This window comes from Melospiza georgiana, chromosome 6, assembly GCF_028018845.1.
Source record: "Melospiza georgiana isolate bMelGeo1 chromosome 6, bMelGeo1.pri, whole genome shotgun sequence".
Taxonomy (NCBI): domain Eukaryota; kingdom Metazoa; phylum Chordata; class Aves; order Passeriformes; family Passerellidae; genus Melospiza; species Melospiza georgiana.
Genome location: NC_080435.1, coordinates 8,890,870 through 8,961,674, shown reverse-complemented (window position 1 = coordinate 8,961,674; position 70,805 = coordinate 8,890,870). Strand labels below are relative to the sequence as shown.

Genomic DNA, 70,805 nt, shown 5'->3' with positions numbered 1-70,805 from the left:
TCATTCTTTTAGTCAACTAAACAGATTGATCTCCACGTTCTACTAAAAGGCATTTTCTCCTGACCTCACATAACTCATGTGATACTTTCTGTACCATTTTCAGTGTTTTAACATGGTTTGAAATATAAAAGCGCCAGAATGAAACAGTATTTTAGCTCTGTCTGTGTCTGCATATAGGTAAAATTGTCCTGCCCTTTGCCCTGACTTCTTACTACATACCCATCTATACATACAAAAATTATATAAATCCATTCTGCTGCAGCAGCATGCTGAGAACTAGTGTCTGCTCTATCCTGTTAATCCTTTTCAGAAGCTGTTTTTAGGGAGAAAGTTGCCTTGGTCCTAGTGTTTAATTGTGTCTCAAAAGTGTCAGTGTGTTTTTTGTTCAAATGCACCTAGTTTTACTAAGCAGTCCTGTCATATAGAGTTCAGTAAGCTCCGTGTGACTTTATTGTGCTCACTGTTTTTCATGTCTCCAGGCTTTGTGTCACTTGCAAACTGCACTGAAAATTTTTATATATTTCAGACATGAAAATGCCAGTGCCTTCAGGCCCAGTATCAGTTCCTCTAGACTCCACTTACCACAGAATCAGAGAATGGCTAAGCTTGGAAAGGACTTGTGGAGATCAGGTGTCCAGTCCCCCTCTCAAGCAGGAACATGCCCTCTTCAAGAGCAGAGATTTCATTACGTCATTGGGCAGCCTGTGTTAGTGCTCAGTCACACTCACTCTGGAAGGGTCTCCCCTGATGTTTGGAGGGAGCCTCCAGTGTTTCAGTTTGTGCCATTGCCTCTGGTCCTTTTACTGGCCACCAGTGAAGGGAGTCTGGTTCTCTCTTCTTTGCATCTTCCCTTCAGGTATTTGTTCATAGTGGTGAGACCTTCCTTGAGCCTTCTCTAGACTAAATAGCCACAGCAGTCTCAGCTTTTTTTTTTTTGTAGGAAAGATGCTCCAGTGCCATCATTACCTTTGTGGTTCTTTCCTGAACTCTCTCCAGTTTGCCCATGTCTCTCTTGCTTTTAATTAAAATACATTTTCACAAACAGTTGCTTTTGGGATGCATCATACTGTAATGACTACTGTTAACCTTTGTGCTAGAAATTGTGCATGGTTATATGCATTTGGAATGAATGTTTAATATTCAGACCTTCTGTTTCCTTTAGCTTGGTGCTCTATATTTACACCTATAGTTATTCTTTTGTAGGAATAGAATAGGGTTTTGAAAATTTTTGAATACATGTAGAAGCTGTTAACATGACACTTAAGGTGCTACATGTTAAACACATAGGAAAAAATAGAAATGATACCATAGTATTAATTGGTAGGGTGAATTTGATCCAGTTTTGTATCTGCGGGGAGCTCTGTTGCCATTTAAATCCTCATCTGACTTGTGAATTTAATGGTTGTGTACTCCAGTGCTCTATTCTACTTGGATGAATGTTGTAGGGCACAAGTTAGAATCCATTTGTATTTATCTAGTTTTAAATTATCACTGTAACTTAGGACTTTGAAGATGAAAGAAATTGCTGAGACACAGAATCTGCTCCTTAGCAATAGTCAATAGTGCTAAACATTTAATTGATATAATAATTTCTTTTTTTGCTTAGCCCTTGATAGAACTAAAATTCTTAATCAAATTATTTATGATCCTAGACTTCCAGTCAGCGATTGTATACTGCAACTTCAAATTATTTTAGTTGCAGTTGAGTGAAGTATCTTTTCACACTGTGTGCCCTGAACCAATATGTATTATCCCTGCACTTGCTCTGTGCGTGTTGCAAGTTTGCTGTTTGGGGCCAGCTATCCTCTGTGTAGCTGCCATGAAGCTCTTTGTTGAGAGATACAGAGGGAAATGCAGCTGAACTTCTGTCTCTTGCCTACATTGCTCTCATGTTTGCCAAACCGAAATTGCTGTAAATTCACCAATAAGAAACATTTGTTTAGGAGCAAAGAAGAAAAGAGTAAAAAGCAGCTAAGATGGATATGCATATTCAGAAGTAAAGTATAACATTGAATTCTATTTCTTTCAATTTTTCTCTCTAGATTCCCTCTGGCCAAAGATTCGTGTTCCCCTGAAAGTTGTTAGGACTGCAGAAAACAAACTTAGCAACCGCTTCTTCCCTTATGACGAGATTGAAACGGAAGCAGTGCTGGCTATTGATGATGATATCATTATGCTAACCTCAGATGAACTCCAGTTTGGCTATGAGGTAAGAGAATTGGTTTTCCCCTGTCTCCTAGGCCATCCACTGCAACATTGCATATAAAGTGGAGGAAGCACTGTGCAGTCTGTTAATTCAGATTGTTGCGTCTCTCTTTACTACAAGAGTTCAATGCTGACTGAAACAGTTTTCCAGATAGTCATTTCTTTATTGAAAAACCTGCCAGCTAAGAGGTTTTCAGTAACTGGCACAGGAGTGCCAAAAGACTCCAAAAAATGTAATGGAATAAGTGTAGGGGAAGCAGTCTGAAGACTGAGCTGCATTCTTCTTAACTTCAGATAAATCAGAAATGCTAGCCAAGGGAACATGTCTTGATGGGCAAGACAAGTTTCAGAGATTAAGTGTTGGGAACAGAGGAGGGGGACCATGTCCTGGGGACATGCCGAAGTAAGGTGAAGTGCAGTGAAAGGAAGAACTGAAGAATTTCAAGGAGGTGACACATGGATCATGTGCTTGAAATGGCAAAGCTTCAGCAGCTGCTCTTGTGATGAGGGTATGGACAAAAAGAGAGCTTGTCCTAATCAGTTACCCATGGCAGTACAAAGAACTGACAGTCTTCCTAGCTACTTGAATTGTTTGTTAAAAGTACACTTGAAGCAACACTGTTGTCTTCCTTCTAAAACTATGTTTTGAATTAGGTATTTTTTTGTCTTCCATTTGTATTTGAGTGTATAACTGTCCATAATCATTACTGTTATATGTGCATATTTAAGATAAAGATGCTCTATTTGTAAACAAATCAGAAACATTAGAAAATGTAATACCATACTTTAAGAAAGCTTTGAATTATTTAGTCACACCTGTACATGCATTATCAACAGCAAAACAACACTGGGCTTCCTAAGTGAGAGCTAGAACATGATACTGTTACCCAAGTTGAATGAAATTATGAAAACTGCTTCTCTGAGATGGAGAAAGCTAGTGAAATGTGATAGTTGTCCAATTTTTAGCAATCTTAAGTGCAGTTAATACAAGATGATATTTTTAAAAAATACGTTGAATGTATTTCTTTAGCGTATGTACATGTGGGGTGAAATATTGCTCTTTCTCCCTCTTGAGTAAAAGAGACTGTTAGCAAGTAAAAAGCTTTTGGACTCCAGAAATGTCTTGTGATGATGTAGGTATGCTGAAGTAATAACAAAGATGTTAAGTAGTGGAGACAGAGGTTTCATCTATCATGTGTGTTTCCAGAAAGGAAATACTTTCCTTGCCAGGTTAAGAGTAGTGAGTTGATGCATGAAGTGTGAAAGATGGAAGGAAGAGAAGACATCTGAAGGAAGGGGATTTTGGCTACACAGACCTTCTCTGTACTTTGTTGTCTACACTGAATGTTTTAAGCACTGTACTGCAACAGCAGAGCTTACTTTTGCCTGTGTTGGTGCTTATAACTACTAGTTCTGAGAGTGATCTGATGGGATGAAAGATAGCAGATCCATAATGTGCATGCTGCATAAACCCTTGCTCCATTTGCAATTTAACTTCCCTTTTCATAAAGCTGTCTCAAAGTGCCTAAGAGTAAGGAGTGACTTAACAAAGTCACCTAAATGACTGTGTAAGTAGTTCTGCTATTGGCAGAGCAGGTTTGAAGGGCTTTGAAGCAAAGATTCAAACTGCAGCTGAGTTCCAGCTGTGTCAGCCAGAAGTCATGTGAAGCAGAACCCTGTTTTTTTGTGTGTCTGAACTGTTGATTTTAACACCCTCAGTGGATAATATTTGTAACATCACATGTATTGAGTCTGGTCACACCAGAAAGGAATTATCCTCATGAAAAACAAAAATAAGGTGAAGAAAACTTGATGTGAATTCCCCTGTGGTCAGTGTAACTAGGGGATAGTCAGGACCTGAAACTGTTTGTCTCCTAGGATTAAGTCCAACAGGTCTAGAAATTTGATTGTGCTGGCTCATTTATTGGCCTTATGGCCATGTGCCTTGTTTGCAGGGACTATTTGAGTAACAGTCCTTATATTCTGTGTGTGAATGTAACTGTTTGGACATGAGATTGTTTAGTTTGGCAGACTGGAAACTATTTCTTTTGCAGTTTTTTGCATTTTATTATAAATCCTATTCCTTTTTCATTCTGGGAAGTCAGCTTACTGCACAGTAACATTGATGGAAAATTGAAGTGCTGTATTGAGAAGATAGCTGAGACAAACCTATGAGTGATTTGAATCCTTGTATTTTGAGTTTGGCTTCACCACCCCCACTCCCTCAGTAAATTAAATGAATAGAAATGTCTTTGAATACAGAAACAGAACAAATTATTCTAGAAATACACAGTTTTCCTCGTATAGGGAGTGGGTGATGTAGCTCCTACTCTCTGGCACAGAAATCAGGGGCTGAAGATTGATCTTTCCTGTCCTTGAGTGTCTGTGACTTGCTTGACAGGCCTGAGCTGGCTCCCAGATGTTTAAATTGTCCTCAGCCTGTGATAATTTATTTATCTGTTTGTGTGTGTTACCAGAAAAGTATCTCTCAAACTCTTGACTCATTTGCAGGGGAATCCAGAGGGAACAGTAGCAGCATATAAGGTTACTAGAAAGTTTTCTTTTAAAAGTAGGTCTGCTTCTGCTTTGGTCATATGAAGGGCTGGAAACATGACATTCAGTAATTTTCTTTTCTCTCCGGACATCCTTGAGACTTTGCATTTAAACATGTGGCAAAACCCTCTCTGTCACACACTTCTCTGAATGCACAGAGCAAGCCTAAAAAAAAAAAAAAACCCTGAAAACTTTGATCTCTGTACACTTTCAGCCATAAAAAAATATAGTAACACTCAAAGTGTCAGACATTTTTTACTTGTTAAAAGTGAACTATTACGGTACAGTGATTTATGACCTTGCATAAATCTATTGGAGCAAGCAGAAAAATAGTCCCTGTGTGCTGCTGTATTAAGGTAGCAGAAGAATACTCTTGACATTCTGACTTTGAAAAAAGTAGTTCTGTTAAGTTACATGACTTTGGATGCTGCAAAAAAACCTTATGTCTAGATAATTTTTTTCCCACTTACTGAACTTTGTTGTTCACAGAGAGAGCATCAAAGAGACCCAAGAAGTGGAACAAGTATTTAGATTATCATAATTTTAAAAAGTTAAAGCAGAACCAACTCTGAAGAGTTTGGTGTTTAAATACATGACTGAAATCAAGCATTGTAGCATTCCCACCTCTGTGTCTCAGCTCGCCTTGGGGCAGATGTCATAGTATTAAGTAATTTCTTATCCCATGCTTATGTAGCAGTTTGTCCTTACAGAGACAAAATATTTCTATTAGACCAATAATAGAAATAGTCTAAATGGGTATTATTGTTCTGGGCCTATATTTTTCACTCAAAATGTGCAGTTTGGTGTATTGCTAAATCTGCATTTATTCTGTTGAAAACTTTTGGCCTTCTGTTGTTAGATGATCTTATTCTGTCTCAGAATTGTTTTTCAGTGCTTCATGTCCCTGTCACTCTTTAAAAAAATCTATTCTCTATTGCATTGCATATTTTGCTAGGCTGAAATTTTCATGAAGTTGGAATGACTTCTTCAGAGGAATTCTTCCCTGCTCATTTTGACGTTAAAAGTTTAGTTTTCAGCATTCCTTTGTAGAACAAGTACTCTAACTCTGCTTAACAAAAGAATTCTTCACTGCTGGCCACATTTAAAGCTCTTCTTCAAACTAATGATATTTTACAAAATGTGTGTGTGCAAAGCATCTTGCATCCTTTAATGGACTCTGTGTTTACATTTTACTTAATTTTTTTAGTAATAGCACAAGCCACTCCTTTGAGGACTGGGAAAGAATTAAGAGTGGATGGGGCTCTGGAAGACAGAAGGAGTATGATGGGTTGAGTTTGTTTTCATTTGTAGAGAATAATCAGTGTTTCATTCTTAAAATGTCATGGTAGCTTTGGAAATGCTGACTATTTTTCTGTTCATTAAGTTGTTGGAATTGCATGTGACTTAATATAGTCTACTGAATTTAATGCATAAATGTTTGAGAATGTTTTGTAGAAGGATATGCTTCCCTGTCCTTCCGGCTACATGGAGAGTTTGCTGTTCTGATGGCACAGCAAATTGCACAGAATAGCTGAGGCTGTGAGGCAGAAAGAGCTCTGGAGAGATGAGGCTGGAGGGTGTTTTAGCTATACTGTTTATGTCACTTGAGAACTTGACTTGGAAACAAAATTACTATAGTTTCCTTTTGGTTTTCCTTTACAAGACTTTTAGTAAAACAACTAAGTCAGAACTTCTTTTTGACATTTCATCTGGGAGATGCTTCATCCAAAAATATTTATCTTTAGGGTTGACTAGCAGAGTCTTTGGAATGACTTATCAGCAAATAAGCGTACCTCCTCTTCACTTGGCAATAGGATTTTCCTTGGATGTGTCCCTTACCAGTATTAAAGCAGACCATCCTTCTTAGTCTGAGAAAGCTAATAAGATCACTGGCTAAAATGAAATGTACTCCTAAGAGACTAATAAATTATAGGCAACCATCAAACAAGAAAATGGACAGTAATACAAAATAGAGAGTAGTATTAGAATCATTACCACTATTTTTATTCTGAAAGCTTCCTTATATGCAGTAGCTGTATATATTAATTTTGGCACAAAGCATATGTATGGATTTGGGTAATGAGCTGGATGGAGCCACTGGGAGCCTTTCCAGAATTACCATTGAATGAACTAGTGGTGAACGTTGTGAAAAAGCCAAGCTCTTCCACTGACTTCAAAAGCATTACTTTGAAAGGGAATCTTTGTTCAAAACACCATAGTTATTTTTTAGATGCATCAAACTGACAATTGTCAGAGGCCAGGACATTTTTTTACAGGGTAGAGTTGATATTTAGAGTGACAGAAGAACATCTGTATGAGTAATGTGCATTATAGTTGGCTTCTATTTTATGTCATTTAGACTCTTGAAGATGACACCAAAGGGCAAAAACTATAAGGGCTATGAATCCAGGGTTCTGTGTTGAGAAGGCACTGCACTCCCGTGGGAAGCAGTAGCTGACTTTAATCTTTCTTTCAGCTGCTGTTAATATGCATGCCATTTCCTCTACAAGAATTCTTAGCCCAGTACGGTGCAGATCTGTGGTGTTCCATTAAATCCTTTGTTGAGCCTCAGTAGCTTATGTGGTGGTGCCTTCCAACAGCTGGGAGATAGACATTTTAATATTCAGGTTTAAAACTAAATAATTAAATTTTTGAGTCCTGGAGAGTGAGGAATAAATTTTTGAGTGTCGTACATTTAGTTTTGTGTTCTTTATTAAGGTTTTCTACATCATATCAAAATAGATATCTCAAGGCCTCACTGGCTTGCCTGCCAGAAGTCTGTATTGTTTTAATTAGCTTATGGCACCAACTTGTAAGTGTCCTATGAATTCTCTTCCTTCAGTTCCAAGTTATCTCTGCTTTCAAGAACCCTCTGTGTTGGAGCGTTGTCATATCTAAATACTATCCCAGTACTTGTGCCCTAGAGCTGTCTAGAAAGATTGATTTCTGGATAAAATAGAAGTCAAGGAGTCAGAAGATCTGGTTCCCATTCTTGTTTCCTGTATGATTTTGGCAGGTTCCCTCATCTGGACATTTGAAATAATAACTGCTCTCATCATGGGATTCTGAAGCTGTATTAACTGACAGCAATAAAATGTGTTGAGATGTATAGATGAAAAGGTATATAGTAATGAAAAATCCCAGAAATGTAGATGCAGAAGCAGTAACTTAAAACTGATTGTTTTATCATATTTACTATGACAAAATACTTGCATAGAGTCCTTATAGTCCAGGCCTCCCGACTGAAATGCACTGACACATAGGAAGTGGCCAAAGTGAACTGCTGATGGGGTGACATTTGCAGGATGGCGGAATTCCAGATAACACTTCCTTTACTGTGCATTCAACTGTAGGGTTCCCTTGTCTTTTGTACAGATGAAAGAATTTGTGAAGGGATCCTTGGGGATTTTTGAGGTACTTTGTTCTTGTTGTTGATCTTGCATGCAAAAATTTCATTATATATGCATCTGTTGTTTATACATTACCAACCTAAACCAGAAACTCTTGTAACCTAACTGTATGTTAGAAAGTCAAGATTCATTCTTCCAAACAAGCCTAGCAGTTATTTGGATTAGACGATAGATTTGGAATAATTTGTCTGCAAATAATGCAGACAAATTGTATCTAGCAAACAAATAGCATTCAGACCCCTCTAAACAATTATAATCCTTCCTCCCTTTTTCTCTAATGCAAAAATTGTCCATTATTTAATGTGGCCAGCAGTGTGGAGAACCGGGGTTGTGTTAATGATGCCCTTCTCCTTGTTCTTGTCTACTGTATTTGATCCTGTAGTCAGCTATAAAATAATGTATGGAGTGTCAAGGATGGTATCTTGATTGTATCCAGCTGTCTGGAACAAGTCGAGGGCAAAGCAGCCTTCCATGTAGCCAAGCACCCACTAAAGAATACCAGAAATATTAAAATTTAAGCCAGTTCCTGACAAAGGAAGCAGGTTGGTTAGATCCAAAGCCAGCTGTGAAAGTAGTTAGGTTGTAGTCATATCTACTGAAGTTAACATCAAAAGTTTCATTTTAATTATGCTTGAGTTTAGTTAGAGTTAAAATCTTTTTGAATAGTCATTTGTGTGTTTCTGTAACAATTATTTTATTAGTCCATTAGTGGCCTTTTGCTCTGGGACATGGTTTCTCTGAGTTGTAGGGTCCTTCCACAGCAAGCTTATTCTTTTTTGTACTCCTTCTTGGCAACTCTTTGTTCCAAGAATTTGGACTTAGAAGAATTTAAGTGATCTTTGCCCCACTGAAACTCTACCCTTCCAGATGTGTTGCATTTGCTACCCTTCCAGAAAGCAGATGTGTTGCATTTGCTTTCTGTGCAGGCCTGGTTAACAGCATGTCATGTTTTTTTCTCTTCAGGTCTGGCGTGAGTTCCCTGACAGGTTGGTTGGATACCCAGGTCGCCTGCATCTTTGGGACCACGAGATGAACAAATGGAAATATGAATCAGAATGGACCAATGAAGTCTCAATGGTGCTCACTGGGGCAGCCTTTTATCACAAGGTGATATACAACTTTCTCTGCACTAATGTACAATGTGTACATTAGAAAAGATCTGTATGTGCTTCTGTCATTGTTCCATCAGTTTTTGTGGTGCTATGATTATGTTCTTTTAAACAGTTGTAGAATGGATTTTAAACTTTCCCTAGACCTCTTTCAGTTGCTGTGAAAACCACTGATTTGTCTCTGACAGTGAAATAAAACCAGTTCTTACCTTTATGAACTTAGAAAACTCCTGCCAGTTTGTATGACCTGAAAGTACATAGCAAATTTTGCAGGGAATGTATCTTTGTAGCTGGTAGGTTCAGAAAAGAGAACCAATTTTAATTAAATTTCTGTGGTCGTCAGGAAAAGAATAATAAGCAGTTTAGCACCCAAAAATTATTTTCTATCTGCTGAAGTAGTTCTTGTCTGAAGGCACTATCACTTAGCTGCCTGCTGTTCCATGACTGAAATATTTAGTCTTATAGTTACTGTATCTGTATTTAAAATTATCTTTTCTTTCGCCCTCTTCTCTGCAGTATTTCAACTATCTTTACACCTATAAGATGCCTGGAGACATCAAGAATTGGGTGGATGCTCATATGAATTGTGAAGATATTGCCATGAATTTTCTAGTAGCAAATGTCACTGGAAAATCAGTCATTAAGGTGGGGCTTTTCTGCTGTTTATCTTTATGAAATTAAAAAATATGAGATACATACCTAAGTTTATTCAGTAGACTTTAATATGTTACTTAATCCTCCATTTTTCTCTAATTGTCTCCCAGTATGGTGTCTTGGTCTCTTTCTCATGATAGAAAAGCCCTTCTGGTAAAGTTTTTGTGTTAACCGAGAACAGAGAATTATTTTTTACCAGTTGTTTCTGGTGGTTATTTTAACCATCTAGATGAGCTATAAAAGAAGATAATTTAAATGACAGCTGTACTTATGTGTGTGTATATGTACAGGCCCACAGACATATATTTTAACTATTTGAGATCGCTAGAGGAAAGAAATTGCCAACTGTCCACAGCTCGCTCTATTGTGGCCTGACAACAGCTGATTTATAGGAATGTTAATTGCAAGAACATTAATTGCAAGATCAGCTTTAAATGAACTTTTTATCCCTGAATTAATTTCCTGACATGTTTCGACACGTTTTCAGGTCTAGACATTCACTCCGTACATTCATTTCAAAGTGTGTCAGCTTGGAATGAGATTTAGAGGCCACCAGGCATTACTTCAATTAGCAGGGTCCGTTCTCCCTTCTGTCCATCATCATTTACTGGGACTGGTGGCTGCATTTCCTAGAAAAGTCTTTAGAAGATAAAGTGTGTGCTTTTGCTGAAAAAGTTTCCGAGCTGTATGAGGGCAGAGCAGAGTAATTTGGCACCTCTGTGCGATTCGGAGAGTCCTGCAGGGTTTGCCAGTCAGCTCTTAACTGGAGAGAGCGAAAGAGCGCCTGTTGGATTAACGTTACGGTGAAGTATGGGAAGCTATATTTCATCGCTGTTATGGCTGCAAGAACAAATGGTGTTTATACAGGGACCTTGGCAGTGAGAAAACAGTCATTAAACAGGAATTAAGGAGCTTGTCATCGCCACTTCTTTTCAGTTACAGAAGGAAAAAACCCTCCAAGCCGTTTTTATTAGGCCCCTGTGAATTTTGCAGTCAGCCGGGCCAGATGGAGCTGAATGGAGGAATAGAGTGGCTTTTTTTTTGTACACCCCCTCTTTTTGGGACAGCTCAGCTTACACTGCAGGCATGTTCAGAGGTATTGCACTGCTCTCTGTGCAAGGAGATTAATGTCCCTTCTGTTGATATTTGATAATATCTGGCGTGTCTTTCTTCAGGTGACCCCACGAAAGAAGTTCAAATGTCCAGAATGCACAGCGATCGATGGGTTATCACTGGACCAGACACACATGGTGGAAAGGTGAGTGACCACTCTCTATTTCTCTGATTGCCTTGTTCTGATCCCTAAAATCTTATCCTGTGTCTCATTAAATTAGGACCAAAAATTATAGTGTTTTTATAAATTACTAATTTTGAAAGAATGTTACATGGATTCGATCAACATAAGTTATTCCTATGATGGGTGATGTGTCACTGAAAGGTAGACTACTACAAAAAAGGACTTTAGAAGTGTACAATTTTTAGCAGCTTTGCTGTAAATCTTTAGGACAGATATATGAAGTTCAGGTTCTTGGTTGGCAGTACTGTCAGTAATACCACATTTCTATTTGCCGTGGAATATCAACTGTAATAAGTATGAATTCTTTTTTTAAACTAGACAGTTGGTAGCTTACCAAAGAGCGGAAAGGATATAAATTATTAATAAAATAATTTGAAGTAATATTTGTACATTGTCTTCCATCTAAGGATTGTGAAGCACATTGCTTCCACTAGTGAAGGGCATTTGCTGCACAATTCCATGTTGTGTTTTTTAACAATGTCAGCATTAATTCAACCAGTTATTAGGTGGAATTAACCTGAGATTTAGGACCAATGAAGGCATCTCACTTTAGGCTTCTTGGTCTGTTGCATTTCTCCTGCAAACTTTGGGGAAAATTATTTCCAACAACAGAATAGGATGAGGTAGATAAGCAGGGGGAAGAAGTCACCAGGAGATACAGACAGTTGGACTTGATGATCTTAAAGGTTGCTTCCAACATTTTTGATTCGAAGAGGTGACAAAAAAAATCTGATCTGCATTTAAAACAGGCCATTTTAGATTTGCATGGAGAGGTATAACATGGTTATCTTACTAGTCATTACTAAGACACTTATCATTTTAACAGTCAACTTTTTTCTGTCCTCTGTAGAAATCAGAAAATTTTAAGTGTTGTATGGGCTTTAATAAGACTGAATTAAAAAAAGGAGTATGCAACTCAGAAGTAAAACATACCCCATTAAGATGGTAAAAATTACTCTGCAGGAAAATACTTGAGAAAGGGGTGGGAAATTTTGTAGATCTTAAATGTTAGCTAAAAGGGAAGCACAAAAGGTTCCCCCATACCTAAGAATTCTGACTTGGCTTACAGGATGAGCTACCAAGCCAGTTAAGCTTTCCTGTGGTCGTAGCAGTAGTGCTACAACAACACATGGGAATTTTAGTTATGAACTAGGTTCTCATTAAGGTAAATGCTATAAAAACAGAAGATGAAAAAATTGCTCTTTGCCTTGAAGTGCATTATGATGCTGGGTAAAGGTCATGTTTCCATGTCTATAGCAGTTCTTGTATTCTCAGAGTAAAGTGTCATTGACAGTTTATTGAGAACATGTTTAAACTGTTATTTTGCTTGTCTGCAGTTTTGAAAAGTGGGGAATACTGGGTTGTGGGAAGTAGATGGACTGCAAATCCACATACTTTTATTTGCCCAGCCAAAGAAGTACATCTGAGGTAGAGTCTGAGTGCAGGAGAATCTGGAGAGATAGACAGTTTAGGTATATTCAGGCTTGATTTTGAAAATCCTTAATGTCATACTAAAACTGCTTGCTAGACCTATTGCCTTCTTGCCCTGTGTTATCATCTACCTAAATATAAGGGAGTTATTTGAGAACCTGAAAGGGTTATTATTTTTTTTAAAGTTTTATGCTAGATATTAATTTAAAGTGGATAATAAATGGTAACAACTCCTAGAGCAAATTTTCCTAACTTAGTAGTGAGTAAGGCTCTCATATCTATCTATCTATCTATCTATCTATCTATCTATCTATCTATCTATCTATCTATCTATCTATCTCCATCCATCCATCCATCCATCCATCCATCCATCCATCCATCCATCCATCCATCCATCCATCCATCCACTAACTATTTTCAGGGTCAGGAGAGAAGCTGAATGAAAAAAAGTGCATGCATCAGGGAATACTTGTCATTATAAAAGAATAACTTTGTACTGATAACTTTACAGTGTTTGGTATCAGAAACAATACCTCAGGTGTCAGGCAAAGAGCCATTTTCAGCTTTACTGCAGCTTCCCCAAGTGCCTGACTCCTTGCTTTCTAGCATTCAGAGATAACAAACAGGTAGTCTGAGCTAATTACTTGCCCGGATATCCAGGGATCAACCTACTGTTTGTGAAACAAACAGTTTATCAGGGTTGCCAAGTACATGCACAACATTTAGTGTTAGGTTTCTGGTTCAGAAATAGCAGAGGGATGCCCAGCAACTGCCTGTTGGTTTTTGTAAATGGAAAAGGTTTGAGAATTCAGTTGCGGAGATCTGTCCAGGAAAGATATGTAACTAATTGGTTTTCTTGGGCCTTTTGACTCATTCAGAGGAGACAAAGGAAGATGGTGTAGTTGAACTCTGTCTCTTATTAAGAAATTTTATTATTTTAGCAATACACTGAATCAAGGGAAAGCCAACTTTTATTCTTCCTGCTGTCTAATTTATTTTAGATAAATAGAAGACTTTAGTCCCCAGGGTTATCAAACTCCATCATTAAAATATCTTAACTGAAGAAAACTTTGAACCAAGAATTCTCTTCTTGTCCTAGGTTAGCCTTCACATCAGGTCACAGAAGAAACTGCAAGATGGTCTTATAATCCCTGTATTTACAGGTGTTTAAGTAGCAACAAGTTTACTGCCTTTAACATCTTTACATCTGGTTCTCAAAAATGGACAGTGCTTTAAAATGCAATCTGGAGGGCAACTGCCAGTACAGTAAATATAGGAAAGGGCTGAGCTGCTTCTGCAGCCGCAATAACAGCAGTGTTTTATTTAGGAAATGCAAGAATTTGTCAGAGTCAAAGTAGGAAGCCATTTCCTTAAGAGGCAAACTGCCCAGGTCACAGTTGGCCAAAGGTTGCAGGTACAGGGTTACCCTGTTAGGTTAGGGGTGGTCTCAAGGAAAATCTGTGGAGGCAGCCATGTTGTGGCAGTTTTAGGCTCCCCTTAGGATGTCTTTTGCAGCCGCAGTGTGCCTGGAGCTCTGGGCTTCCTGGTTTAAAAATCCCTAACTCTGGGCGTAACCCTAACCCTTGTCAGGTAAATCAGCCTAGGGTTAGAGAGGGTCCCAAGGTAAAATCTGTGGTGGCAGCCATGTTATGGCAGTTTTGCGCTCCCCTTGGGATGTCTTTGGCAGCCACAGTGCGCCTGGAGCTCTGATCTTCCTGGTTTAAAAAACCCTAACCCTAGGCATAACCCTAACCCTAAATCAGCTGAGGATTTGGGATGGTCCCAAGGTAAAAGCTGAGGAGGCAGCCATGTTGTGGCAGTTTAGCGCTCTCCTTGGGATGTCTTTTGCAGCTGCAGTGTGTGTGGACCTCGGGGCTTCCCCGTCGTCTTCAAAACAGTAACCCTAGCTGCAACTCTAACCAAAACCCCATGTAATAAGAAAAGACTTAGGCTATGGCTAGCTCCAAGGAAAAATCTGTGGAGGCAGCCATGTTGTGGCAGTTTTGCACTCCCCTTGGGATGTCTTTCGCAGCTGCAGTGTGTCTGGAGCTCAGGGCTTCTTGGTTTAAAAAACCCTAACCCTAGGTATAACCCTAACCATAACCTTAGTCATGTAAATCAGCCTAGGATTTGGGAAGCTCCCAAGGTAAAAGCTGTGGTGGCAGCCATGTTGGGGCAGTTTTGCATTCCCCTTGAGATATCTTTTGCAGCTGCAGTGTGCCTGGAGCTCTGGGCTTCCTGGTTTAAAAATCCCTAACCCTAGGCATAACCCTAACCCTAACCATAGTCAGGTAAATCAGCCTATAGGTAGTTGGATTTTAGCAGTGAGGAACCTGTTTAAGAGAGACCTTAACAAATACCAAGTTCATCCAGGGGTAATGTGGCTCTCAGTTGTGAAATTTACACAATCTTAATGTCTTATTGAGCTGAGTACAACTGCATATTGCGAGCAATGGAAGAAAAAAAAATAATACTTGGAAGTAAATATGCCTCTGTTACTCTGAGTTTGAAAAACTATTGACACAACTAAGGGACACACCTGCCCTCCATATTGAGATGACAATACATTCTCTTGGCTACCTAGCTTTCAGTGTTTTATGTTCTAGATATCCCTTCTGGTTTATATTGTCCAAAAGTGGCAAGGACTTCAGAATTCAAGTGATTTAGTTCAGTGCTAGAGATGAAATTTTTGGAAAGTATCTTTCTTTCAAAGACATTTTCTGGCTTGTGCATGACATGTATTTTCTTTTAAAAAGTCTGTTTCCCATCTTTGAATTTGATATTTATTTGTGGAGGGCTAACTTCTGCTTCAGCCAGAGTGTTTAGAACATACTAATTTTTCCGTTTTTAATTTTTGCCATTTCTTTAACAATGAAATGGTTTCCTGGTGGTTAAAGATATTGTACTGGCAGGCTTAAATTGACTTTACACCAAAATAAGTTCAGCTGTAGAAGGATCCCATATTGATATTTTGTCATAATACCTCACTTTTGATTTGGGAGTATAACCTCTGGAGGGAAGAGGTCAATTTTGTCTGCCCTATGCATTTAGTTTTGTCTTTTGCTCTGAGGGTGCCACTTAGTTCTGGTTGTGACAATGGCTGCTCTGATGTGGACACCTGCCTGCCAGGCAGTAGGCTGAGATAACTAATTCATTTCACACCAGCCACCAAGCAGCTGTTACATTACAATGTCTTTCAGTCATTACTGGCAAAGGCAGGATTTGAACCAGTAGACTAAAAGTATTCTTGTATTCCAGAAATCAGTGAAGGCCAGCAGCTGTGCAAACCTCTCACATGCACATCTCCCAGTGCATCTACCTCCTTGCCTGTGAAGTTTGTGGGTTTCCTGCCATAAGTCTTCCCCAATACACATCCACATCATGGATTAGTTAACCACATTTCTTACAAGTAACAGATTATTTGAAAGTCTGAATTTATCTAAAAATCAGATGTGTTTTAAGATATCTTATGGTGGACATCCTGTGGGCATCCTGCTGTCTGCAGGAACTACTGCAGTGAACCTTTCAGTGCTGGTGGTCCAAATCTCATTCTCTTGATGGTTCACCTTGTTACTTTAGATTATTGAACATCTACCTGCATCTTCACTTAAGTCCTCATTGGTGGCTCCTTTGCTATTTCAGATCTGTGCTACACTGGAGCAGATAGTGCTTGTCACAGGAGTAGAGGTTGTGTCCCACTGTACATGGTTTTCTCTTACACTCTGAATTTCTTTTCATTTGTTTGTGGTCCCAATGATTTGGATCTGAAGATAGAAAGGTATGAGGTAGGATGAAGTATGAGAGGATGGGAAGGTAGCAGAAAGTGAAGTGTCTGCATTTACCTGTAGTAATATTTTATTCAAGTATCACTTCATATGAAGTAGTTTTCTGACACTTTTCTCAGGACAGAAAATGGTCTGAATGATGACCGTTATAGTTTGAAACAGCTATGTGGTTGAGGAAATAATTTTGAAAACTTCTCTTGCTGTCCTGTCTACTTCAAAAGAGTGTTTGGGGCAGCGTTGAGCAGTCCCCATCACAGAACTGTCACACTCAGTTGGTGTGATTGACCAGGTCCTGATGAGGAAAATTATCCTGGAGCCGTAGTGACCCCCTAACCCTCCACAGGGGTCGGGAGAGGGTGCAGTGGTTGGAGAGTGAGAGACCTGCTCTGCCACCGCCTGCAGCACTTCAGTCTCTGCAGCTGAGTCAAAGTGCTCACTTCGTTGTTTGTTTTCCCCTTTGAATGGCAAAAGAAATGTCACCTGTTTTCTTGTAGCTCTCTGTTAATGTACAGGGAACTGTTGTCATGATTCTTGGTATCTGAATTCCTTCAAAGCTGTTTAATGTAGCAGGCAGCTAAAGTTAGCTGAGCATTGGCTGAGGTGAGATGAGCCAGGTTTTTTCTGCCTTGCTTCCACAGGTATAGCGCCCGTCAGTGAAAAAGTTAAAGGAGCAATGTCACGGTTAAACATCTGCTTGCTTGTTTTTTGAAGAACGTGGCTGTTCCTTTCCACATTACTGACACTGAGATTATTAAAACTGAAAGAGTCATCAGTGGTTCAGTTTTTTTGTGCTAATGTAATGTCTTATTGCTTAATATATCTTTATTTAGACAAGGAAAATAAACTAGTTAGTTTGTTTCATTTTATAGTTTTAATTCAGCTTCACCTTTAAATTACAGTACAATCAGCTCTGCCTATTCTCTGAGGCGTGTTTATTTTTTTTGTGGGAAAAGATAGAGCTTCTGAAGAAGCCTGAAAAAAGACAGACTTTTTGTTTTTAGAACTCTGTTTTCACAAAGCCTTGGTTTTTGCAAAACCTTCGTTATAAACGAAATTGACCCAACAGTGGCCCTTTAAGAGACATGTTGGCAGTTAATCTGTTCTGGTTTACAGCATGTACATTGCTTTAAGAATGACTGGAATTCTAGGGGGAGGGAGAAGGGAAGCTTTGACCTCCATGTGCACATGTGCTGCTGCCAGCATCCCCTTGCTCGTCTCTGTGATTAAATAGGTAAATCAAAGAACACCAGCTTCTTTTCTGTTCTCTCTGCAGTGAGGCTCTCTCTTTATTAGTAGCCAGCATGGCTGAAATACTTCCAAGTGCAAGACGGAAGGTTTCTACCAGTTATTTTGGTGTGGGAGTTGGTAACCTGCCCAGTTGTTGTTAATTTTACTGCTTTCCTTTTCCCCAGATCTGAATGCATCAATAAGTTTGCCTCTGTCTTTGGGACCATGCCTCTCAAAGTGGTGGAGCATCGTGCTGACCCTGTCCTGTACAAAGATGACTTTCCTGAGAAACTGAAGAGCTTCCCCAATATCGGCAGCTTGTAAAGAGTGAGACAAACCTCCATGAGGAAAACAACAGCTGAAAAGGTGCTATGAGGAATATAAGGCCCCGAAGACAAAACTTGCTAGAGAGTGGGTTTGCATCTGAGAGAGATGAGGATTAATGTTGTTGTCTTCCTTTTACATTGCACAAAGTTGTATTTGAAATCTGGACAGCTGCTTCTCAGTTGCTCACAGAGAGTTGAATCTATTTGTGGGTTCTCCAAAAAATGTCACACTTTGTCCAGAGGAGGCTATGCATCTGGAAGAATAAAACAGAATCTTGCTCTCTGTGGTCTGACTGGCATGACTGACCTCTTCTATCAAATGTGCTGCAGGCTCTCTGGTTAGTGAGCACCCATCCATTTAAAGCAACTGTCTGCCATGTAGAGCTGTTCTCTTTCGGGAGGAGTTTATTTCCTGTGTGGCTGGTGGGCCTCTGTCTTTTGAGCTTTAACTGTTGTCTTAAGTAACTGTAACAAATATTTTCTTCTGTAATATGAGACAAATGTTTATTTTTTTACAACATCACAAACAAAAATCTGTTTGTTTTCACCTAGTTTAAAGAACAAAGCAATTTGTGTTACTTAAATTATTTTGATGGAGATGGAGACACAGCAGCCGGGACGATAGTCTCCTTCAAAGCAGAGACCTGCAGGACAGAACTGCAATTGCTGCACTTCCTGTGTAAATCTCAGGTTTTCTGCTGCACTCGTGCAAAAGACTCTGACTCTCTATCAGAACTAGTTGTATTATACATAAAATGATTTGTCTTTAGTCTTCTTATATTTTTATCTGAATTATAAAACCAGCAATCAGGTTACACTTTTACTTTGTAGCCATCCATAGGGAAATAAGTTTTTTATGTCTGAATCCTCTTCAGCAAGCTGTGTACTAATTTGTAAAACACCTTCTATATTTGCAGAAATTCCCAGTTCCAGCTTCAATGTACAGGCACATGTGTATGTGTAAGACACTCTTAACGCACACTTACAAACTCCTGTAAGTTACCATTGTTGGAAAAACTATTGTGTCTTTGGTTGTAATTTAAGGAACCCATTGCCACAGGCTGAAACATATAGCTTAAGAAGTCTTTTGGAGAAGATTTACATTTCTTAGGAACATTTGTATTGTTTCTCCATACTGAAATGAACCTGAATGAGAAAACAAAATGCAACAAAATTAGAAATAAAAGTTGCTTGGACTGTTACTCTTGCCCTTCAGTATTAACGAGGGTCCTAAGTTGGGCTGAGGAAGCAATCTCTTTTCTAGCTCCACTGATAAAATGCTTGCTGCTAGATAAGTGTGATTTCACTGTCTTTTGAAACTTCTGTTGCTGCTGGTTACAGACACATCCTACTTGACGGGCTGTTTTTCTGTGACAGTGCAAGCAACCTTATTCCTCAGATCTGCCAAACCCCAAACAATAGGACAAGTGTTAGACATCATGGTTCACCCCCTCTCCTAAACTGGATACGCAGCAATGACAGAAACCAAATGAAAGTCAGGCTGGAAACAGGAAACATCTGCTCCTATTTGTCTCACCCCCACTAAGACTTATCTTATTGCCCAATGCAGTGGATGTGCTGTGAATAAAACTCATATTGGAACAATAGCTTTGAGGGGATGCTTCACTTCATAACCTCCCTGGGATGTGCTTGTAAACTGTATCATCTGACTCTCTGGGAGTGTTTAATTACTAGTAAATGTTTTTTGCTGCACTCTTTGTTTCATTCCTGAGTTGCTAAGGGAGCTAAAAGGATAGCTGTTGCAGTGACAACTGCTGTCTGCACAGTGGCTATCACAAGAGAGAGGAAGGTTTGTTACTCATTATATCTCCTTTGCAGCCTTTCAGGTTTATTAACATGAACCTTCTTTTTGAATCTTCCCATTGATTTATGTGCTGGTGCTTGAGCATCAGGAGATACCAGCATATTTCCCTTGAGAAGTTTCCTTTAAAAGGGTACCTGTAACAGTGCAGTAGTCAGTTTTAGCTGTCCTTTTGGAGCTGATCTCAGCTTGGCAGGCCTTAGCAGCTTAACTGAGTTATAACACCTTCCTTACAGAGTTGTGAAGCTTCTGTGATTTTTTGATTCTTTCTCAGTAGGCCAGTAAAAGGTTCGTTTTGCACAGTCTTTTAAGACACTGAGGATTTGAAACACTTGGTTGAATATTTTTAGATGTAGACAGCCAAACCAGTCCTGATAAGCTGAGGTATAATCTCCTGTCAATAAAAAGGTAACATATCCTTGTGTCTGCATCCAGGAGCATCTGAGTAGTTTCCCCTTGCACAAAATGTCCAGTGACCTCTAACAATAATGTTTTATCCTTTGGCCTTTTACAAATAGCTCATTTACAATCCTATTTGTCTCTGTTTAATGCCATGGAGAAAATTGGGCAATTGACCATAAAGAAAAATTGTAAAATTGCCTTCTTACTTGCTCTCTGCATTTATTATTGTGATGTTCTTGATGCAAATTCTGTAAAGGTAAGATTTAATTGTATGTCTGATTTACAGCGGGGGTTTTGTCAATCTTTAAATTAAGATAATTTTAAACTTTTCATTGTATATATGATATCCAGAAAAGCTTGATAATTGTATATTAAAAATTCAATCACATGAGTGTTTATTGTATTTCACTTCTGGAATGGCACAAGGAAACATTAATTAATTCAGAAGGGAGAATTAAAGTGACAAGCTCTTTTACTACATAAATCTGTGCTAAACTTGAATATTCACAATGCATTTCAGAAAGGTCTGTCAATATTTTGTCTTTCCCATAACTGCAGTTTGACGGCTGTCTTGAAAATAGAAGTTTGGTCTGCATCCCAGTCACCTTTTGGGGAGAGTAGTTGTTACTCTAATTTTCTGCCAAGATTTGACAATAGCATTTATCTTGGAGAAATATAGAACAGGTTGGGTTTTTGTTGTGTTTTTTTTTTTCTTGCAAAGAGATACAGCAGATGTTAAATAACTGTGCCTTTGAGAAGAGATTTTTGGCTGAGTCTCTGAGATTATGGAATCCAATGTGGTGGCAGCTTTTTGTTTCCAGAAGCCCTGTGGATCATGCTGCAAAAGGGCAGTGTGTGCATGGCACACCTTGCTGCGTGTGCATAGCAAGGGGAACGTGCTGCAGGGGCTGCTCTGCCAGTCATGGGGAGTCCTAAGGATGCCTTTTTAGCATCACTAACTCTTCCTATAATGCAAGAGTTTTTTCTTCCTCACGGCTCCACTGTCTTATTACAGGATGTGAAGATTCAGGCCCTAATGTTTTGAATGACTCTGTCCTTCCATCTCTAACTCCTGCTCTGGAGCCTCCTACCATCCATCATGCTTCTGCTGATGTGGTTCAAATATGCTGTAGCAACAAGTTTATCCCTCTTAATTATCCATTCAAGGGTCTTTTAAACTCAAGGACTTTAGAGACACATTTCAAAATAATTGTGAGGTGGGATTTAAGTGATGCTCAGTACTTCTGACTCATTTTGATTTTAGGCTGTATTGGTGAGTATTGAAGCATTCTAAAAAGATGCTATAATGAGACACATGAAAATGGATTTAGAAGGGCAATTTTAATGTTAAATATGTCTCCAAGATTTGATATGAATGCCCTCCGTAACAAATGTCTGATACATTGGGTACTTCTCACAGATAGAGCATCTTTTGATCCGGAAAGTTCTCAGAGTGGTTAATGGGTACTGCATAAATCTGTCCAGCCCTCTTACATGGAAGCTGCTCTCACAACCAAAGCATGATACATGGAAGAAAATCTAAATCGATGGTGCTGATGAAGAAATGGAATCAGACAGAGTGAGTATGAATCTTTTCATTTTTCTCTTTGAAGATTTGCATACTTAAATTTTACTATGACTGCTGCAAAACATGTTCTTTTGTAAACTAAAATGTAAACTGTGTAGTTCTTGTCGTCAGGGGTAGTCTCATCCACGTACTTGAATCACAAAAAACAATCGGTAACCTTATGTTTGATTAAATCTGTGCTAGAAAATGAGCAATTTCCCAATTCCAATTGGTCCAGTTGCTAACTTCAGTCTGATCCTAAAAAGCTGAGAAGAGCAGAGCAAATCCTGGCAAGTATTTCGCCTATACTGCCTTTTAATTTCAATTTTTAGGCTGAAAATAATAATTTCTGTGAAAACCTGCCAGAAAATACCAAACACAATACTTCATGGGATCTGCAGGTTATCCCATGAGCAGGTGGTCACTTCAAACCTCTTGCTGACTTTGGCACATGACAGAGGTAGCACTTGCTTAGCAGAAAATTCAGGTAAAACACATTTGTTTTGCTATTGAGTCACGGGTCCTTAAGTTGTGTCTCATGCTGTTGGGAGTGCCTGTAGGACAGTGTAAGTTCTTTTTATGATGCCTGCCACTGCTGTATTTAAGTGCAAGAAATTGATCTTTATGGTCCTCCTGCATGGGTAAGATCAGCCTCTTACTTGTAGCTGCAGATAAGGAAACAGAGAGAGGCAGTCAGATTCTCTTTGGAGATGTGTGGGTAAAAACAAGATTGAACACCAGTATCCCAAGCCTGGGATTTAGCAGAACAGCTACACTTTTGTCTGAATTGTTGTTTGTCTGGAGTTTTGGGTTCCTCTCTACCAAGGCAGAGGACTGTTAGCCTTGACTTTAAGAATCAGCAGGCTTCAGCGGGCCCTGGCTTGAAGCCATTTAGAGACATTCCTGGTGCACTCTGTGTAATTTCAGCCTGATGGAAATGGCTGTAATGCAGTCCCACCTCTGCTGATCTTCAGGATTCCCCTGTCTGCAGCTTCTTGTGGTTGCTTTGAAAGTGAGTTATGTTTCCCATTAAAGGATAACAGGGACAATTGAGGCAATTACGTGGACTGGCTTGGAGCTAGCAGCACGAAGGGAGTTTTCCGACTGAAAGCAGTGCAGCTCAAAGGTTCTTCCTGCAAGGTTGCCTGTTTGCTGTCTTCATTTGTCTGGAAAAGGATCCCATAATTGTCCTTCAAATTTCCTTTAGTCATGCTAAATGCCTGTTTACTTGCATAAACAGGAAGTGCTCCTGCTCCAGACAAGCATACCAACTCTGACCATGGACAGAGATCAGTGCAACTTGGTTATGATTTTATTAGGTCTATAAACTTGTGTCAGTGTTCAGTACCAGACTCTGTGCAGGGGGGATGTTGTGACTAAGAAAATACCAGCATAATTATTAAGTCACATCTAGTAGATTTTTTAACCTAAATTTCAGTTGAGGGGGTCTGGACAAAGGTCAAAGCTGGATCATTTGACCAATGAAGGCATGAAGAACTTGAGATATGCAGACCCAGAGGAGGTCTTCCATGTGTCATTACAAGGTGTGGTTTCTGTTGCATCCTTTGCTTTTAAGGATGAAGCTTATCTCTTTTAGCCCCTACTGTCATTCTGTGCAGTGATGGGAACCTGTAAAACAAAAAAGCTTGGGACTGACTGAACAAAGTGCCACTTACAGATATCCAGCTGCCCAGGGTGAATACCTCATGCTCATCCAGGAGATAAGTCCGTAATGCTCTGGAGAGATGCCTGAGGTTTTTCAAGCCACCAGCTGTGTTCTCTCCCATGTGCCCATGTGTATATGTGCCACACACTCAAGAAAACCATTGTTTCTCACCTGCTTGGCTGCCTGTTTGTAAACTTACAGGTCCTTCTTTTGTGAAACTTCTCTTTGAAGGTGAGAGGCAGGTCTCAGCTGGGTGCTGACCATAGTTAGTTAGTGCTGGGTGCCTTCAGTTGCAGACTGATGGGAACAATAACTGCTTTGCCACACTTCATACAAACAGGGAGGGGGAAAAGGTTTTAAGGAGAAAGGACCGTAAAATGAGATCCAGGAATTCAGTAAGGCTACAGCAAAAGGAGCAGATTGCTAACTCAGAGCATCTGTCTTTGCCCTGTGAGTAAGTTACGAACTGCAAAGCAAGAGAAAGTGGAAGATCCTTTCACAAATAATAAACACTTGTTTGTCTCAGATTAAATGCAACACCTTTACATGTGGGCTCCAGCTGGCCATAAGTAGATGCACCTTGCATGGCTGTTACCTTCCTTGCCAATAAGATTATTGAACATCCATCTGCTTAAAGGTTAATAACCTGCTTTTAAAAAGAGGAAGAAAAAAAGGCAAATCTGTTTAGTTTACAGGAATAAAAAATTGTTTTTCATTTAAACTGGCCGAACTTTGCCCTGCCTCAAAGTCATATTCTCCAGCAGAGAGGGAACGCGTTAACCTAGGAGCTGTAGCCACATCTCCCAGAGAGAAATTTTTCCATGTGTTTTAAATAACTCCTGTAACTCCACTAAGAAGGTGCAGCTTCAAGAGGAAAACGCACATTTCTAATCTGGGTTCTGCCACTATCTAGTTTAGAGAAAGACTTTTTAGTTCTTTGGCATCATTTAGGCCAGGAGCAATTTCTGATGTAAACCCATACAAGCAGGATGTTACTGAAACTGGCTTTAGGCTCTCAACACTCTGAACTCTGCCAACATCTGGAGAATCTGGCTTTGAGTGCTTGGGGAGGGAAGGAATTTTTCTCCTACAAGTGAGAGGAATGGATAAGCTTGCAAAAGCACCTGCATTATCCATTTCTTTGTGAGATAGAAAACAGCCATGCACCATCTGAAGCAAGCTGATGCTCCCAGACAAGTGATGGAAAGGGCAGAGGGGCTCTGTGGGTCTTGGTGGGTTGTTGGCAGCTGCTGGGCACCTTCTCAGCTTTGCCTGGGCAAGACAGGCCCTTTCCAGTCCACCCAGCATCTGGGTACAGGGACTTGGGTCCTACTGGGCCCAGTGCTGGTGGGTCTGTGCAGTCCGAAGGAAACAGTTTTGCAGCTGAGTTTATTGATGGAGTGCAAGCCACAGAAAGGGCTCTCACAGAATGCAGATTTCCCTGCAGTGGGATAAGATCTGTGCCCTGTGAACTTGCGGGGCCCAGACAAACCCTTTGTGTGGGGACAAGTGAAACCCAGAGGGCTCAGTCTGCCCCCCAGCCCACTGAGCAGCTTCTGGCTGCAGGCAGGCACCTCTGGGAAACCCTACAGACCCACAGAGTTCGAGAAAAGGGTGGGTGAGGCTTGGGTGCCTCTGCTAAGGTGGAGATGAGAGGGAGTGTGATGGCCTGTGGGAATATGGGAAACACCGCCAGCCCCAGGCGTCTTCTCCTAGGGCTTCAAGAGACCTTGTGCTTGGTACCCCTAGCACGACTGTGCTGTGTAAAAGGGGTGGTGCCACAACATGGGGACCTGAGGGTCCCCAGTTCTGCAGCCTCTTGCTGCCAAGTCAGCTTCTCCCTGTGTCAGCTGGGATTACCGGCTGCCTCATTAAGGACTGCTTGAGCAGGGCTGGGAGACCTGCAGGAGCTCTCTGAGGCTTAAGCTCTGCTGAAGCAGCAAGTGCGGAGCAGTAAGCCAAGGGGACCATCCTGCTCTCCAGCCCGTGGCCAGGGTGCCGAGCGGTGCCGAGGCGCTGCCGCCGGCGGCGGGGCCCGGTGAGGCGGGAGCGGCCGCAGGGCACTCCGGGCCCGCCCGCTGGCTCCTGCCCAGCGCTTTGTACGGCAGAGGCGGCAGCCCGTGAGCTGCCACCTGTTGTTAATCTACCCCCGGCTAATCCATTCTGGACTGCGTCAGCAGTTCAAAAGGGCACTGTTAGTATTTTTTGCCAGCTTCAATTAACGTGAGATTTTGGAGGCCCCTCTGATCACATTTCATCTGTCATGAGTCAGGAACAAACCAGCCAGATTGCAGTTGAGAGGAGAGAAGAGAAGGAGTTTATTGCAAACCAAAACTACAACAGTGTTTGTGCCCCCTTGGCCATGGTGGCTGGGAAGCAGGGACCTTCTCACTCCTTTCAAAACCTGGAAAAATAAAAACTGGTGACTGGAAATTCCAGCCCTTCACCTCCAAAAAAAAAAAAAAAAAAAAAGCTGCAAGTGCAATAATTTACTTCAAAAAAAGTTAAAAAGAATCAAGCTGCAAGACTGTTTGTTCTTTTTTAATATTCCACTGTAATGAACTGGTAATACATGGTTGCATAGGCAATAACATTGCATGGCACAAACCTCATGTGGCAACATTTAAAATGATTTTTTTATTCTTTTTTTCCTGAACATTTTTAAAACTTTTTTATTTTTTTATATGTTCTACCCCAGGCCGTTAAGCTAAAGAGAAGAAAAAAAAAAAGGTAGCATTTATACAAGGTTACAATATTTTACAACAAAAAACCAATAATATTGATTGAGGTTTGTTTTCTTTCTTTCTCCCAGTCTCTCTTTCAAGCACTGCACACCTAAACCGATATATTATCATACATTGAAAACTGTCCTTCAAAATCAGTAGTATAAAAGTCCTAGCTCTACCTACCTACCTAGCTATGTGGGGGGAGTGGAGAACCATGTTACCAGCAAAGAGTTAAGGGGGTGTAAGGCTGCTCCCTCGCCTCCTCCCAGCTCCCTTCGGGAAGCTGCAAAGGGCTGAATGACTTTCCATCTGATTCCACCCCCTTCCCATTTGGGTTTAATTTCTCCCTCGGTCTGTTTGCTTTTTGCTGTGTCAGTCAGAGCAGCAAAATAAACACGGGGCTCTGCCTCTACTTGATTATTTTTCAATCCTTTCCCAAGAAACTACCTTTTTGCCTTAGTTTGTTTGAAGAGTGTTTTACAATGTGCTGCCCGGTCTGAGTGTACTCTGGGAATCGGGGGAACACGCCTCCCACCCCAAAACACCTCCAGTGCAGGAGGAAAGCAGCAGGCAGCCCTGCTGGGCAGCACACAGGGTACTCCTGGGCCAGGCTGGTGATGCATCCCCTCAGCTGATGGGGCTGATGGGCAGGTGAAGCCATGGGGGCTGCAGCTCTGAGACCTCACATGTGACGCCTTGTCACTGCGTGTGGCCTTTCCCTAACACCCTACCCATGCATGGCTCAGGCAAGGCGTGGTCCAGCAAGGACGTGTCACCCGGCAGGGATGTGCATTCTGGCAGGGACAGACGCTCGGTCACACCCTGCCACGGCCTTTAGAGGACAGGGAGGGTGGTTCTCTTTTTATTTTGCTTGGTCTTCCTCCCTGTAGGCTCTACCCAGGTAGGGGCTGGGGCAGTGGGACCTGAACTGGGTGGCATATTCTGGAGGGGGCAACTGGAGCCTGGCTGGAGAGCCTGCTGGGAGTGCAGGTGGGTGGCACTGCTGGCAGTAGGTGACGTGCCAGGGGGCTGACCTGGCCCTTCTCCAGGAGCTTGTTGAGGCACAGCAGCCCTAAGAGTCTGGACCCCGCAGGGCCCAGCAAGCCCAAGCCTAGTTCCCCACTGGTTTCAATTGCTACCAAAGCACTAACTACTGCTTGTAGGCAAGAAGTGCCTCTGAGTGCTTGGCAGCGAGTGGTACCCAACCACTTTTAAGCCAGTGCCAGGAACCCATGCTGCTCTTGCTATTTGCATCTTCCTGGTCTCAAAGCTGTGGGACATCTCTGGGGTTCCCAGCCATGGGCAACATAAGGCAGCCACCTTGTAGGATACCTGCTGCATAGCCAGGGCCAGGACTGCTTGGGAGAAATGTTTTTCTCCTCCCTCCATGAGGCTGGAGGGACCATGTGAGTGAGCTCTGTGGGCTGCACCCACAGAGGATGCCACCATGGGCATGGCAGGTGTTGGGACAGCTGACGCTTGTGAGACATTTTGGTGGTGGATGGGGATAAAGCTTGCAGCTTTGAAGGCAAGTCCAAGCCAGGGAATTGTGATTCAATGTATAGACAGGAGTAAAATACTAAATAAGAAATAAATAGAGAAGAAAGTCATAAATAGAATTGAAAAGTATTAAAATAACAACAATAATAATAATTAAAAAAGGTATCATCATGGTAACGTGGGATTGCAAGAACAGCACTGACCCTGTGACCCTTAAGAAATGCAGTAGCTGTAGGCTGGCTAGGTTAAGATACACACACACACATATATATACACATATATATAAGTGTATATATATAAATTTATACAGTTTTTCATGTTAATTTAACAGCTAGTTTTAAAACCCTTTTAAATTAATTTTAAAAATGTGTTTTAAGTACAGATGCGTGTAGCTTAAAAACTACCAGAACAACTGCTTTTGAAGGTTTGGGAGGGACACCCCTTCCAGCATTATCCAGAAGTGTGGGTGCAAGGGACTGTGCCTGAATGGCAGCAGCACCCGGGGAGGTGAGGCAGAGCCTGATGAGCAGCGGGGCTGCCTGCAGCTGGAGGTGGGAGGGGAGTCCTGCACAAGGGGGTCCAGGGAACAACATTCCCTTTGCCTCGTGGTGTTTGCAGGCAGGCTGAGGGCTGGGCACGCACAGTGGTGTTTAAATTAGACTGAGTCCAACATGTGCTTTCCACATGAATTTTAAGGTGAGAGAAAGTGGGGGCCAAGCTTCTCTAAATGCCAAGTCTGCTGCCAGGAGACTGTCCTGTCTCTCTCTCTCTCTAACAAGACAGGGATACAGCGCTTAATCCTGTGGACTGTTAAACAGCTCAGATGAAATACTGGCCCCGTGGAAGTCCGTGAGGAAAAGCTACCTTTTAACTTCAGTAGGGAATGTAGCTAAGCTCTTGAATAGATACAGCCCTCCACTGGAACTGCCTTCAGAGCTTGCAGGTTGAGACCTGTCCCCATATGCCTGCCTGCCCCACTGCCCTCTCCTTAGCTCTGCTTGTTGCTGATTTGCTTTCTCAGCAGTGGTACTGGACTGTTCAGGCAGCAGCCCTCCACTGATTGCCTGCTGACAGTGGGAAGCATCAAGATCCCCAGTGTACCTGGGAAAAAGCTCAACACTGTGCTCAGCTGCCTGCACAAATCTGGACAAATTGCTCCTGTCACCAGTCCCTGGGTAGCTGTGAAGCTCAGTGGCTTCTGGGGTACTCAGTGGGGATGTACACACCTGCAACTGGTCAGCATGATCCTGCCTGGTTCGGTGATCAGCATCACTTTCAGCATCTAAGCCACCATACCTGAGGTCTCAGCTGAATGTTTAGGCTGACATGTAAATCCTGGCTGCTTGTGATGGGAGAGGCCCTGGTTATGCAGATGATGTGGTGAAATGCATGCTGGCTCCCTGTGCATAGCAGGGAATGCATCTCTTAGCATTTCTGAGGAGAGAAAAGAAACAGTACTACTGGTGTTTTCTAATTCCAGTAAATATATTACTTTTCACCCAGCAATAGGGTATCATTAAGGTAGTGTATTGACAGTCTAGGCACTATGGAAATACTTGTATGGCTCATTAACCTGAAGCTGGACATTTGGTTGTAGCTTATTTGGAACTTTTTCCAAGACCACTAGATATTCCTGGACCTTATATCACAAGATCCCCTAACACTGAGCAGAGGAAAGAGGGAAGGGTGACACACCAGTTTTTCTGGGAGTAGTATCCTATAATTCCCTTGTAAATCTTGGAGATGGCTACCCCAGCTCAAGCCCAGCTTGCAAAGCCACACTGTGTGGCTGGTAGTGCTCAGCTGACTTTCAGCTTCTCCTTGGCGGTATTTCAGTGGGGTAAAAGGATGTTCCAAAATTATTATGCATCATGATCACTGAAAAACTTGTAAAACATTTAGGCTTGCAAAGGAGATCTTACTGAACAGCTCTGTGCAGGTAAGAGCACTGGGACGGAAAGGCAGAGAGGCATGCTGGTTCACGCAAACCAGAGAAGCTCTGGTCTCTTCTACTTCCTCTGCAAATGAAGAGGATCTGAGGTGGCTGGAGATGGGGCAGGATCATCTTGTTCTCCCTTGAGCCCCTTCCCAGCCTGTTCCTTTGCTGTCCCTGGTGCAGAGATGCCCGCAGCCATTGTGTGCCCCAGGGCACTGGGGTGGAGGGCTGAGGGAGGGCCTGTCATTGCACATGTCTGACCCCAGCATGAGGTGTATGAGGAATTTGGTGGCCTTGTGCCACTGTGGTGGTGTGCTAGTGCTTGAGCTCTTTCTTAGAGCAGTCTTTCTGGGGACTTGCAGATTTACATAGCAGTTGTGCTTCCCTGCCAGAGCTGCTGTCTCTAAACTGAAGTTAATAATTCCCAACCCAGTGAAAGACACAGGGAATCTTTTCCTGTACCACCATACTTGTGAGGCTCAACAGAGAGCACAATTAGGGAAAGCAAAGCCCAGGGGCATTGAGCCATGCTGCAAAGCTTTCGTTTGCTGGGGTATATCTCCATCTGGGTCACCAGAGGGCTGGCAAAGACTCTCAGCGTGATAACACCATGCTATGGTGGGTAGAGGGGCATCCCCTTCACAGGCCTCTACAATTCTGCTTCATCTCAGAGTACAAGATGGAGTGGGAACGGGAAAGAAGGAGATGGCTTTTTCTGGCTTTGGTTATCTTCCCAGCCCTGTTCCCCACTCGGCTGTGGGAAGTCGTAGCTCCCACTAAAATGATGTTGGCAATGTGAGAGAGTCTCTTTGCTGGTGCTAGAGTCCCCATGCAGTCCCTTGCCCAGGGCAGAATATGTGAGAGTGTGTGTGTGAGTGTGTGTTGGTGAGTGGTGGGATGGGAGAAGCTGCTGAAAGGCCAGTGGGCTCTTGCTCTTTGGAAAGGCATGTCTGGTGTCAGAAAAAAACAGTGGGAAGAAAAAATGCCCAGGTTGTTGGGGAGGTGGCAGCGAGAAGGGATGCATCCTATCCCAGATCTTGATGGAAGAGGTGCTGCTCCACAGCCTCCCTCTCCCTGCCTGATCCCAGGAAGCCGGGAGCTGCCACGTTCATGCTGGAAACACTCCACTTACATTAACATATGTACTTTATATGCCTAGGGTAGCTAAAAGTGCTGCATTCAGATCCCCGAGGAGGCAACTGCTGTCTGGAGTCCAAGCGGATGGATTGACCGGGCTGTCCCCACGTGCTCTCTCCGTGTCTGGCGCGCACGGGCCGCAGCCCTGTCATGTCGCCCAGGAGATCGCGGCGCTGTGCTCCTTTGCTTTCATCCTCAGGGCAGCGATGCTGGAGGTCTTGCGGTCCGGCTCGCTGTTCAGCTCGTAGCCATTGAGGCTGGGGCTCATCCCGGCTGTGCCGAAGAGGCCGCCCATGTGAGTCTGTCCCACGTGGCTGCCGGGCCCGGAGACCCCGAGGAACTCGGAGACGCCGCCGGCCGCGTGGGGGTGAGCATGGGGGGACATGCACGAGGGCACCGTCTCGCAGGGGACCACGCAGGCAGGCACAGGGGATGCTGCTCCATTGTTGCCGATCCAAGAGGGGTTCTGGATCTGGGGATGGGAAAAGAAGCATCAGGGCTGCCCCAAGGAGGATATTTTGGGCAGCTGGCCTGAGGGAATGGACTGTGTGCAGCCCCGGCCTGGCAGGGCAGCCTAGTGGAGGGGCAGCCAGAGAGATGGACATGCAGTCCTGTCTGCTGGGCCCTGCCAGCTGCAGCACCCTCAGTGCTCCTGCAGCCAGCAAATCCACTCCAAAACCTGTATGCAGCCTGGACAGGGGCAGGGAGTGCAGCAGGGTTACTTACAGGGATCAGGATTCTGCTCCTTCTCTGCCATAGCATCTGCATTTATTCCTCTCCCAGACACTGCTCTTACTTTTTTTGTCCCATGAGCACTTTTCTCAGCACGGGAAAATTTGTGTCATCCATGGTGTTTCTGTGGTCCTACTCATTACAGAGGGATCAGGCAGAAAGCAGTGCTGTGAGGCTGCTCATCCACCATCCTTCTCCAGCTCAGGGCAGCTTTGCCTAGGCAAGGGCTATTTTGTACCACACAGACATGCCTGTTGGAGCTGAGGCCCCAGCACAGGCAGCTTCATTGCCCCTCTCCCCCAACAGGGCCCATCCAGGCAGCATCACCCACCCTGCTGCAGAGCACAGCCCTGCAGGGCCACCTCAAGAGACCATCTAGGATCCTGCAGGGTCACTCATAAAAATGATATTGCAGAAGAGAGGAGGGCTCAGTATTTGGTAGTGGAAATAGGTGTGCTGCAGCAGGGGGCACATGGGCATGCAGGATGAAAGCGGGGAGGAGGTGAGCAGCTGGCTGGAGCAAGAGAGCAAAGGGCCCTTCATCCCATTGCCTCTTTCCACTGCTTGCCCTTGGGCCCTCTCTGATCTCTTACCTCCTGCAAATTGCTTTTTAAATTTTTGGTCTCTTGTGCTGGGAGAGGAGGGCAGTGTATGGAGGGAGAGAGCAGTGTAAGTTACAAAGGCAAGAGAAGGACATGCTAAAAAGGCTGCTGAGAGTGTTCTCTGCTTGAAAAGCTGCTTTGGCATCTCAGCTGTTTCAAAAGGGTTTCTTGTTCAGTTTATGGGAGACGCCAAGCGGGAGAGAGGTCAAACACTCCCAGCTTGGCTGCAGGGTAGCATTGGTACAGCTCTGGCTGGGGAGGCAGCTGACAGACAGGGTGTCAGGGAGAGAGGGCTTCCAGCAAATCTGTGAGGACAGTCAGGTTCAGAGCATCATGTCTGCAGAATTGCACCCTTGAGCAAATTCTGGGTGGTGGGAAGAGGAGTGGAGGAAGGCGGGAGTGCTTTCTGAGGCACACCCTAGCCCTGGAGCTAGCAAACCCCAGTCTGCCTGGCATCATCTGGAGCGTTGTGAAACTGGGCTGGCCCAGTCTTTCAGAGGCTATTGTGCTGACAGGTTTTCCAAGACAGGAAGCTACGGAGGGGAGGCAACCCCGTGACTTGCTTCCAGGGTCAGGGCAGGAACGGTTTCAATAGGACTCAGAAGCAGCCTCAGGTACCCCAGCATGGCTGCCCCCTCCCTTCTTCCTTTGGAGCATAAATCTACAACTCCCTTGGGAAGCATCCCCAGATGTCACCAAGTGTGCTGTGCGTACCACAGCCCATCACCAGGACACTGCTGTGGGAATTTGCCAGGGGGAAAATCCTTTTATCCAACCACCATGTCCAAGGGGCATAAAAATCAGACATGGTAGCAGGAAGCCTCCCTGGGATCTGCTATTCTTTAGGCATGAAATAGTCTTTTGGATCTCTTTCAAACCAGTGGAAAGTTAGTGGGCAGCAGCACATGTGATAGGATGTGCTGAACGGGGTGACCTGCGCCCAAGGGTGCTGCTCTGTATCACACAGTGCTGGGCTTGGTACTTGCTTTAGAGATGGCTGCTCTGGGCCAGGGCATGAGGGAGCCAGGCAGAGCACCTGACTAAAAAATTGCCAGCCCTTCAGTACAGCCTGGCAGTATAGCCCTGCTCCCTGCAGCCTTGCCTAGGGGCAGGCAGATGTGCCTGAGAAGTGAAGCCTGGCTTGGGGAGCGCTGGGAGCAGAGGCAGCGTGTCCAGCAAGCACAGTGCCCAGGCAGGGGAATGCACTCACCTGGGCATAGTTCTCAGCACGGGTGAGCAGAGGCAGCTCGTAGGCGGTGGAGAAGTGGGTCCGGACCTGCTGCATCTGACCGAACCGCTCCCGCTTGCGCCATTTGGCTCGCCGGTTCTGAAACCACACCTGGGGAGAGGCGACAGCAGGGCTGTGAGCAAGGGCAGCCCGGCGGGGGCTGGCAGCCCGGCAGCCCTGAAGAGCCCACCAGAGGGCAGGGCCTCACCAGGCGGGTGGTTTTGTATGGCACAGAGGAGGGCATCGCTCCGCACACATGCTCTGCAGGGGAGAGACAGTCCTTCCCTGCTCTCCCGAAGGTCTGGGGCCGGCCTGTGATCCTAGAAAGGGAACACTCCATGCAAACGGGGATGTCCATCTTCTGGTGCACAGCCCCTCTGGGGACATATCCAGCTCTTGCCTCCCATAGCCTGATTTGCCCTGGAATAGCCCTTCTTCCTCTCACCCCTAAATCTGTGTTACCCAGGCTCTGCCTGCAGCTCTCCTGCTGTCAGCCAGTCCCAGAGACGTGTGAATACATCCATGTGTGCTGCTGCTGCCAGGCTGAAAACAGCGGTGACGGGGCTTTCCCCAGGACTAATCCTGGCTATGATGATGCCATTGACTGCAGCTTGCATTTCTCACCAACTCCCTCATTTTTCTTAACCGCAGCAAAAAATACAAAGCTGAACACCCCTTCCCTCCTTAGCTGCAGGAAAGGACAGGTGTCCTTCTATAGCATCCTTTGGTTTACACTGAGTTTTCTTTGCAGGGTTTGCTACTCTTTACTTCACAGTGCTGCTCAGATCCCTTCAAGGCAAAGACCAAAACTCTGTTTCTGCTCTTATTTTTACTGGCTTGACATCAGTGTGGATTATTGCACTGTTGTCAGCACCATTGCTCCTGATTTGCATCAGCCTCAGAGAGATCAGAGCCTGGCCCAGTGTCTTCAAAGCCTCTTGAAGCTCGTGAGTCAGGGAAACACATCAATCAAGAGCTGCTTTGAAGGCACTGAGAGATGAGGGCGATCACCGGGGGCTGGGTTGTGCAGGTCACGCCAGTGCATGAAAGGAGCACTCCTAGAGCCTCTCAGCTCTGCTTCGAGTTTTACACGGTGACTTGCTGCAGGGGGCCAGAGGGGGTATTGCTGACAAGCAGCTTGGCCCTTCCCACGCTTGGCTGTGGGGCAGCTTTGCTGCTTGCCAGGCACCTGGGCAAAGCAGACACCAGGTAGGAAGCTCATGTCTTCACAGGACAGCAGGACAAGCCAGGTGCTTGGCACAAGGTAGGATGGCAGGACAATTTTTGCAGGGGCAGGAGTGCTGTGGCACCTTCAGCCTGAGTCAGTGCAGCCAGAAGCTGCTGCTGGGAGGGATAAGGGGTTTGGGTTTCTGGTCTGAGCTGACCTTCCTGCTTGTGCTGGAAGACTTGTTTCAGGCTCTCCTGCTTCAGTTTATGCCTCCCACCACATAGCCTGGTGCTGGTCTCTTTCTGCCAGGCCTGTGGTATGAGTAGGCAGCTGAGGGTCTGGCCATGCACTGTGGTCTGCTTTGGGCAGGGAGCGGTGCAGCTGCCAGGCACGTGCTCGTCATGTGGGCTGTGGATAGCACAGGGTTTAGTGCCTGGCCCCATGGCCATGGCAATGCCACTGGCATGGGCCATCCACAGGCTGGCCAAAGCAGCGACCTGCTATCAACCCCCTATCCCAAACCAAAAACCCTGTGAGTGTTTTCAGTTGGTGCAAAAAGCATTGGGAGAAGCATCCTAACGTTATCCCAGCTGCAAACACGCTGCACATGCAGAGCGTCCTACTGGAGCAGGTTTGATGCCTCAGGCATCTGTCTGTTTTTCTTCTACCTCTTCTTGGCACAGCCACTGCAGCCCAGCTGCAGGCCAGTCCCAGGGCTGGCCTGGATCACGCCGCTTTGATCTGCAGATTCAAAGTTAGCGGTGGTGACCTGGTTCCTCCTCAGGCGGAGGAGGCCCCGCTGTGCACAGAGGGGTGCAGAACAGGTAGGGAGCAGAGGGCTGCCTGTGCAGGGCAGGGATGAACATGTGCCAGGCATACGCAGCCCCTCCCTGTGTGGGGAAGGCCCCGGCTGCCTTGCCCGCCTGAGCATCCCACCTGGGAGCAGGGCGGCCCAGCTCCGGCCCCCACGGCAGTGTGTGGCTCTGCAGTGGGACCTTCGAACACAGCAGTGCAGGGTCTGTGCCCTCTTCTTCCCAGGACAGAACAACAGCTGCCTTGACAGAGCAGAGTGAGGTCTCGGCCCCTGCTCTGAAGCATTTATGCATTGGATTGAACAGAGCAAAGGGATTTAAACAGGCAGCTCCCAAATTGCCACGTGGCTGGTGGGCTGGGACGATGTGACAAGTCATTGCATTAGGCTGAAGAAGAGTGTCTTCAGTCCGAGTGTTGGTGTCACAGGCACCAGAGACACTCTGAGAGCTGACAGTGAGCTCTGAAGCACTTGTGGCAAGGTTTGGACAGCTTTTTAAAGCTTTCCTTTCTCCTCTGGTCCAAGTCCTTATAGGCTTCTTGGTGTCTTGCAGTTGGGTTTCTCCAGACCTCCACAGTGCTCCGGGGAAAACAAGACAGGCATGGCAATGTATAATGTGAAAATGTCAGCAAAAAACCTCAACTAATCCTCAGTATTTCCACAGTCTTAGAAGACACCTGCTTTTAAAAAGCAAATCTAAACCCAAACAGAAGTTCATTTTCCTTTCATTGCCTGTCACTCCTTGTCAAGAGCGGCTGTTGTGGAATGGGAATGTGGTGGCAGAGGTTGCAGTGGCTAGTGCAGTATGTTCTCTATAGTCAGGACGGGCTACTTCTGCTGTGCAGGGGCCAGCAGTCACTGTGGACTGAATCTCAGTGTTAGCAATTACAGCAGGAGTGTATGGTAATGGCACGTATCTGACTCCTGCAGACAATGCTTTGATAAGCCTTGATGTACCAAATCAGCCCTGTAAAAATCTACAAAACAGAGAATGTTTCATATCTCCACAAACATTCAGCGATATGTGGTACCTAAATCCATATGTATACACAGCTGACGTGCTGCTGGGGGTGGAGAGGCCAGAAGTGGCCTGAGACAAAGTAAGGAGGCTCCTGCTCACTCTCTTGCTGCCTCTACCCTCACACCCAGTGGGCACTGCCAGTCTGCCCCTGCCACCAAGCCCCGTGTGCCCTGCACTGGGCACAGGGGGATGGGCTCAGCTGGGACTTAACCCAGGCCACTGACCATGTCTGGATATCTGGGGGCTGCATCACTGATTTGTCCTTCCTCTAAGTTAAAGGTGTTTTCCCCTCTCTCCTGCCCCCACCATGGCAGCGGTGGGTGAGGCTGCCCTCTGCACATGTGGTGATGGGCTGGTGGCAGCTGTGGGGTTGTGCTCATGCCCTGTGCTCAGCACCCCTCACTGCATCACTGCTCTGGTGCAGGTAAGAGCTGCCCGCCACGTTCAAGTCTCTTGTGCTTTTACTCTCTTCTGGCAGCCCCACAGCATCCATTCTCCCCATTCCTGTCCTCTCACCCTGCTACCCTCCTCTCTCTGCTCAGCCTCCATCTGTCTGTGTTCAGGACCCCATCCCTCTGTGAAAGGCCAGGCTGTCTCTCCTCTTGCTGGAGATGGACACCAGCCCTTTGCTTTATCAGACTGCAAGAACAGAGCCAGAATTCATCCTTGAGTGCTGAAACTGGACACCATTTTATCAGTGGCCTGGAATGGGAAATTGGAGCCTGGGATGAGAGAATTGAATAACTCGAGCTTGTTTTCATTTCATGTTTAATTTCCTGCAGGCTTAGCTCAGTCTTTCTGCTCCTTCCACCAGCCTCCCAGGGTTTTATGGGGGAAAAGGGATCAAGATATATTACTTCTTGCTTTGCTTTGCTTTCTTTCTTTTCTTTTTTTCCAAGGCGGTGATTTTGCTGCAGCGGAGTTTGACATTTCCCTCTCACTTTCAAGCCCCCGCCGCATCACAAGGTCACCGCCAAAAACATTTCATTAATGGTCCCAGCAATCATAAAGCTGCCTCTGAGGGGGGCTGGCTGAGGGGTTATATTCCCTGGCTGCGATGCCTCCTTCCAGTCCCATCCCCTTCTTCTCTCCCAGAGAGCAGTCCAGGAGGCAGATACTGATAACCCAAGAGAGATAAGCAGCCAGGGCCAGGCTGGCATGGGCTTGGGACATGCCTGTGTGTGTTTCTGTGCAAAGGAAAGGAATAATGTGTGAATACACGTGTCTACCTTGTTTTTCTAGTGCCACTGCCTCAGACATCTGCTGCAGACCTGGATGAGCTCAAAGAGCCTCAAGCAGTTGCTGGTACCAAGCAGAAGCTCTCTGTGGGGCTCTGCAGCCCCAGACATGGAAGAGGAGAAGAAAGGAATGGGATATACATGGTGTGTGGGACCTACATGAGCACAGATCCCCTGTGCACCCTTGCAGGTTTGTGGCTGAGCCATAGAAACCTCTTCCTGGCTGTGCCTCTGCACAGAGCTTATGCATGGCTCCCACTCTGGAAAACAGGGATGTGCAGTATCTTAATAGTACATGGAAACAAGGGGCAAGGTTGTGGGGAGTAGGCAGGAAAATTTGCATTGCATCACAAGGGGAATTATCTTTGACATTGTCAGACACCAGTACAGATGGCTGGAAACTGAGGCAGGCAAGGAGATGGAACAGGAGAGGGGCCTGGCCATGGAATGCCACTGCTTCACAGACAGTATGGTCCACCTCATGTATGCTGCTGGCATGGGCTCTTCTCCAGACACCAAAATCTCTGGCAGCTACTTCACTAATAAGCATGAGCCTGGCAAAGGGATGGAAAAATCAGAGCGTGCCTGGGCTCTGCATCTGGTCCTGCCTGCAGTGCAGCTGGTTATGCTCGCCAGGAAGCCAAGCCTGCCAGAGGGGATGACCTCCAGCCAAAAGCTGTGAGAGGGAGCATCACACCTTAAACCTGTGCCTCACCTTTCTGCCATCTTGGTTTGCTTAGTTCAGCTTCGCAGGCAGCTGAAGCTGACCTCCAAAAAATCATTCCAGGGCAGGATTATCCCTTAGATGGACAAATCTTCCCTGGCAGAGGGGCTTCTGAGCTTCCCCCAAAGCCCATGAGGCTGCAGCAGATGTGTGCCTGAACAACACACCCAGCACCCCCAGCAGCCAGAGCCTTTCCCTGTGCCATGGAGGGTGTCTGAGTACCTAGCACCTGCTGCTCTGGGCACAAGGCTGCTGCTCCTTGCTCTCCAGTGATAGCAGTGTGCTCTGCTGCTGACAGCACAGCAGGCCTGCATCACAAGGTGGTGGCCTGCTGCCAGCCCAGGTCACCAGGTCCTTCCTGGCAGAGCCAGGCAATGACTGAAATGCAAGTGCTTACCCCTTTCACCATGGGGTAAGTGCACGAGCAGCCAGGCCACTCAGACAGGCCCTTCAGCAGCTCTGTCACACGAGCCCTGTCATCGCCATCCCAAGTGAGAGGTGGCACTGCCAGGGAGGCTGTTCTTGGCTGCCTATGGCAACAGGCTAGTGGCACGCTTATCTCAGAGCAAGTTGAAATTCCTCTTTGCCAAATATACTCCTGGATACCTAGGGAGTTCTTCTGCCCTCAGGTGGAGTGTGATCCAGTAGTAAAGTGGGGGAAAACCCCAAAATGAAGGGTTATATATAAGAATGTGTAGATTGCATCTGTCTCACCTGCCCTGGCTCTGATGGACAGCCCTTCACACTGCCTGGGACGCACAGTAGCTGCAAACCCTGGCTCAGAAGTGAGCAGGAGGAGCTTGCCACCCTCCAGCACCTCATTCTCATTCCTGAGCTGAAGGAATGTCATGCACTGTGCAGCCAGTAACCCGATGCTATGCTGGCCTCCCAGGAGACCCCATTAGCACTTGTGGTGTGTTCTTGGGAAATGAAGAGCTGCATGCACAAGTAAAGAGCTGATGTTTGTAGCACTGCCTTGCTCTGCCCATCCTGTGATGCTCAGCATGCTGCACTCAGGGAATCACACTGCTGCCTACTGAAACACAGCCATGCCCAGCCTGAAGAGAAACAGCTGTGGGGAAGAAGAGCACACCAGCCCTGCATACCAGTTTAGGCAAGCACACAGGAAAAATTCTGCTTCTGGTTGAATTCAGAAGTGAATGTACAAAGTAAAATGGACTTAAGCATGGATGTGGGCCTTATTGCAACAATTACTTGTAAAGTTTAAAGAAGATGGCTGGGAGCTGGAAATATTCCTGGTATAAAAGATAGAATCAGGTGTCTCCATGGGCCAATTATTCTTGATGCTAGAGCAGGTTCTGGGGGTGGTGAGCTGAGAAATGCCTGCTGATGGAAGTGAGAGGATTAGCTGTGCTGGAGACACCAAGGTGTGAGCTGCGGATGTCCGCCCCATGCAGGGGTGCTCCTTTTTGCAGATGCTTCTGAGCCCTGACAGAACCTGTTTAACCTTGACTCACAGGAAAGAGCGGTAGTCAGAGAATCATTCCCTCCTGTGGTGTGCATTCTGGGTCTGCTGGCCCCCCAGGTTATTTCAAGGGAGCTAATTCATGAGAGCTGGCACCTGTGTGGGTGGGGGTGATTGAGGCTGTCAACAGAGCACGGCTGTTTGTTTCTCCTGCTTCTCCTAAGGTGGTGGGTGCATCTTTTGGCTCCAGATCTCCAGCTTTCATGCAGTTTCAGCACCTGCCAAGCAGCACCAAGAGCTGCCTCTCTTGCATCACCATGTTCTTGGGCACTGAACTCCCAGTCACCCTGCAGCCCCATCTGCCAGAAAGAGCCGATGCTATGGAAAAGCTTGCTCCAACTCAGACTAATGAACCTGTCCCCTGCAAGCCTCCTGAAGGGAGCAGGTTTTGTGCAAACTTTGTTCAGGGTGGTATTGAGGCTTACCCACCTGCTGTCCCATTAGCTCAAGGGCAAGAGGTGTTTCTGTGAACACTGGATTGTGGGACACCAGACCAAATAAAGGAGGTGACACCAGTGTCAGACGTGGATGAACCTCCTCGTGCATTCCCTGTGCCACAGGTTCTGATTAGGGCTCAGCTGCCTGCAGCTTATGGAGGGGCTGCAAGGGAACCTCAGAGGGTTTTTGGAGCTCATCCACCCCTTACCCAGAGGCAGGATTTCCCCCATACCTGTACACGAGCCTCGGTGAGGTCTGTCCTCATGGCTAGCTGCTCCCTGGCGTAGACATCGGGATAGTGGGTCTTCTGGAAGACCTTCTCCAGCTCCTCCAGCTGGTAGCTGGTGAAGGTGGTGCGGTTCCTCCGCTTCTTGCCCTTGTTGCTCTCCGAGTCAGCCTTGTCCATGGGGCTGGGGAGGTCTGTGCTGGCCCTGTCCTGGGGCACTTTCACCCCGGCCTCCTTCACGCTGAGGTAGCTGCTGTCCATTGCTGAAGGGTCGGAGCTCGGCTGCAAGTCAGGCTCTCCCAAAGCTCTGTCCTTACCTGTTTCAGTGGGAGGCAGGGGAGGGAAGAGGAGGGCAGGTTTGACCAAGGGGAGGGGACAGGGAGAGAGAGAAAAGGAAACACATGTAAATATTTTGACCTATTTTGCCCAGCACTGATGGACAAGAGGAGGTTGGGCAAGCTCTCTCAGCTCCTGCTCCCTCTCAGAGACCCAGGTGAGAGGATGAGCCCTGCACACTCAGGTGCACACACTCCAGCAAAATCTTCCTTCAACCTCTCAACACCCACATCAGGGTTGAATGTCATGGAGCACTACATTCCTTGGTTGTGGCCACAGGAAAGGTCTCTGAGAGGCACCTGTCTGCTCCCTGCACCATGCAGGTCCCCTGCCACCAGCCCACCTCTGCTCCCCTGCTGAATAACACAGCATGGAAAAACAGGAGTACAGAGCAGCCACATGAGGTGCTCAGTGGGGTCTGTTTCCTGCTCCTGCATCCTCTGGCAGTGCTGGTGTGTCACCAGAGGTGCTCCTGACTGACACTCCCAGTCAACCCCACAGCCTTCTGCCAGGACTTGCACTGCTTTTGGCAAAGAGGTTGTGAAAGGGGAAAAGCACAGTTTGAGACACCTGCAGAAACAGCACCCCAATGTGTGCAGGGCAGAGGGAAATGAGAGGAGTGTGACAGCAGTCTGGGGCACTGTTCCCACCTGGCTGCCCTCAACAATTAATTAATGAGACATGACATATGAGAGCAGTATGGCAGGCAGGAGGAAGAGGTTTCAAGCCCTGAAGCAGTGAACAGGTTTCTTTCTATAAACCACCTTTGAGCTTTGTAAATGAGGTGTATGCACCCTCAGGCACAGGCACTGTGTGTGTCCTCTCCTGCACACCTCCTGCCACCAGTGACAGGGGTGTCCCCTTCATTAGCAAAAGTGATGCTACACCAGCAGGACCCTGGAGGGGATCCATGGCTCTCCCTTATCTGATGCCACTCCTCTGCATGGTGGGCTGAACCCAAGACAGAAAAAGAGGCATCTGTGTGAGCAACTGGCTACCTGCCATATAGTGCACAGCTGAGTGTCACACCTGGCTGGGATCTTTGGGCAAAAGCATGGTAGCCCTACTGCAGGTTTTAACCTTGAGCCACTACGCTCAGTTCCTAAATATGTGGGAAGTGATACTGTGGTATTTTCTATCCTCTATGCTCTCCTTACCAAGCCAAGAGCCCATCAAGTGTCTCATATTTTTTTGAAATTTCCCTTTAGTCTATTTTTAAAACTTACCAGGCCAGGATCAGTCTTTCTGGGAAACAGTTCCACTATTTAGTGATGTCCCCACTGGGAGCTTTTCCCAGGCAATGTGATAGTGTTATTAATGCCAGCTTAGGCATCTTCGCCTGTGTCTTTGGCAATACTCATCTCTTGTTACAAAATCCTTTTGCTAATTCACTGTATATTTACAGTTTAGCCCTTCTGTGAACAGCTCTGTCACAGCCAAAAGCCCATGGAATTTTTGTGAGAAGGTGCACAGTGTACAAGTCCTTGTCCATCTCTCACTCTCACAGCTGAAAGGCTGCACTGAGATGATTGGGATGAAACCTGGAGGGTGAAATGTGGCCGTCACCCTCAGGCATGAGAGCAAGGGTGGCCCAGGTTTAGCCTGGGGGAATGAGCTGTGAAAGGGATTTGGGAAGAAAATTGCCCAGGTGGTACAGAGGGCTTGCAGGCAGACCTTGGATGAAGGCAATGGAGCTACCTGCCACTTTCACCCTACTGTGATTTCAGATGTATTGCTTTCTCTAATATTGTTCCCTCAGACTTTTGAGGAGCTGCCTACAAAGCCTACCAAAGCTTGATGTCTATCTCAGCACTCTTTGCTTTGATCCTTGGGAACATTTTGTAAAAATTTATGCTCCCTGGGTTCCAGGACCAGTGTCTAGGCCAGTGACTGACACACTGCCTCCTCTTAGAACCTGCCTTCTCCAACTGGCTGACCTCTCCCACTGCTCCTGGGGGATGCAGGCGGACAGACCTGTCCAAAATGGACGGGGACAGTGCCCTGCCCCACAGCCTTGGTAAATCATAAGCTGCAGACATGATATTTATAATTTTTACAACTGAAAATAAAACGGTTCCAGAAAGTCTGCAGCAACGGACTACCACCTATGAGACTCAGTAGAGACAGAGTAATAAATAAAGTATTCCAAGAGGTTGGCTTGGGTTTTTTTTCTCCTTTCTCTCTTTCTTTTATTATTTATGATGTCAGGAAGCTCAGTACATTTCCCCCACAGCTTTGCTCTGGCTGCATCCCTAAGCCTCCTGCAGCTCCAGCAGCAGCAAACACAAGACCTGAAGCCTTTCCTTGGGAAATCCTCTGCTGGTTTTTTTCTGCCTCAGGAGCTCAGTTAGCTGGGGAGGGGTCTGCACAAACACACACAAACACAAACACACACAGAGAAAAGCTCTGTGTCCGTTCTAATTTTGTTGACAGCATAGCTCAAACTGCAGCTGAGAGCTGGGCCCAGGATTTTCAGCAGTGATAAGTTATCTCCATCACAAACCATCAGCCCCAAGGAGCAAGGACTGTCCCTGCTGCACACACAGGGGGTGTTCCCATGCCTGCTCTGCCAGTCCAGAGCCCTCCTTGCAGCTCAGCCATGTTGCTCTAGTGCTCCTGCACTGCAGCACACATGGGCTTCCTCACCTCCAGCCCCTGAGGGCCCTGGTGGGGACGAATAGTTTCCATGGGAGGGGCAGAAACTCTGGGATGGAGGGCCTGATGGCAGTGCTGGGAGGGCATGGTGTGCATCCCAAGAAGCAACTCTCATTCCCTAGAAGCAGGCTCCCTGACCTTAAACAGTCACGCTAACTGCTGAAGTGAAACAAATTGCATACATCTGCATATGGATATGCCCAGACTTCCTGTAACTGGAGATGGCCTCAAAGTTTCAGTGCAAAATTTAGGGTGTCTGTTTCTAATCAAACCTAGAGAGACCTTGAGTTACATATTGTGGAGATCTCTATGACAAGGAATTGATGTGAGACCACTGCACCCTTACAAGCCTGACAGCAGAGCTTGATGCCTCCTTCACTGCTTGCCAATCCATCCTTGCCCTCATAGCAGTAGAAGGAGGATATTTTCTGACTTCCCACAATTATACCCTGCCCTCCCAGTGCCTTGGCTGCCTGCTAGACCATCAGAACTCCCAAGATCTTCCCTGAGTCACCCTGTGTCACCTGCCATGGGACAGTCCAGGATAACTGGGCATGTGGGCCCCAAGCATCTTGCAGCTCCTTTTGGGTAGGAGGGATGCCTGCATTCCCACTTCTGCAGGGGATATGCAGAATAATGCCTTTCAAATCTCACCACATCTGTCCTGGGAGCCCTATGGAGGAGAGAGAGGGTGCAGGAGACACAAGACCGTGTTCACCTGTGGTCATGAGGTAAGGCCCTGAGACAGCAAGGCATTGCACTGCTCTGTGGACACACTCCTGGAGGGAACAGTCATCTTTATCATGCTGTCAGAATGTTTGGATTCACAGCTTGCATCTGCTTTGTTCCTCAGGTGTCCTATTTTGAGAGGGTGCTGAAGTAAAATCTTCGCTATGTACAGTCTAATCCATGGAATTTAATTTAGAGCAAAGTCAGTTTGGTGCATCCACAGGGATGGAGACTGGGACATTTCCAACACACACCTTTGGGTCCAACTTGAAATGGTAGACCTGCTTTGCACAGCAAATGCATGGCAAGCCACAGCTCCTGCCCGATAGGCTCCTTCACACAGATCTTGCGATGGCAGCTCCACAGCCCACAAGGCTGCTGGAGAGCAACATGGCCAGCACAGGGCAGGGACACAGCCAGCACAGGGCAATTTCCCCTGGGCTGCAGGTAAAAGAGCCTGCTGGGTCTTGGCACTGCTAATGTACTGCTCTGGCAATATCTTGTCCAAGTCATTACAGTCTCAGTGAAGAGCTGATGCTATCCCTGTCCTGGGAGGCTTCAAGAACAGCCTGGAACTCCTACTGGCTTGTGGCAGCTCACAGACATTGTCTGCCTGTGGATAACCCGTGGCCAAAGAGCACAGCACAGGTGGCATGGGCTGCACCAGGCTGCCCCTCTGCTCCCTCACTAAATGACATTGGAGCCTTCTGCCTTCCTGTCCAAGTGTGGGCACAGGGGTGTTCCCCCCTGCCCACCCCCAAATTCCGTGGCCTCCAGTGCTGGCCACTGCAGGGTGCCTCTCCTTGCCTGCACAGGCATGGTCTGACTCTTCATAGCAATGGCCCTTTAAAATAGAAAAGCTCTTAATGTAATTCTCTCAACTCTTGCTTACATACCAGTGCTAAAATTTTGCCTAGAGAGGGTTCAGGCAGTGCATTTACACTTCTTACCAAGGCAGATTTGCACCACATCCAGCCAGCACACCTCACGGACTTGGCCAACTACAGGAACCTTATCCAACTCCTGTGATCTTGCCTTAGCACATGCTGAAATGATTATACTTGTTTTTAAGCTGTCTGTTGCAGTCTTCTGCCTCCTATCTGTCATTAAAGTCTAGAAGTCAGCACAAGACTATTATTTAAAAAACATCCACATTTTGAGTTATATAGGAAAAAACAAAGTTACTGAATTTTAGACACATAAAGACCCAAATATTTAGGTTTATTTCTATTCAGGGAGTCAGTACTCTTGCAGTCTGCACATGTAGAAAAGATTTTAACACTTTTTTAGTTGTATGTGGCCTCACTGATTTTATTTGCAATGATCAGATGCTTAATCATACTTTCACTCTTGTGCCCAACTGAAGTGTAAAACTGGGCAGCATCCATCTCTTAAATGCAGGTGGCATCATTCTAGATAGGACACAAACCATTGACTTCATTCTGGGAGCTGCAATTATCATTTGCTGCTAAGCAGAAGCTGGTTGGATCATGTCCATTTCAGCTCTGGATAAGGATGAGTATATGGCCTGTCCATCCCTCCCAGGCTGGGCCTCCTTTGGCTGATTCTGCAGAACCTGAAGGAAGGCTGAATAAAGTCTGTGCTGTTCCTCTGCTCAAGGTACAGCATTCACTGACTTCCCATTGTGCTCAGGAGACCACTGCATGAATGTTCTCATCTGCATGGACACTGTCCATCTCTGCTGATCTTGTCAAAGCTGCTGGCACTGCTGCTCTGCTGCTGCAGCCTCCTGAGGCTCTGCAGCAAAGGGGGGACACACTCAGTGGTTACTCACAGTGCGACTCACAGACTAAAACCAGCTGTGAAATACCTGATCACCTTGGGAAGCTAATTATAGGCAGAGTGAAGTCCCACAGAAAAGTCTACTTGTAAAAGAATGAAAGGGGGAAGGAGTGTTTCTCTCTACTGTGCTCCTCCTCACCACATCTAGGACTCTCCTCTTTGAGAAGAGACTTATTTTACTGATCAGAGAATACAGCAGGAGCAATACTAAGGCCTGGAGCAGAAAGGTCTAAAAACCTCCTTCTGTTGCTGAAAAGCAATCTGGAGACAGTGTCAAAGGTCCCACGCAGTAAGTCCATGGGTGGATTTTTGGCGGCCTTGAAGCCAGTGTATAACTTGAGTCTCTGGCTCTACCTCCACTCTGTGCCTGGGAGATGTTTCTGTGGGACTCAAATTCACCTCATCCCTGGCTGCACTTAAGCCCTCTTCTTCCTGGCTGGCTAGTTCTCCTGGATTAAATCACTGTATGAGTTTGGGGACAGACAGCTTGATAAACATTAGCTCTAGTGCTGCTGAGAAGTTTACATCACAGCAAGCCTTGGGAATATGCACTATTTACTTGGGAAAATTGCTGTTCCTCTCACTTTTATTCTGAGCTAGCTTTTTTTTTTTTCCCCAATACAAACATCTGTTTTTGAGGGCATGTGTTGCTTTATTGCCTGATTAGCTGGATTCACACACCCTGTGGCTACTTGGGGAGAGCGAGCTCAGCATTGTCTGTACAAATGCAACATGTGCTGCTTGCTCCTCTTTCATGTTTTTTTAAAGGACGCTAACAAAACTGGCTTTTACATAAACAAATCAATTCTGAAAACTCTGCATAGAAGCTGTGGCTAGAGAAAAAGGCACAGCTCATTCCCCAAGTCCTTTTTCATGTGGCACATCCATCTGAAAAGCAGGAAAGTGCTGACTAGCAAATTTTGAAGGCACAAAAATGCTTCTAGCAACCTGCTGCAATTGCAGTTGACTTTCTGGCTCCCAGAACATGATATAAGGAAAGAGCAAGAAAATGTACTGCCATTGCCTCCACGGGGAGAAAATGAAGCTGCTCCATTTCATGGGGGTGGTCAGCTACAGGTTTGCAGCATGCCAGGCCATGTGCAAAGTTTGAAAGTATGACAGACAAGATGGGTCAGCTAATGCATTTTAAAATGTCTCATTTCCCACATGTCCCACTGGCATGTCACAAATAGCTAGGAAAAATGGTGGATTTCTGCTCCATCCTACTTGGGTTCTCTGCCTAAAGCAGTGCATGTTAACCAAAAGCCATCTAGAACCTCTGAACTGATATATCCCCAGTGAGTACCAGCCAGGGAAGATGGACAAGGCAGACAACTATGAGAAGGGGGCTTGAAAGGGCTTTCAGTTTCATCTTGGCTCTGGTTTTGATATCTCTTGGATAAGTAGTCTCCTCCTTCCCAAGCAGTCCTGCGTGCCTTGCCATGACAGTGATCACCTGAGGGTTTTGGTTTTTCCTAAGCTCCTCAGAACCAGATGTAAGCACCTAACTGCTCTGAAGACTTAGCTCAGTGCTGAATGGATGAAATATGTGATTTCATTAAGAAAAAAAAATCAGCATCACTAATATTGGACAAAGTATTAAATGGTGTCATCTCAGTCATAGACTCATACCTAGACACAGAACAGACAGGTCCTGTTTGCTGAGACCTATGTTCTCCACAGACAGGCACTGTAGGGTTTTGCACACCTTGATGCTCTGTCCCAGTGTGGGAGCTCTGTTCTGCTCCTGTCTGAGCTGAGTTCTCCTCCTGGGACATCCTTACTGGCTGTCAGCATCTGGAGCAATGTCTGCCCAATCCACCAGGTCTTTGGGATCATTCAGTTATCCCTCTGTTGTGTTGCTTTTAGAAAAATCTAGATCCAGCAAGGTTGCTGCTCCTCTGCTTGGCTGCTATCTCCAGCTGCTTTAGTGACAGTAGCATCTAAGGCAGCTGGGATTCAGCTCCCTCCCTGTGCTAGGGCCCTGGGAAGTCAGTCCCTGCACCTGCAGCAGAGAGAGGTAAAACTGTGGACCTCTGGGGCTGACAGCAGTCACTGAGTGCTGTTCACATGTGAGTGACAGCTGAGGTCAATGCAGGGCTTAGGGCTAAGCTCTCACTCTGAAAGGAAGAGCATAAGAGTTCCCATCAGATGCAGATTTATGTATTCATCTTAACCTTACCCACATCATTTGGCCACTGCAAGGATCTGAAAAGATCCCTCCCCTGAGCACTGCAAGAGAAAAGGGGGCTCTTTTCCACAAGCTGTCATCTTCTCCAGAGGTTTCCCCTACAACCAGTCAGTGCCTCTCTCTTCCCCACATTTCCCCTACAATTTCCACCCCAGGCTGTGTGCAGGATGAGCAGGACCTCTGCTCTGACAGGGTGAGAGGGAGGTATGGGGCAGGCATGCAGCCTTCCAAACTTCAGTGTGTGTGTTGCCTTCCATGCTAACCTTCCATGCTAAGACACTAAGTGAGTCCCCACCAGCCATCACCTGTGACTGAAGGTATAAATCAGCCATCTGGACAAGGAGGGAGTGGGGGATTCCACTTCCTGCTGGTGAGGAAGGCTGGGGAGACGAAGCTGCCTGAAGGGAGATGATCCTTGCTCTGATGTCTGGCTATGGCACAGTTTAATTCCCTGCTGCCAGCTTGCAGAGTGATTCACCCCATCCTGTGGGTCGGTGCCTGCCTGGACGCTGTTCTCGTCATTGGGTTGGTTGGTCTGTCTGCCTCTCTCTGCATTCTTCTGTCTGTCTGCTTTGCAAAAGCAACCTCTCTGCAGCAGAGACAGCCAAGCATTGCTGAAGTTTAGCTGCCTCCCAGAGGTGACTTCTAGTGGTCTGTTTTGTGCTGCTGGTAGCAGGGCCAGGCCTGTAACCTGAAAACTGCCGACTGGGAAGAGGGGCAGTGGGAGGGAGGTCAGGGCCATTTTGTAATGGGCTGGGCAGGAGCTCAGCTGCATCTGCATTATGAAGTCCTGGTTCAGATTAATGGCAGATGAACTTCAGTGGCTTGTGGGCCCTGGCCAGGGCAGGGTCCAGCAGGCTGTGCCAGGCTGAAGCAGCCAGCCTGTGGCCCTAGTCCAGCAAGGCACTGCAGCACATGTGTGTCCCTGGCCTACCCTTGTGCTAAAGTGCAGTGTTATGTGCTTCAGATGGGCAGTCAGGCAAGCCCAGAGAAATCTCCCCAACACTGCTCCCATGGTGCTCCTTGTGCTTCTCAGTTTGGGCCCTCAGGTGCCCCCACGGAGAAGAACTGGGGACTGCTGAGTCTGGATGAGGTGCTGTGGCAAGCCCACTGGAACCCAAGTACAATACAAGTCAGGGGGATTTGAGTGCTACCAATTACACTTGGAAACTGGAAAACAGGAGTGATAGAAAGCTGGAGTAAAAGCAGAAAACAACCAAAGTTGGCTGAACCTCACAGAACCACAGAAAGGGTTGAGTTTAAACATTGAGACAAAGTTTGGGCAAGATTTCTTAGCAAAGCAGTTCTGTTGTTCTTTAGCTTTATGCAGCTGATTAGTAAAGAAAGGCCCAGACAAGGAAAAAAAAAACACTTTCAGCCCTCCCTAAACCTGCCTGTTCTTGGAAGAACATCTATAATTTAATTCCATTCCAACTGCACATTGCAAAACTCAAGGCTAGCCAGGTCTGGGAAAATTCCTATGAGCACTAGGCTTTTAGAAGCATTCCAGAAAGAAATGAGGTTTCTGGCTACCAAACCTACTAATTCACCATCACTGGGCCTGGGCAACAGACTGGCATCATCTTTTACTGGCAGAGAGTAGTAGGGCAGCAAAATCCCAAAGTGAAGCAACAAGCAGCACAGTCAAACTGGGAACTTGCCAGCCAAGAAGCGAGACACAATAACCAACAGCAAGACGCAATAACCAATCCAAAAAAGTACCTGAGAGCAGCAAGTTGTTTCCCCTGAGCTTTACATCCTCACCATGAGGTGGGGGCAGTACTGCAGCCTCACAGGAGTTTCCTGCAGAGGAGATGCTGATGCCAATTGGGGTGGGAAAGCCCAGACTCCTGACATGGTGTGAAGGTGGCAGCAGCAATGACTGGTACCAGGGACTCTCATCCCTGGTCTCCATGAGCCCACATGCAGTGCAGGGGGCACACAATGACATCAAAGTCTCTCTGAGCTTGAGAGTTGTTTTGAGGTATTGAGGAGACATGGCTGCACTGCGTGGCCTGGCCATGAACCCCAGTGTGTCTACACCATAGCTGAGGAGAAAGGGCAAAGACAGAAAAATCCATCTAAGACTGGCTTGCTTGGAAACTCCACTTGACCCTGACACAGTCTAAACAAATATTTTTTTAAATTAATCAGAATGCCCCAGTCTTCTTATATGTATCCCCAAAGACTGTCATAAAATGTCTGCAGCAAGGTCTCCGTGAACCTCTGCTGCCCTGCTCTAGAGGCACATATTTCAGCTCCAGTCAAACTGAAGTTTAATAAACCCTTGGCCTCTGTAGGTTCCCTCCAGCCTCTGCAGCAAACAATTCTCCCGTGCCTCAGTCAGGCTCTGGGTCTGTGTCCACCACTGGTGTTTGCCATGAGCTGCCAACACCGCTGCAGCATCTGATGGGAGACCACCATTAGTGATGAGTGCTATGCTCTTGCACGTCACTGTTTTTTCTGCTGGGGCTGTGAGGAGTGGGGAAAAAGTATCTGAAACTCTCCCTCATTTGCCATAAGCTCTGAAACATATATACCAACTTAGGACTTCTCTGGGGCTCTAGCTCCACATCCTTCATAACCTAGAAGAGAGAAGGTATATGTTTACTAGGGAGTCAGGATAATCTAAGTGCATTATTTTGAATTATTCCAATAGTTGACACAAGCCACTGTACTTGGTAAAATTCTGGGAAACCCTGCTTGCATCATGGTTTAAGTGCAATGCTTTCCTCATCCGAAAAAATACTTATGTGTTGTTCAATAATCCTCCTTTAATGAAGTTTTGAAAATTCATCAAGAAGTAAAATTGATACTCCATGACTTGACCAATTACTCTCATGAGACACTTGTGCAAGAGCCCAAACACGATTCCCAAAGGAAAAGGATGAAAATGATTTACAGAAGCAGTGAGGCAAAGGTTTATTGATAATGAGGCACCAAGAGGAAATGAAATGGATGTACCTAAGATTCCTCTAGTAAATGAACAACAAATAGTATTCACAATCAGCAACTTACATTTTTAATTTTGAGCTGAAAATAGCAACATTCACAGACTCACAGATTATTCTGAGTTAGAAGGGACCCACAAGGGTCATTGAGTCCAAGTCTGACGTGAATGGCCCATGTGGGGATTGAACCCAAGATGCAGGTCAAATGACAGTTATTAAGGAAAAAAACCCCATTAAGTAGTACTGAGCAAGGAAAACATCCACAAAAGTGTGCTCTTACTTGTGAAAGGGGAGTCATGAATTGCTCAAAGGGTAAACTGTGCTTGTCAAGTAATTCAGAGAGCTATGCACTCTGAGGTCAGAGAAAGGGATTTCATTTCACTTGAGAACTACTTCACCTTGCAACACATATAATTGTCACCAGGGGGGAAAAATGAAATTAAAAAAAAACCCAAAACAATAAAAAAACCCCAGAAGTAGGTTTGCATGAGCCAAGAGCATTTGACCTTTACTTTCTACTCCATCTCTGAGAGTCAGTTATTTTCCCAGACTGTGCCTGGTGAGCTGCATCCTCACAGTGACTGCCCATCCTGCACATACTCTCCAGCTAAACACTTCTTGCTTTCTGGGTCTTTGGATCACAGACACTGCACCCCTCTCTATGGTGAACACTTCTCAGTTTTCTCATCATCATCCAGTGTTGGAAGGTGATCATTATTTACTGCCTGGTGCCCACACCCTGTTCAGCAGTGTCACCTGGGCTCCCCACAGCATCCACAGAGCTGTGCCAGAGAGTCCCACAGCGATGCCCGAGTCACAGCAAGCCCCGAGAGCTGAGGCACTGCTATTTCTTGTGTTGTGTGGATGGCAAAGTGAGACAGAGAACACAACACACACTCTATCTAAGCCTGAGTTTTAAAAAGTACTTAGCGCTGTCTAATATTTTTGCAGCCTGGAGGTGAAGGTCCTGTGCCTCTCAGATGCCCTGAATCATGCAATACTTTTGCATCCTGGCCAAGTAGATCTAAACCCCCATTCAATCCAGCACACTCCTTCAGAACAATTTTCTGCCACGTCAAAATTCCTTATCCTCATCCCAGCCTTTGCTCCCCTTCATTGCCTGGGTCCAAGCAAGGCTGGACCAGCCACCAGGGTAAATGGCCACTGCAATAAGAGTAAGTTCAGACCTGGCTGAAAACACTTCCTAAAACATGAGAAATCTGCAGTGTCTTTAGGTGTGAAAATCAAAGATGTCACTACTGAGACAGTTCAAACCACAACTCCTTGTGACTAGTTGTTGGATAATCTTTCAGAGCAAAGGCACAAAGCACTTTTCCTACCCAAAGCCCAGCTCCACTGTAAATCTGATGATCTTGCTCCACAGCACAGTGCAGCAGAACTTAGGAAAAAAGTCATCATTGGATTTTTCCTGACATGGAGAAAACAAAAATGTGCTTAGTTTTATTTACATTCTTGGAAATGTCTTAACTGATTCGAAGAACTTTTAAAAAAAAGTATTGTAAAAACAGCCAGAGGCAAACAACTGCTGTGGGAGCTTTTAGGCAAGATTGTTAAATTTTGATTAAGTTAGAAGAAACTGGATGCAGGATTGTGGTATGAAGTGTCAGGCAGTAGACACAAACAACAGTGACTCTGGTAACACATTTTCCTAACAGAAAACAAAAAAATCATGACTCTTGGAAGGAAAGGAACTCCTGGAGCACTACTAGTTCTCAACCAAACTGGATGATTACATGAAGGATAATGACCATGAAAATCAGCCTAAATTAGACAGCTGAGTTCATGCCCACTTTTGTGTTTGCTGCCAGTTAGCATTCCAGAATGGGATCGTATTGACATGACTGACTACAAATGTGAAGTAAACATTAGCAAATATTTACAGAAATTGTCTTTAGTAACTTGTGAAAAGGAATGTTTGTCCCACAAACCTGCTTCTGCCAGAGGTGCTCATCCAATCAGGGAACAAGGGCTCATCCTTTGTGTCCACCTTCCACTCACCACCACAGAAGCCCTTTCAGCTGCCTGCTCCTTGCACCAGCTCACCCACACACACACAATCTGCTGACCAAAGATTACTCACAATCATCATCCCAACAACAATCCTGTGTCCCAGACAGACCTCAAAAACTCACATCTTGCTCACAATTTGCAAATAAAACACACGGGGTGTTCATCCCTCCTGCTCCCTGTCTCCCAAAATACTTCCTTAGGGGAGCCCTTATTTTGGGAGATACCTCATCTCCATAAAGGTGGCTGTGTGCTGACATGGACCACAACTCAGAAAGTCTCTGCCTAGAGACATCATGATGCTGGTGCCACAAGCAGAGCTTCAGTGCTTAGAAGCGGCCTTTTCTAGCAGGGTGGGAAGCAGAAGGAGGCATTAAAAGCAAATGGAAAGAGTGACTGCAGACAGGATGGCCTAGAGAGGAGAATAAAATACACAATCAGAAAACATGGGCTGGAATCAATACACCTGGAAAGCACTGGTTGGAAAGGTACGTGCTCTTTCGGTTTTCTAGATGAGAGCAAGATCCCTTTTCACCGGCTCTTTCTTTTCTCTTCAGAAGCAAGCCTGTCTGCAAGGGTCTGGAAAGGTTGAAATTTAGGAAGAATAGATAAAAAACTTCTGTTTCCAGTGTCTGAGGGCTCCTGGAATTAGTGGGGCCACTAAGCACCAACTGGCCTCTATTTCCCCGAAGCATCTCCAGCTCATAGGCTCAGTGTGCTTGCATGGAAAGATGCTGGGGGCTGCAGTGGGCTGCTTTCTCCTTCCTTCTCATCTCAGGCTAGGCTTCCCACACACTGCCTTCTCAGATTTACTATCTCACAGTACATTTGGGTCATGGTTTTTTGGATTCATGAGGAGAAAACATGCCTGTGTGGGAATGTGCGATTTCTTCTGCAATTCATTTGGTTTACAGGGCTCTCAGGAGAAAATATACAGTTGGATGTAAATAATAGGACTCCAAACTCCAAAACCCCCTCAGCAAACACAGTTATGGGTACGTAGCTTCCAAGAAGCCAGGGTTTTAGAGCCAAGGTTTTAGTGCTAGAGGAAACTCTCCATCCCAAAGAAGGGAGCACAGCCCTGGGCAGTGCCTGCTGGTAATGAGAGATTTGCCTGGCATCAGGGACCCTCTGAGTATTTGCTGCTTCTGGCCCCTGTTTTCCAATGCAAAGATGCAGCTTCCTGACTTGGCTTAAACCACATTGTTCTTGCCACTGGCATCTCCTGCAGTTTATGAAGCTAGGCTTATAAACTGCTATACAGTCAAATTTGCTTCAAACTGCAGTGCACTGTGGACTACATTAGTTTTTAACTTTGTCAAGAACATGAACATGATCTAACAAACAGAAAATTAAACGTTACTTCGTCTCCTGTCAACTGATGGACTGTGGTGTTTGGATGCTACAATAGGAACCTTCATAGATTATTACCAGGCAGGGAGAGTCTGGAAGCCTGCGTACTCTCTTTTTGTTTAATGGTTTCTGGCCCAGGAGAAATCTGGGACAGGAGAGCTGAAGGTTGTGGAGCAGGACTGCCTGCCTGGAGAAGGGGTGGTCTGACATCCTTTGGGCAGGGCACCATAGGGTGAGGAGCAGGTCACCTCTACCACGGTGCTACACTGCTATCACTGTCATGCTGCCAGCTCCCCTGCTTTCCCCTGCCACCTGGGCCAGGCATGCTCTGGGATGTGCTTTGGGCAGTCCTCAGGGCCCATGCTCACACCACTGTGTTAATACTTCTGGCACAGGACTGAACAAAAAGGAACTGCTTTGCTCACCTCTGTCAGGGATACCTGCACAAACATGCCCTGCTCAGCCTCCTTCCAGAGGAACACAGAGCCGTGGACCTACTTCGTGCCAGGCATACAGGGAGGAAATGCCAGAGCAACCAGGCTAGCTATTTACACACTCATATCACATTTTCCTATTGGGACATTTTCACAGAGCTTGGATTGACTTTGCTCCCACTGAGATGTCACCACAGGCTTTCAGCTGCTGCTCCCTTTTCTTTTGAAATCCTGAGGAGGAGTTCTCAGCAAAGTTCTTGGTTTTAATAAAATCTGTGGGCTAAATGAGGCCATTCCCTGTTTTTCCCCAGTGGGGAACTAATTTCTACCAGACTCAACACCCTTGGCTGCGTTCTTGGCTTTCAGGACCCACTCAGTTACCCTCATAACTTCTCCTTGGCCAGGACCCAGTGGCCTCTTACGTGTTAATGCATGTATGTGGTCAGTGCTACAGACCATGGTTTATCTGCTGCAGGCTCCTAGTATCTCCATCTCTGTGGGAGGTGCAATCAGCCAGATTAACACACAAAAGCATACATCAGAGAACATTCACAATATTTGCATCAGATTTTCTCTAGAAAAACCTAGGCTGTTCCACTTGATTTTTGCAGAGTCCAGATAGGCCAGACTTACAAAGTCTAGATTTAGGAATTTCTCATAAAGGCTGTGCTATGTTTCCTGGCTAATGTCTGAAAGGGACAACTGGGGTCAGACAGTGCTTTCCCTTTACTCTGAAAGTCATTAAAACCCAACAGAATAGACAAAGGGCTGGATCATCCTGGTCCTTTTGTCACTCTCTTGTGGAGTGTCTGGGGTGTGATTCAGTTGCACACTCATGGGGTTTTGGTGCTGTGCAAAACACACTAAAGTCTCTCAGATGCTGACACGGGGCAGGTACCCAAGCCTTGAGGAGCAGCACAGGGAGAGCAGGGAGTGTAAATGGAGGCATCTCAGGCCAGGTGGCACACAATTGGCTCAATGCCTTCTCTCAGCACCAGCCAAGCTTCTCCTCCCTACTATCTTTAGGATGCTGGATACCTCCTATTGCCTTTACTAGCATCTGACAAACCTGTCTAAATACTTTGGCATCAAAGCCTCTGCCTTGTTCCATGTTCTTTGTGTCTTGGTCCCCAAATATGGTGAAAAATTCAGCCCTTAGAAGCTTGGTTGCTATCATAGTCTCTTGGTTCCTTTTTGGGTAAACTTCAGGTCATTTTCTAAAGAAATCCATAGCTACCAACAAATATTGTCTGGCAGATTCTGTCTCAGGCAAAGGCCCAACAACATCAACGACAATGAATCACAGTAAGGTCCCCAGGAGCCACTGCTCTGCATGGCTTCTCCCCATCTTTGGGGACCACTTCAGAAATACAACACATGCAAGAATAGCATCACACCTCCTTGTAGTAATTTGACATCATCTATATGTATTTTCTTCAAAACTGACTCTCTCATGGCTTGACTAAAGACTTTACAACTTCAAGACATCACAGCAAAATATCAGAACCTCTTTTTTGAGTGTTTTGGTGATAATGAGTTCCCACGAGCGCTTGTCATATGTCGTTTTATTTTCCTATCTCCTATAAACCATTTCATCTTTAAATTCCATGCTTTCCCTCCATGACCAGAGGGCTTTTGCCTCACTCATCTGAAAAGAGTCAAAAAGCAGAGAAGGCTGCCAAGCGAGGGTTTGTTTTTTTAAATCACACCTGCTTTGACACCAGGAGTCTTTTTGAGGAACACTCCCTCTTAGTTCCATGAACTCTGCTCTTGCAAACTTACATCTATGGATGAAACAGGAGAGTTTTCATTCCTGCACCCTGTGGAAGAAGGAGGTAAAAAAGGATGTAGTCTCAGTTTTTTGTTGCTGCCCTGCTGAGGGAGGTATCTGCACAAAAAAAAAGCCTTTGAACAAGGCACTGGCAGAACTAGTCTTTGGTGACTGTGCTCTTGTGTCAGCGCTGTTCCGACCCCACAGGCACCCCCAGCTGTGTTCAATGGAAGCTGCTTCAGCCTGAAAATGCCTGGCTGCTCTCCTTTCACTGCCAGGGCAGCTTTCTCTTCTCACAAGGGGCATGTGGAGCTTTTGTAGTCCTGGCAAGCCTTCAGCTGAGCCTCCACGAGCAGGATCAGTGCCCTGCAAGGCCAGACAGGCTGACAGTTCTGTGCTCCCTTCCCTGGCATGGGGGAAGCACTGCATTGAGTTTGCCCAGGGTGCATGTTATGCCTCTCTTCAGCAGTTCACCTTGCTCTGGGCTCCATTTAGCTTGGCAGCCTGGAGCTCATGACAGCCTGTTTATAAATCATCATTGGTTCCTGTCGAAGGGCTCACCCCTCACCAGGACATGCCAGCTGTACCACACGTGGCTGCCGGTGCAGGGCCTGCTGGCTCGGCCTCCTGAGGGAGGGCTGCTCTACCCAGGGGACGGCAGACCCATGCTACAGGATTTGATGGACTTGTGCTAACATGAAAGCCATTTTCACCTCCAGATATTCACTGTGGAAACCAAAATGAGCCTAGTAAGGCACATCCCAGATGTTATCTAGTAATGGTAAGACACAAGCACCCTCTGGTTAATGTATCACACAGAAAAGCTCTTGCTGGCTTTCTTCTCTAACCAGGACAGCTGATGAGGTCCAAAAAGCTGTGTAGAAACTCAAAGAGACAGCTCAGGGCCTGCCCACTGAGGCAGGCACCACCAACAGACTGCCCAAACCTCTTTCTTTCACATGAGCCGTGTTTTTGAAGGAAAACACTGCAGGCTGAAAGCCCTGGTGCTTTCAGGACTGACCAGGTCCCAGCCTCAGTGATGTGTATGCTCAGTGTTAGTTCATCTCCCACCTTGGCTATGCTGAGCAATTTCCTGGATCCCAGCAGCCTGGTCTGCTGCATGCATTTTTTGCCAGCAAGGACATTTTCCTCAGGCCTTGCCTTCCCTCAGACCCATGTTGGACTGTCCCATCATCTTCCCCTCTGGTTTCCATCACCAACTGCGGTAGGGTTTCTCCCCATCTTTGAGGACCCACTTTAGAAATACAACACATGCAAGAAAAGTATTATATCTCCTTGCAGTAATTTCCCATTATCTGTCTGCATTTTCCTCATGAACAGTTCTCTCATGGCATGACTAAAGAGTTTACAACTTCAAGACATCACAGCAAAACATCAGAACCTCTTTTTCTGGGTGTTTTGGTGATCATGAGCTCTCAAGAGTGCTTGTTGTATGTTGTTTTATTTTCCCATCTCCTATACAACATTTCTATACAACATCTTTAAATTCAACACCTGAAGGAGCACCTGTGGTACCTGTGAATTACACAGGTGATAAACCCCTCTCCTGCTACTTGGCTATTCCCATTGCCCTCCCTCTGAGGTGGACTGCTGACAAATGGAGAAAAAGGTTGTTCAACCAAGAACTCCAATTTTTACTACTCAGGCCAAGGAAAAGGGGATTTTCAGGACAACCAGCCACAAACCCAAACTAATTAAAAGGCACAAGGGAACAGCAGGGTTCTCTAGATACCAGCTTAATATCCAAGCCCAGGCACAAATAAGCTTTATTATAGCTTCAACTATAACTTAAAACCAGCATCACCCAACTTTGCATGTGCAGCTACAGGTCCCTACTTTTCCTGAGCTAACTTTGGGCCTTTCATGATTTTTTTTTATTTTTATGAGGCTCTGTCCTGACCAGCCATGTATTTATAACAACTCTCTCTGTGGATATTTCCCCTTGCTAACAGAGCCACAGTTAACTGAGCTGCTGTGCTCATGTTTGATGTTGCAGACAATACCCCTTTGCTTTCTATCCTTCATAAGTCCCTTTTTCTAATAGCTTGAAGTGGTATGATCTGGATGGAAATACTCATTTCTCTAGCACATAGAGCTCATAACTATATAAAGCAACCAGCTTCCCTCTCGTCCAGTAGCAGCTTTCCAACTTCTGTTCAAGAGCTGAAATGCAATATGTAAGCTCTGCCATAAATCCCACAGCTTCATGGAGTGTTTCTGGCCTTCTGCACACTCTGTCTAACTGTCTGGTCCATCGGCTATTTATCTTGGAAGTCCTCACTGGAGATGTGAGAAACACAAAATGTCTGCAGCTCCTCTGCCAATCTAGGTAGGTGCTTCTTCCTCTTGCCTTCTAGCATTTGGCTATGTCCCGTCTAGCTCAGAGTGATATCTGGCTCCAATCTGCTTATGAAGGTTCAGACCAAATCTTGATAAGCCAGGTTATGTCTATAGTGCAGGGCTCCTCAGCTCTCAGCTATGGGTCCTTGCCACAGCTGTGCTCCTGACTCTACTCCAGGAAGAGGTCTGGACATGCACCATCCCAGGGAAGGCTGGAAAGAACCTCGAGGTGCTCCAGAAGGTCTCCCTGCCTCATGAAGTGCAGCACTGTGGCCCAGGCTCTAGGGCAGACCCTGCCCCACTGTTTGCCCTGGGGCTCCCCTCTGGCAACAAGCTCTGCAGAGCAAGGCTCTGCCCATTCCCCTTCCCAGCTGGCCTCACAGTGGGAATGGACATGTTCCACATGTTCCCACTGACAGTACTCAGTAATTCTTGAGTGGCATCTCTGGGGCAGGAAAAACCTGATGCTGTGGGCTTGTGCACACACACACACTGGAAAGGACCAGTCTCTCAGGTGACCCATCCCCACCTGGCAGACCCAACAGCCTGAGAGCAGTTCCATGCCCAGCAGACCGGTACCCCTGTGAGCCTGTGGTATGATTTTTAAAGTGCTTTTCCTTTCTTTCAGAAACCTTGCCATGGCACGGGTCTCGTACTAAGTTTTGGGCTGAGCAATATTTTTCTGTTTCTCCTGTTTTGTAAAACAACTTCTGGCCTGTGTCACACACATTTCTCAACACCTTGCAGAGTCATGGTCTTGCAGATGGGGCTTCAGATCTCTCTGAGCTCTGTTCCAGAACAGAGTAATTCTCTGATTGGTTTTGACCCTTTCTGGGAAAATTCTCAATATTGCACTCTTTCCCTTTGCATACTGTACAACTTTGGTTTGCTTTGATTTAATTTTGGTGTGAATTTCTTTCACTTCCCACTGCTCCTGAATAGATTAGATATCTGCAAGCACTTTTGTTATCTGATCTCTCTTGCATCAAAAGAATGAATACAGTTCCCCATTTCCCTTTTTGGAAGCAGCATCCTACCCTAAAACTGATGTACAGCTCCCAAGTGAACCAGTCAGTCACTATCCAAAGTCCCAAGGGGATTGCTTCCACTGCAGGGAGGAACTGATGTGACACGAGATATTTCTTTTAAGCAGCAGTGCTTGCACCTAGAGCCCGGATGGGGAACAGCAGTCAAATAGGAGTTATATCGAGATCTTACAAATTTATTTTATTTCCCCTCAACACCAGTCTGCCCAAAGCATTTGTACTCTCATTCCTCATTGATAGCACTTCTCTGATGGGCCTTGATGCTGTTGACTCCCTGCCCTCTGGTTTCGCAGGGTTATTTTTCAGACTTCCACTGAATAGAGGTGGCTGTCATGTTAAGTCCCACAGAGTTTGCAGCCAGACTCAGCATGCAGTGCACAGTCTGTTGGTGAGTAAACCAGCTTACCTTTCAGGCTGCACCACCAGCTCACCCACTGCCTTACAGCTAAGGAACCTATTAGTTCTTGCTAATAAATAATATACTTAGAAACAAAACTGATTCAACCATCTGTTTCCAATAAGCAGATTAAGTGTAAAAAGGATAGCACGTGAACTGCATCTTCATTAAAAAAAAAAAATTAGATACAAACAGACTTAAATAGACATTTAGTACTGACTTGGATAATGCAACAGTGTTCAGTCAGTGCAGATGAGAGACCATAGCTCATGATATACCAACTTGTCATGACTAAGTCCTGCTGGGACCTGAAGACAGCAGCTACAAAAAGTTGAATCACAGATATTCTCAAGGGAGTTATAAAGAATTTTATGCTAGTGGGTTCATACTTAGATATGAATTTAGATAGTTCATAAAATCTGTTGCAGACCACCTTCCATAATAATGCTGAGTCTGTCACTGCTTATTACCCATTCAAGATATCTTCTCTTCTTCTTCCTCTTGCCCTGCCTCTCCTCATTCATCTCTTCTCCTTCCTCTCTCCATCAATTTACCCTATTTCTCATTGGTCCCTCTCTTTGACCAAAAAATGACCTTTATCATGACAATCACAACTGCTCTTTCACATTGTATCTACTTATGTGACAGTCAAAATATGAAGATGATTTACAAGCATGAATGAAAAATATGGCTAAGCAGATTCACCAGTATGTATAATAGCACTGAATCATCTGAACTTACACAGAAAATAAAGTGGAGATCATTTATTTATTATATGTAAGTAGCTTTCCTCCTTTACTTATGAACTTCCCTTTACAAGTTGAGGCTGCTGAGACACATGTAACTATGATTAATTGCTCTGACATTTTAGTAATATGAAATATTTCCATCCATCTCCTAGTAAATGTTTCTCAAGTCACAGTGGTCCTATATCAGCTGCATTACCACTCAGGCTTCTCCTAATCCACAACTATCTCTTTTTTCCATTTGAAAATGTATCTACATAAAGATGTTAGACCTGTGCTTTCCAACATGATTAACAATTGAGATGGGATTTTTTTCAGATGTGTAGGAGGAGTACCTCAGAAACATATGACTTTTGGGGCAGGGATTGCTCAGCATTTTCTGAAAAGCATAACTCATATCTTGTGTTGGCCAATATAGGTTGCCTACACTGAAGAGTTACTTTTTAAAGATTAGACCACTAACGTGGATTGGCAGGTTGAGCCTATTTTACATACTGAAAAATCTGAGGATATGAGAGCACACTGATTGCTTACAGCTTTTTGCACAGAATAAGGACGTGGCTGTCAAGAAACACAAGTTAAAGCCCCTACAAAATCACACATGGGACCTCTACTCCATGAGTTTCTGACTCCAGCAGTGGCTCCTTCTCAAGCTGGCTGAGTGCTTCTTTCTGCCTGAGCCACAGCCCTGCAAAGGTCACACTGATGCCACTGAGTGGCCACAGCTTCACCTTGCACAAGCCACTCGGGTACCCCAAGTGTCAGTTTTTCCAACTGCAAAATGAGAATAAAAACTTCTTACTGCCCCAAGACATATTCACACTTTTAACTTGAGAATTGCTAAGCTGCAAAAATGCCCTGAACAAGTAATAAAGCATCTTAAGGGCTCCAGGGAGCAAAACTGGCTAAAGGGCCAGGAACTAGGGTGACCGAATGGACAGGTCTGGAAATGTCCTTTAGCAGCAGACCTTGGCTCCGAGCCTCTCAGACATCACCTCCCTCTTACAAGGGAAACTCATCACGGCTTTGAACGCAGGGCTTGGAAAATGAAGAAATCCTCACGATCTGAGGGATTGAAGTCTGCACATTAGCTCCCCTTAAACCGTGGGTACATTTAACTTGGGAGGTTAGAAACCACAGCCAAAGAAATCTCTTTTGATTCACAACTTGTTTTGAGCAGTCACCCATAAAGCAGCCAGTGAATCACTCCAGCCAGTTAGTCATGCAACCACACTGAATGTACACTCAAAAGGCTGCACAAAATAAACAGCCTGCAGCTCCAGATAACACACACAGAGCTCATTTGCGCTATCTGGCATCAGCATAGATTGTTAATAGGACTCCTACACCAAACCCTTAGGAAAAAAACGCACTCAAATAAGCATCTCCAAATCTCTCTCTACATCAGTATTTTTCTCGTCTACTTCGCTCTGTGCTTCTTTCAAAATAGTTAAGACTAGTAAAAGTTTTAAGACTCTTTCTTTCCGCACCTTCTTCTCGCTGGTAAAGTCCTGCTGGGTTTACAGGCGTGCGCTGCTCAAGTGTAGGGCTAAAGCGGAGTTAATTCCAATCAGCAGCGGACAAGTCGAAAATAAACAGCTCTAGTGCGAAAAGAAATCTTCCTGCAAGGAGGGAGCGGCGGGGATACAGGGGCAGGGAGTCTCCCGGTCCTTTGACACATGAGTGTTATAAACAGCTCGGGTCAGGAATCCTATAAAAACCTCCAGCCAGATCTACCAATTCCAGCGTCCAATTCAAGAGAAGCTCAAAACACCTTTTGGAAAGAGCCGCGAACAAACCTTCCTGCGCGGCCCTAGGGGTAAGGAACGTGAGCCCTACCTTGGCGTCTGGCTGCCTGAGGAAATCCCGCAGGTTTCCGCGGAGGAGATCCCGCACCTCCGAGTGTCTGTTCAAACAGAGGCTTAGCCAAACTCCCGGCGAGAGCTCCCTCCCCTCCCTGGGAGGGTGCCGGAACCCTTGAATGGCAGATCTGGTGGCCCTATTGTGGAAAAGAGAGGGCGATTGCCAGGGCGGCGTCAGCAGCGCGCCGGGAGCCGGCGGCCGAACCTCGCCGGGAGCCGGTCCCACATCAGCGGCAGGGAAGGGCCGGCTCTGCCGCCCTGCTCCCTGGAGCTCGCCTCGCCTCCCGCCCTCCTGCTCCCCGATGCCAGCTTGGATCACGTCTCCCCTTGTCCCCTGGCCCCGCTTCCCCACTCGTGCCTGCCTCCAGCGCACCTCTCCCCTTTATATCCCGTGTTGCTCCCCGCGGGGATCCCGGCAGCGGCATCTCCCCACCTGCGCGGAGAGAGCTGCGGGGGCAGCGGCAAATCCCCTCCGGGGCGGAGAGAGCCGCGGGGGCAGCGGCAAATCCCCACCGGGGCGGAGAGAGCCGCGGGGAGGCCGCGCACCCCACCCGCCCCCCGGCCGCGGCGAAGGAGCCCGGGCAGCAGCCGGGAGCCGAGATCAAAGCCGCGGGGAGAGGGAAGGGGAGGCAGGACCGAAGGGCCGCGGCAGTTCGGGACACCCCTCCCCAAGCCCCCTGCACCCCGGCCTCTCGGCGGGCTCGGGGCAGGGACCGCCACCCCCCTCACTCCTGGCAGAGCCGCTCCTGCGGAGACCCTTGGCGGGGCGGCCCGATGCCGGAGCGGGGACGCGGCATCCCCGAGGGGGGGGAGCCCTGCGGGAGCCCCGAGCCCCGGCAGCGAGCGGCCGGTCCCTGCGGGAGGCGGACAGGGACCGCCAGCGAGCTCGTTCCTGCCGTGCCTGCAGCTTACGTTACATCGGGGAACGAGGAGGAGGAGGAGGAGAAAACCATTAAAAGTGTCAATTTCAAAAGCACGCAGCGAGCCTCCGATTCCTACAGCAGTGGCTTTCTGTACTTCTAATAATAAGGCACTTACGGCCGCACTTTTTATTTGCCAGCTAAATAAAAAAATGGTCTTTATTTGCATAACGGGGTACTTAAAGAATTTCCTCCGTTAGAGAAAGCCGTTTCCTTTCTCCTGTTTCCTTTGAGCAAACATCCCCATCACGCTGGCCTTCACTCCCGAAAGGATTTTGCTCCAGCCGGAACTTCGAGACAGCAATATACGTATACATTTCTTTGTGTATAGGGGTATGTGAATACACATGTTTCAAGAAATGTAACTTACTTCAGCTCCATGCAGTAGAAATATCAAGTCAGATTACTACAGCGCCTAAATCATCCGAAAGCTTTTGCCCTCCTAATCCAAGATATAAAACCTGTTCTCAAGACTAGATGATATTGAAGGTCTCTTCCAGCCTTGAAGATTCTCTCATTCTGTGACTTTTTTTTAAAGAATTCGGCTTTCGCTGTCCGCGGCGGTTTGTGGAACAGCCCGTACCCCTGCTGGAGGCAGGGAACGCGGGGTGAGCAGGGCGAGGCTGCCGGCCCTGCAGGGCAGGGGCAGCGGGATCGGCACCGAAGGAGCCGTGCCCGGAGCCCCATAGGGACAGGCTGGCAGCCGCCACTGCGAGGGGCTGCGGGGAGCCCGGCCGAGAGCCAGGGCCGCCGGTGCCGCTGTCCCTGCCAGAAGCCGGGCTGGAAGAGCTCCGACCATTGCCGTCCGTGTCCTCCGTGTATTTACGGCCGCCGCTCTCCCTGGCCTATATTTATCCGTACAATGCAGTGGAAGGTCTTAGATCTAGAAATAGAAGCCGAGAGCAATAGATGGCAGGCTCGGGCTTTTTATAACTCAAAAAGACTTGTTTATTAAAGAAATAAAATTAAATTAAACAACTAAAAAAAGGAGGGGACACCCTGTCCCTGCAGCAAGCGGAGTGTGCGCCGTGCCCGCCGTGCCCCAGCCCGCTCGGCTCCGGGCTCTCCCGGGCCTCCACAGCCACCGGGGGAAGGGCGAGGGCTGCGGGGCGGCCGTGCGGGGAGCAGCACCCCAGGAGGGACCGGCCCGGGCGAAGGGCCTACGGCAAGGATGGGCGCGGGGGGAGCCGGCAGCCCGGGTATCGCCGGGCAGGAGAGCCTGCTGCTGGCTGGCCTCGGTTTCTGTTTGCTTGGTTGGGGTTTCTTTCCTCTTATTTTGGGGATTTGTTGTTTTTGAAATGGAGGGGTTTACGGTCACGGCGCCCACCAGCCCAGCATCCTGCTCAGGCCCGGAGAGCAGGGGACGCGGGGAGCCAGCGGCTCCTTCCCCTCGGCGCACCGCGCACGGCAGAACCAGCGCCGCAGCTGCGGCGGGGTCGGCGGGAAGCAGTGGGACAGTCGCCTGTGCCCGGCTTCCCGAGGGAACCTCTCCGGGCAGCTCTCCTCACCGCCGGGAGCGCCGCGGGTGCGCTGCTGACCGCGCCGGTGCCCGCTGCGGAGAACGAGCGCGGCTTTCGCCTCCCCGGGCTCACCGCGCCGGGGGATCTGCCCCGACTCCGAGGTTTCCCCGTCCCTGCAGCCCTCGAGGGGGCTCCTCGGGCACAGCTCCTGCGCCCGGCGCGGTGGTCTCGCGGTTTGGGAAGAGGCGCCTATGGATGTTGCAGTCGCTCTGCGAAACCCCGATCTGTCTGTTATTAGCGAGTCTCTCCCTTCAGCCATTAAGCACTATTATTATCGCTATTGCTATTAATTATCCTTGCCGAACCATGTGTCTCTCATTACAGCCCACCGGCCCCAGCCACATCACAAGGGGCTCACAACGAGCGCGGGCCGGGCCGGGCCGGGCCACCCGCCTCCGCTGCGGGGCTCCCACTGAAGGAGAACCCCGAGCCTCGCTTGAAAATAAATCAGGGGAACCCCGGCGGGGTTAGGAAGGCAATAAACTCGTGTCATTCTACAGGGGGGTTTTAATGTGTCATCACAGGGCGCCCTGGGCCTTGCAACCTACAAAACGAGAGAGCCGGTTAGCAGAGAGAGGATGTCGGGGCAGCGGGGAAGGCACGGGGGACTGACCCTCCATCCCATTCCCAGAAGGAGCGGGGAGCGGTTATCTCCTGCACGGGCCTCAGCCCCCCGTGTCTCCCCGGTCCCACCGTGTGTCCTTCCCCGCGGAGCCCGGGCTGGCCCCAGAAGGCCTCCGCGGATGCGGAGCGGGCCTGGCGCTGGCGGGGATTGTCCGCCCATGGGGAAAGGGCAGAGGAAGAGAGGGAGCGTAAGAGAGGGTCAGCTCTGGTCAGCAAATGAGCGTAAGCAGCCCTCAAAGAGAGGCCTGACGGCGGTGTGCGGCCCGGTGGGGAGGCATCACCCGCGGGAGGACGGCTGCGCCACCGGGAGCGGGAAGGAGCGGAGCTGGGCTGTGCCTGCGGTCCCCAGCACGGCTGTGTGGAGAGGACCTAATGTCCTTTTCTGTGAAGGGGAGTCACCTGTGCGCGGGGGAGCTGGGGCTGTGGAGCTGGATCCGGGGACGCCTCAGCTGCAAGTCCAGGGCGAGAGATGGCGCCTGAAGGCGACCTGGCAAGCCGCGGTTTGGGAGACATGCAGAAGTAAGTGGGGCGCCTCTACCCTCTTTTAAGTCTAGAGATGGAGGAAAAGGGTAAATAGAACAAAGGGTGCTCAAATGACGGCGGCAGCCTAGAAGTGGGAATTGCTGCCTGACCCGGACCTCTTCCACCTCCTCCGTGCCCCCAGTCCGTAGTCACTGTCCGTCTTAGGGTGTCCCTGGAGACACAGTCCTATAGATGTCCTTGCCTTTGGGACTAACGCATCGAGAATGGGACTCCGTCAGCGGAGACGCGCTCTGAATCTAGGCCGGGACAGCCTCTCTGCCCACAGAGAGATCACCGGGAGGGAAAGAAAGAGCTTTCATTTCCACCTTCTCTTCTGAGGAAAACTTAGCGGGTTTATTTGTTTCATTGTTGAATTTTTCTGTTTGTTTTAAGGGGGAGCTGTTTGTTTGTTTTGCTTTTCCCCAACTGCCCTGATACAGCGGAAACCTCCCGAAAAAAACCTTTAAAAGGCACGGTCGGAAACGACACGAGAAGCGCCCCCGTTCCCGGCTGCACTGCCGAGCGCCAGCGCGAGGGAGTGTCTTAATTGCAGCTAATGACCCGCGGAGGGGATGCGAGGGGTTATCTGCAGCCGGGCAGAAATCAATAGGGGAGTGGCAATTAGGGGAGAAAGTGAGAGACAGGAGAGGCCGTCACCGCAAAAATTATCATTTCGGCGAAATTTTCCAGAAATTCTTTCTGCGGAAAACGGCCCCCGCGGAGAGCACATTGCACAGCCCGGCGCTCCGCTCTTTCTCTCTCTGTCCCGCTTTCCGCTGAGTTCCCCGCGTTGTACAAGAGCTAACGGGAGCGCATCGCCTGCCACCCCAAACCGCGATTAAGATCGCGGCTAAGCGGGCCCCGGGGGAAGGGCGCTTCCCGCGGGCATCGCGGGCTCCAGAGCCGGCTGGGAGCGAGGATACTCGCGGGGCACGGCGGCCCCCGCTGCGGGAGCCGGAGCCGCCGGGCAAGGTCTCCCTGACCCCGCGAGGGTTCGTCCTGCCGGGCAGCCGCCCCCCGCATTCCCGGGAGGCGCTTCCCAGGCCCGGGAGCCTCTCTCCGCTCTCGCCTGCAGCGCTCCCCCGCCGCACGCCAAGGACTCACCGTAACAGGGGACCTGCAGGGCTCCGTTGTGGCCGCTGCTCTCCTGCAGCTTGATGTTGCTGTCCGGGGGGGTTTTGCAGGGGCCTCGCTGCATATAGAGGTGCGGCGGCTGCTGCTGCTGCGGAGGGTATTTGTTAAAGGAGGCCGGGGAGCCGGCGGAGCCGGGAGCCTGCACGCTGCCATCCAGGGACTGACATTCCTGCTGGCTGTAGCGGCTCCGGCACTTAGTGCCGCTGTCACCAAAGCCTTGTCCTTTGCTGGCCAGGAAAGTAGGGCTGAACTTGTCACTTGCTTGAAATGCCCTAAAAGGCGAGGAGCCTTCTGTGTCCTGGGAGGCTGCGTTGTAGTAGGAATCCATGGCAGCCGGATCACAATAAGAAACACAAGTATCAGCATTCATTCCTAAAATTAAAAGGCCCGAGTGTCCTTAATGCGCTTGGAGGGGCACCAGGAGCCACTCTTTCTCTCTCCCTCTCGCATAGACACACACTCACAGCTGGGCCGGGGAGCTCTAAGAGGATTCAGATGTTTGTGAAAGCTGACCAGATCTCCAAACCCCCTTAAGTTCTCGCACAGTAAAAGGGGTCTTTTTCTTTCGCTCCCTCCCTCTCTCATATAAGCTCGCCCTCCGTGTCTCCCTCTAAACTACATTCTAAAGAGGCTCTTCTCTGCGCTTTCCCCCCCACCACATAGGAAAAAAAAAAAAAAAAAAGAGAGAGAGAGGGAGACCTCTCCCCCAATTAATATGTAGATGATGACAGTGGAGGGGAGGGGGCCTAGGAAGGGGTGTGTGTGAGTGTGTGTGTGTGTATGGGGGTGTGTGGAAGCAGAGGGAAGATGGAGGTCATATCTTTTGCGTAAAAAAAAAAAAATAAAATAAACCAAACCAGAAAAACAAACCGGCCCCAAAATTTTTATGATTAGAAACCAGAAAATCGAGCAGATGACATAAACTCCACGAAGGGATGAGTGCGGCATCCGCGTCGGCGGAAGAGCCGGCGACGATTTAATGGTCGTGACACGCTCTGTTCGCTCCGTCCCTCCTCTGCTCACTGCCCCAGCTGTGGGGACCCTCGCCTCTGCGACCCCCTTCTCTCTATTAAAGGCAATGCGGATTTTCCCCGCAGCTATCTGCCTTTAAGCCTCCCCCTGCCCGTTAACCCCTTCAGGGCCGACAGCTCTGACAGCGCTGCCCTGAGCCGTTTCCCTGCCGTGGCACGGCGGTGCCGCCATCGCCCCGCACAGAGCCGGGCGAGCTCTCCGCCGGGTCTCGCCACACGTTTATGACGGTCATTATTAATTCACCTCTAAAACCGTGCTCTCCTCGGGTGTAAAACTACTGCATCCAAACGGGAGGGCAGCAGGGACGGATTTTAACAGGGTCACCAAGCACGCAGAATTGGACCAAGCTTTTGGGAATTGCCAGAAGTGACTTGCAAAGGGACAAAGGCTGGCAGGAGCCCTTTTTGGTTTGAGGGGTCAATTACAACCCAGAAAGAGCTTAAAAATAAATCAATACTCACCTTTCGTCGTCCTTCCCCCCCCCCCCCCCCTGCCCCCAATCAACCTGATTCCTCTCCTCCCCCAGTTAACTCCTGCTACCCCTTACTCACTCTTACTCTGCCTTCCTCCCATCCCCACATCTGGTTTCTATTGCTCACTTACCTTGAAGTTTTCAGTAATAAAGATATTACGCAAACTAAATCTACAGTTCTTGGGAAGAAAAGAGAAAAGAAAAGAAAAGAAAAGAAAAGAAAAGAAAAGAAAAGAAAAGAAAAGAAAAGAAAAGAAAAGAAAAGAAAAGAAAAGAAAAGAAAAAGAATTTAACGAAATAAAGGGAAAAACGAGTAACAGAAGAACGGGAAGACAAGAAGAACCTTAACCCCTTCGGGAGCGCGGCCCGCAGCGGAGCCGGGCGGGGAGCGGGGCCCGGGCCGCTGCTCTGGGCTCCCAGCGGGTCCCGCCGGCCCGAACCATGAGTGCTGCCTTCCCCGCGGAGCTCCCCCTCGCCGTGCAGAGCAGGGACTCGAGCCTCTCATCTGTGTGTGTGTATCTGGGGGGAGCGGGATGCGGCAGAACGGGAATGTGACCCCCGAGACGGCGGCTCGGGAGGGGCCCGCGGCCACCGCCACCCTCCAGGCCTTTGCTCCACGGGCAAGAGCGGCACCGCCGTTTTCATTAGCTCGGATCTGACAAGAATAGGCGCCCACCCCTCGCCCCCCAGAAGCAGAAGGGGTTTCTAGCGACGTCGTCATTAAAAACAGCCAGAGACGGATTCATTTACGATATTTTAAACCATTTTGCGAGTTTCCCTCAGAGCAGGGCCGGGCTCGCTGAGTTTTCTAGTCCAAGAAAGCTTTCAGCGGATTTGCCTTCCTTATTCTCTTTATTACCTCTACTTAATTATTTTCCCGTCCTTTCTTTCTCCCCTCCCAAACTCACCCACCCCACTGCAGGCCCCATTCTTTCCCTCGTCCACGACATAATAAAAACCAAACCAACTCAATGCATGAAAGCCTTTCTAAAATCCGCTCCGGGGCGGCCAAGGGAGCCGCGTACTGCCGGTACCGGCAGCCTGGGAGCGGCTCCGCCGAGGGGCAGCTGCCCTGGGCACCGGGAGCACCGGGAGCACCTCACCTCCCGCATCCCCCGCTCCTCCGCAGCCGGCTCGCAGCGTGGCTCACGGCGGAGGGGCGCTTTAAATACGCGTTCCCCTGCAATTTGTTTGGGGGAATGAAGAATGAGCCTGAAAGAAATGATGTGAGGGCAGTTCTCGATGCTACAGCATTATACTCGGCCTCGGGATTTCTCCTCGGCAAAGTTAAAAAACGGCAAGAGCGAAAAACTAAAGGGAGATATTTGGAGATTATGAACACACATATGTGTGTGTATATATATATGTGTGTGTGTGTGTATTTATATATGTGTAACATTTTTATTCAGAAACGCTGCAATGCAGTGGCTCGCAGAGGCAGCGCAGTGTGGCCGACCCGAAGGAGAGCTGCCCAGGGTTCCTTTGGTCACA

At 47.0% G+C, this 70,805-nt stretch overlaps 2 protein-coding genes across 3 annotated transcripts in view; one reads left to right on the top strand and one right to left on the bottom strand.

Moving 5' to 3' along the window:
* EXT2 (exostosin glycosyltransferase 2) overlaps positions 1-20,609 on the top strand; it is a 73,860-nt gene extending 53,251 nt beyond the window's left edge. For both annotated transcript variants that reach the window (XM_058026468.1, XM_058026467.1), the window contains 5 exons: positions 2,043-2,209; positions 9,132-9,275; positions 9,794-9,922; positions 11,107-11,189; positions 17,857-20,609. In XM_058026468.1, the coding sequence (XP_057882451.1) occupies positions 2,043-2,209; positions 9,132-9,275; positions 9,794-9,922; positions 11,107-11,189; positions 17,857-17,995 (662 nt within the window). In that variant the 3' untranslated portion in view covers positions 17,996-20,609. The remainder of the gene's footprint in view (positions 1-2,042; positions 2,210-9,131; positions 9,276-9,793; positions 9,923-11,106; positions 11,190-17,856) is intronic.
* Positions 20,610-30,901: 10,292 nt separating this feature from the next.
* Positions 30,902-68,180, bottom strand: ALX4 (ALX homeobox 4). The gene is made up of 4 exons (XM_058026873.1): positions 67,781-68,180; positions 40,434-40,744; positions 33,298-33,426; positions 30,902-31,225 (listed from the first exon to the last, which is right to left on the bottom strand). The coding sequence occupies exons 1-4, from the start codon at positions 68,178-68,180 to the stop codon at positions 30,902-30,904; spliced, it is 1,164 nt and encodes a 387-aa protein (XP_057882856.1).
* Between the last annotated feature and the right edge of the window lie 2,625 nt (positions 68,181-70,805).

Bases quoted from the DNA above. Each gene is read 5' to 3' on its own strand.
- ALX4 (XM_058026873.1), bottom strand. From the start codon at position 68,180: ATGAATGCTGATACTTGTGTTTCTTATTGTGATCCGGCTGCCATGGAT. The intron at 40,745-67,780 runs GTGAGTCCTTGG...CCACTGAAACAG, and splicing joins CCTGCAGGTCCCCTGTTACG to GTAAGGACAGAGCTTTGGGA. The intron at 33,427-40,433 runs GTATGGGGGAAA...GCCTCTCCCCAG, and splicing joins TCACCGAGGCTCGTGTACAG to GTGTGGTTTCAGAACCGGCG.